At 46.6% G+C, this 72,089-nt stretch overlaps 1 pseudogene; it reads right to left on the reverse strand.

Moving 5' to 3' along the window:
* Positions 1-3,838: 3,838 nt before the first annotated feature.
* On the reverse strand, positions 3,839-25,370 carry LOC147957090 (senescence/dehydration-associated protein At4g35985, chloroplastic-like; annotated as a pseudogene).
* Between the last annotated feature and the right edge of the window lie 46,719 nt (positions 25,371-72,089).

The following is a 72,089-nucleotide window of genomic DNA, read 5'->3' on the forward strand; positions in this document are numbered from 1 at the left end:
ACCGGCCGCTTCGTCCTCGTCAAGCCCAAGCCGGAGCGCGGCCTCCCCGCGGAGTACGAGGAGATAGCCCGGCACGGCATCTCCGACGAGGACGCCCTGCGGTGGGCGCGGGATGACTACCTCCGTGACGAGATGGTCCGGCAGCGCCGGGCCCTGGAGGAGATCTCCGCCCGCAAGTGTGGGCGCGAGGACGAGCACGGCGTCGTGGTCCTCGACAGCGACGACGACGACGACGCCCCCGGACCGTCCAACCCGCCGCGCCAACCGGGGGAGGGATCCAGTAGGGACGGCGGAGGCGCAGGCGGGGCCGGCGACGACGACGACGACGGCGGCGGCGACTACACGCGGTTCTACCGCCTCCTCGGCATGTAGGCGGCGAGGCGGGCGGCGAGGCGGGCGGCGAGGGAGACGGCGGGGGTAGCCCGCGGAAGTTTTTTTCTTCTTTTGTAAAATATGTTTAAGTTTGAACGAACTCGCCGATATTTGCGTCAAATTTCAGTCGTGTTTGCGCCGTATTTGAATTTAAAAAAAAACGTGGGCGCCGCGACCGGGGGGCATCACGCCCCCAGTACGCGGTTTAGCGCCGGCTCGCCCCCAGGGGGCGATTTTTTGCCCCTCCTAGGGAGCCAACGGCTGGAGATGCCCTTAGACCAATACATGCTTTTCTCTAACTTTAGATATTTTCCAGAATAGTTTGCTTGGTCCTTCATATCTAAAGCTTGCATGTACCGTAGAAGCTCTACCTTATAATAATACTTGCTTGTGTAACATTTTGCATGGCATACTTCTAAATGGACAAGTACATGGGACGCCCAGCGTCAACGATGATGCAGACCATATGTTCAACTGCAGCCCCATCCATTGCATCGACACAAAGGTATGCACTCTGTCTTGCTGAACATATATGGGCCTGATGCTTGATGTCCTTATGCCTGATGCATGTATCATGTGACATACACAGAATTAACTATGACATAGTTGCTTTGTTACGGTAGATGGCAAGATGAATAGTTAGTTTCTGTTTAATTCAATCATGCACCTGGTAGTTTAATAGGTACTATTGATTGAGTTGAATGCTAAGTTTGTCATATGTGCCAATTCAATTCCCATTTTTGATGAATAGCTATATTCTGGACAAGTAGAATGATATGGTTAATAATAATAATAAGTAGAATGATAATATACTGGTGTATCTTCACTTTTTATTTTAGAATAATAATAATAAGTTCTGCTACTAGTTGCTGTGTACTCCTAGTGCTGTAGTTGCTGTGTAGTAATACAGAAATATTACTGCTCAAATATGATGATCTGGGCTGCAGCGCACCTACAGTTTTCATTTCTATGATCAATTTAAACAGTTGCACATGTCAGTATATTGTATACTAAAAAAAATCCTAGCTAGTGAGAACATTTTAGTCACTCCTTGAACGCATACTGGTTAGTGTTAGTCATACTATTTATGTACATCTCATTTGCTGTCAATTATTGTTTATAAGTTGTTGGATCCCTCGTTGGCTACTATTTGATGTTCTGTACACATTCTTATTCTTATATGTTCATTCTTGTTTTTTGCACAGGTGAAGTGCGAATCCAAGTTCGAAGCTGTGAAGCATATCAACAAAGACTAGCATATTATGTGTTGTAAATGTAGGCAGTAGTAGGCTTATCTGGGCTGTAGTATACTGTAACGTTTCTAATAGACTAATGCCATGTTGTTTTGGACGAATTTCATTTGCTATTTGGATTGTTTGACATAATGATTGTGTATATGATTTGAATATCCGTCAAATGGAAAGACAAGGGGGTCCAAGTTATAATGGTTGTTTGACAGATTTTGAAAATTTTGATGTATGGGATCAATTTTGTGATAAGCATGACAAGTGGGACCAATCTGATTGGTGGGACCAGTGGCAAAAAAAAGGACGAAAATAAAAAATCAGTAGACCGTAAAAGGCTGCATTTTAGAAAAAAGGCCGAATTAATGGCCCAAGCCCATGTAGCTAGCAAAAATTAACAAGAAAAAAATACATTAAAAAGGCTGAATTGTTGGGCTAGGCCCATATAGAAAACCGAATTGGACCGGGCTGAATCTTGTGCCACATCAGCTTGCCACGCTGGATGCCTACATGGCCTAGGGAGGTTGCTAGTGACCAAAAATTTGCTCGTGGAACCAACGACCTTTTACAGAAGGTCAATAATTTCAGTTTACGACCGCCAGTTTTTGACCTTCTGGTTTTGGTCACAAAAAGGTCGCAAATGAAAAACTTTGACCTTTCATAGACCAATAGTGAGGGTCACAAGTTGACATATTTCTTGTAGTGAGTTGTCGAAACAACCGTGTTCCGAAGGCCGCCGCGCAGCCACCAAATGAGGATGCAGGCACAACCCGAAGATGGAGGCAGACCCAGAGGAAATAAACATTAGTTGGGTGCTCGCCACGCCGACCAACCCCACCAATATCATGATTTCCCGTGTCAAACATGTCGAGCGAGAAGACCATAACTCCTAGCTCTGTCGCCTACCATTGTGAAGACCCATTTTTCTTTTCTGATAACACGTCAATAGCAAACAAATATCTCTCCCGTTGCAACGCACGGGCATATTTGCTAGTCTCTTAAACACTTTATTGACCTTCAATACTATATATATTTTTGTATGAAAAATAATTGTGTGCAAGAAATTCAAATATTTATTGATTGGTTGATGCGGGATGGGATAAAACAGCTGAGGGCGACTTTGCTGCAGATGGTTTTGGGGATGGAAGGGAACAAAGGACGCCCGCCTAGATGGATCGTTGGACCTGGAGAGTAGTTTCTTAAGCATCCGAGTGACAAGTATTACATATAAGACTAATATGTGCGTATTATTTTGCGCTTGAATATGTATCAGGCTTTATCAAACTGATGAAGTATGGAATTTGGCCACAGTGCAACATGTAGACATGCCTACGTATATCAAGTGAGGTAAAAATTTTGCATCTGACGTAGGGGTTTGATTGCTATGTTATAGTTATCATACACAGGTGGTGGGATTGGTAATGCTTTTTGATTGGGGATGCACAGGTTCTGATAAACATAGCAGCAAGAGTTTCAAGAGAATCTAAGTGTTAGATGTTCGTAGATCTGACGAATATATATCAAAAAATTCGAAAGGCAACAACTCAAAGTGATCTAAATGCTTTAGTTCATGTAAAGGAATTACATCTACAAATAGAGCTGTTAAGAGAGATGCAAAGAGGAAATTAGGGAACTCAAAGTGGCATGGGGAGAGCATAGCTGGCTGACTTAGCAATCTTCATCCCTTCGGCTCATACAAGGGGGCAGGTTGGGGCAGCTGTCCTACGATTCAGCAGGAGATTAAGTTTGGGCAGGGGGGCATCGTACTTAACGGAAGTTTGGGCAGGGGGCAACGTAGATCTGTAAACAAATCTAGATCTGGGAGGAGATGAGAGTTGAGGAATGGGAGATCTGGAATTGGTAAATGAGTGGAAGAAGTACTGGTAGGTGGTTTGAGTGGATGGGCGTTGTGGCGAGGATGTGGTTTGAATGGTGATATCTGAGCAAAGAGGACAGCATCTTCCGGGGGGTCAGCCTCGTTGTTAAACATGACGATGCCGCCTATTAGGCTGTCAGCCCAACATTTGGACGGGTCCAGCTGTGCTGGCAATTTTGAGTGCTTCGGAGTTACCTTATCATCAGCATCATAAACTATAATGGAAATGACGAGTGGATGGTGAAATAAAGTACTAGATATTGCGATATTAATGAAAAGAATTGGATAAGCAGTGATAATTATGGACATACAATTTAGCCTGCTTTTCTTGACTGATGGAGTAAACTCATTCATAGTGTGGGAGGAACTGGCTCCCTGGAGTTTCCCCTTTGGTGCTGCCGATGTGGCACCTGGAATGATATGAAATTTGTTAACAATTTAAAAATGATTCATGCATGATGTTTATTAGCATACTAACCTTCAGACTTGGATTGTTGGTTGGATTGTTGGCACAAATTAGATAAAAGAGGGACTTCAGGTGGCTGGAGCTCTTGTGCAATGCATGCTGAACCACGAAGCGAGAAACATATGCAACTTTGGGAAAGAATTGACAACATGCTGTGGAGAAAGCGAGTATTCTCTTCATGAACAGAAAGCTTCAAAGCATTGCACGCTTTGAAGTACACTGCATTGTGCTGATTAAGGAGTATGCCAAGCTCAGAATGCGCCTATAGATAACCATGGGTTAGTTAATGGCTGAGACAAAAATAGGAAAGATGTTCTATTTAGGGGTTTAACAAACAAAAGGTTGAAATGTTCACCAAATTTGGGTAGTTATCTTTTAGGATGGTGGTGAATGCAACAGGTCTAGGGATGTGTGACACATATGAAGAAGTTCCAGCAGACTGTTGTTGAGGAGTGTGATTAATGGTAGGTTTTTTTAGCAGGATTGATTGGTTTCTTTGATGACGATGTGTTGGCTTCAGGCTTTCTGTCCCAAAGGGCACGCATGTAGCAAATATGGGTGTGGTGACGTACCTGTAAAAAATTTGGAAATAATTGCATGAGTATTTTGTCTGATTCGATTGCATGGATTGGTAAACTGCAGCAACACATACCTGGGCTACAGAGAAATCAGTCGGGCCAGGGCCAATTCTAGTGCAGTGTATGATCATTTTCCTGATCCTTGATTCATCAAAGCAGGAAATGGGTGGATATGAATTGTGTGGGAGGGTTAGCATGCCAAGGTCTAGGTTGTGTAGATAAAAAATCTGCATTTTCATTCATTTATAGATTATTAATGATTTGAGTAATCAAACATCAGAGTGAAATGTAATGGGTTCATATTAGTGAATACCTGGAAAAACAGGTGGCATCCCATCAAGTGAGTAACTGGCCTATTGTTCTGAATGTCTTGCTTCACCTTCCAGCAAGCTGCCAGTAAATCAGCAAATACATACTCACAAAATTTGAAGTCCACGATTTTATCCGTGTTGGCAATAGCAGCCCAGTAATCAATTACAAACACTCGTGCTTAGTAGACGGTGCGAGGATGTGGCCCATGGAATATATCACGAAGGCCATCTTGAAACAGTCAATCTCTAAATTACTGGCAGTTGACTCAGATAATTCTTTCATTAGAACTGCTTCAACATTCTTTAGCACTTTATTCCCTTTGTCAGACAAACAAAGAACAGATCTGAAGAACTGAACTGAACTTTCGGGTTGTTGATATTCAGGGCTATGAATGCCTATTGTCCACATGATATGCCAAAAACTTTGTGGATATCCTCCGGCCAGAATTTAATAGATCAATCATGAGATAGCTTGATGCATCTGTTCGGACCATCGACCATGCTCATGATCCATGTGCTAAATTTTAAATTAAGCCTAGGAATAGCGGGGAGACGCAACATGGCACCAAAACCAATTTCCACAACCAGTCTGTGTTTGAATTCGTTGAATGTAGAGATAAGAGCGCAAACTTTCTGAAGAGAGGTCCTGGATGTTGGGGTCGGGCAAGCGGGGTCAGTGGCAGCAAGGTCGACCGCGGGATGGTGCAGACCATCATCTTGGTCCATCGCGCGTGCTGTAAGATAAATATGTATGCAACATATTAGGACCGAGCGATGGAATCGGAGAAGAGGTTGAGGAAGGAAGGGAGGGGAGATGGATGGATTTGGGAATCTCACCGGACGGTGAGGACCGTGTGTTGCTAGAGCGGACAGCGTGCTTCAGATCCCTCCTCCCTGGATGAACACTGCTGAAGGAGGGGAGATTGGGGAGGGGGCGCGAAGAAGGGGCCGAGGAGGAGAGGAGAATGGATCTAGGGTTGTAACTGGAACAGAGCGGTGAGTGAAGAGATGGTGGTTGGGGGATGAAGAGCGTTGTGCTCTAGCAGGGTAGGTAAGTGAAGTGGGGAGAAGCAAGCTTTTGTCCGGGCGCTGATGAACAGTGAGCAGCACTGATTAATCAAATCGGCGTTTTTGGTTTGGGACGGAAGAGTAAGAACGTAATCTGCGTGATGCCCAACCAATCTAATTATCAGTACGGACAACTAGGCATGATAAAGCAGCAGCATGCAAAGATGGACAGCTATTTTTTGCACCGTATCGCGATGTCAGGGAGAGTTGGGGAGGAGTTAGATGGGTAAATGAGGGTGGGATAGGGTGCGGAACAGGTGTGGAGGAATCAAATACCAGAACAGCAACTGCAGAGAACGTTGTAATACGAAACGAGCAGACATAACTATATTAATAGGCAGGTGCGGATGAGCGGTGACATTCCAGGGACAGGTGTCCCAGGAACCATTGAGTATTTCCCATATAGCGAGGCCCTTATTCAAATGCTACACAAGTTATAGCGTGCTATATTTCAAAATAGCATTTACAAAAAGAAAATACCAAATATGTCCAGAAATGAAGTATTTCAATACCTTAAGACACCATCAGAGAGACATAATCTAGCCATAGATAGGAAGCATAAAATTTAAACACAATATCTAACTGTAGTCAATCTATTTGACATATAAACTCTGAACATTGTACATCTACCGCGCACAAACCACAAAGTAAACCTGTGCTGGCCTACCTTTATTCTAAACATTGATCTGCTACCTGAGTTAACATAGAACGAGCACAAAGCCTACTTGTGCTGACCCAATTTTTCGGAATTTTTTCATCATTTGAACGCTATAATGCTACACACTACAACGTTATAGTGCCCTGTAGCGCGCTAATTACATGAATAGCGCCATAGCGGCCGAATTTGCGAAAATATAGGGTTTGCTTTCCGAATATACTATAACGGTGCTATAGCGTGGTTATATCGCGCTATTTTTTTCGTTGTGTAGGATATGGCTACGCTACATGCACATGACATATATAGCACGTGCGCCCATGAATTTAACCGGGACTTAGACTTAGGAAGCTGGGCTAATGCAACCGCAGCAACGATTTGGGGATGACTCGGTTGCATTTGAAGATAAAAGGAAAGGTTATTTGACTTGAAATAAAGTTCTATTTTACTAAAGGAAAATGTTGGCGTTCAACCGACTGATTTAAAGTAATAAACCGCGTGACCTGCATGCCATGGGTTATGGTGGGACCATGCACGAGCGCACCGCTTATCCTCGAGAGCCACTCGTTTTTTCCTACCTTTTCTCTTGTCTTCGTCTCCTACATCTATCATTCCTCATCTGTCCCCCAAGAGTAGCACACGCGACCCGCATTGCCTGCCGGTGCTAGACCTCGCCGTGCTTCCCATCGTCCTCAGCAGGACCACGCCAGAGCTTCTGTCCTAGCAACAACATGGGGAATCCATTTTTCGAGGCACCAGTTTTACATTCGTCGATGGAGGAGCTCCTCGATCTCTTCGCATGAGCAGTGGAAGCTGGGGACTCACCACTGGCACTGCAGCAACGACGATGGAGCGACAGGGTGCAACGGTGTTGTAAGGAGGGCGCGTCGACGCTGCACTGAAGTGTGCGGCCCGACAGGGCACGCGGTGAGTCTGGCGCCGTTGCATTGAACCACGTGGCGGCGCTAGAGCACCGTGGCGACGCTGCACTAAAGCATCACCGGTGGCGTTGTGTGCTGCGATGGAGCACCAATGCAGCGCGGTCACGACGTTGTCAGCATTGCAGTGAAGCATCACCTGTGGTGTCGGGTGCTGCGATGGAGCACCAATGCAGCGCCGTCACGCCGTTGTCAGCGCTGCAGTGAAGCATCACCTGTGGTGTCAGGTGCTGCGATGGAGTGCCATCGTGTCGGTGTTGTCGCTGCAATGAAGCATCGACGATGGTTACCATGCTGCAACGCAGCGCTCGACCGCGGCTCCGCTGCAGTGAAGCATCACTGACGGCGGCTGCTGCTACGATGGGGGCTTCGGCGGTGCTGTCGTTTCTACCGTGAAGCATCACCGGCGGCTACAAGTGCTCCGATGCGGCGCTCATCGGCGGCTCTATCGCGAGCTAGCAAACGGGCGTGGCTGTGATAATCTTACGTTGCAAATCGCAAAAGTTTATCGCAAGCGAGCGACCACGCGTGTCGAAGATGGCACGTGCATCCTACCGCTGAGATGTGACCGATCAGGCGGTTCTCCTCATGGCTTAATTCTAGATCAAATCAATCGGCTGATTTGTATTAGCCGCCTTTACTTAATGACAGAGGTGGGTAATTTTATTTAACATCAGGGTTTAAAATAAAATTACAAGGATGGATGGGCTGATGTATCAAATAGACGGTCAGATATTTCTAATTATTGTCGAAATTTATACGATCTTCCTCTTTTTTGATCCGTATTTTCCTTTTAGCACTACAGGAATCAGACACTTTGCCGCCAGTTAGTAGACGGCAACAGGTCCGACTGAATAGGCTACGGCAAAGCTCCAAAGGGCTTTGCCGTCCGCTGACCGACGGTAAAGAGCCTCGACGGCGCACGTGACAGTTCAGGCCCGTTAAGTGGTTAACAGCGTGCTTTTCTGTCAGCCAGCAGACGGCAAAGGCCTTTGCATCTTTCTCGTCTGCAAAGGCCTTTGTCGTCTGCTGGCTGATGGCAAATCAGCCAAATAGGCCAGCCCCCTACACCCAGGTTGCACAGGTAGCTGCCACGTGGCCACTTTGCCGTCCATTGGCGGACGGCAAATACCTTTGTCGTCATCCAGCGGACGGCAAAGCGGCTATATAGCCCCTGTTTTTCCTGTTTTTTTTTTCTAAATTCATTCAATTTGACAGAATTTCACACACACACACACACACACACACACACATATATATGAAATGTATATATATATACACATTTCAACATAATTTCAACAATCATACCAACAATACGTTTCAGTCAACATATACACATTTCCAACAACATGAACATATATATACAAGTTTCCAACAACATTTCCAACAAGTTTGCAACAAGTTTCGGTAAATAAAAAGGAAGCACAAGCACAAGTAAAAGTTTGCAACAAGTTTCCATCAATGCTAGTTGATTCCTCATCTCAAGCAGATCTACAAATTAGGAAAGATGAAAGTTAGAAGAAGAAGAAGACTAGCTAGAAGAAAAAGAAGAAGAAGAAAAAGAAGAAAAAGAAGAAGAAGAAGAAGAAGAAGAAGAAGAAGAAGAAGAAGAAGAAGAAGAAGAAGAAGAATGCTAAGGTAAGTAAAAATGCCATTTTTTAGCTAAGGTAGGTAAAAAATGCTAAGTGTGTAGGTCATTTTAGAGCTAAGCTAGGTAAATAGGTCATTCTGGAGTTAACCTACGTAGTTATGCCATTTTTTTAGCTAACTAAGCATATTTATTCATTTTGTAGGACAAAATGGTAAGTGTAGGTCATTTTAGAGCTATCCTAGTTAAAATTGATCATTTTGGAGCTAAGTAAGGTTATTTTGTCATTTTGGAGAAAAATAAACTAATTATACGATAGTTTGGGGCTAAATGAAGCAGCTAAGCTAATTATAGATCATTATTGAGCTATCCTAGGTTGTTCTGCCATTTTTACCGAAGTGCACCATTTATGTCAAAAATGAAGTAGCTAAGCTAATTATAGATCATTATTGAGCTATCCTAGGTTGTTATGCCATTTTTTACCTACTAGGAAAAGGGCCCGTGCGTTGCAACGGGAGAAAACAACATGAAATGCCCGTAGCCTAATAAGCATGGACCAAGATGCCCTCACAAGTCCATCTCCTCGGTGTTTTTTAAATGAGTAAAAATTACTCAAGGAGTAGGGGAACATTCAGAGTACATTCTATAGCATAGCTCTACCGGGACATCACCAATAACGAGTTTATCTTCCTTTGTTCTAGCTAGATCAACATTCTCACGGGCCAATTGACACTCCTGCCTCCTCGTGTCCTGGATGTGGGCAGTGACAAAGTTCTTTAGCACTGATTTGTTCTAATTGAGGATAGGAAACCATGTCCTCTATTTTAACATGCCATCTGACCCATCTAATCGCTTTTCTTCCACTTCACCCTCACCAGCGGTGACCACAGTGTTCACACGATAATAACATGTCTAAACATGGTCAATTGCAAGGAGATGAACTGAGCCACTGCCTAACATGCCTTCGATGGGTTGAGGAACAATGGTCATGGGACTCCGGTTTCGGACATACGGCACGAATAAGGGTTAGCTGGTTCAAGGAACATGCTAGCAGGACATAAAGCTGGAAGCGCCGCTACTTGAATCTCTCAAGAAACCCATGTGATTGCTCATTCCAATTCAGAAATCAGAAAGCCATCGCAAATCACCAATGTGTGTGTTGTTTTATCACAATCTGGTAACTAACAACTACGAAAAATGAAACCTCAATAAACAAAGGATGATTGCTTTGTTTGTAACATCATGAATTGCTTTGCTCATAGTTTTGTAAATCCAAGTGCACATATGCAGATAGAATAACATTGGAACATTCAATGAATCTAAACCAACTAAGAAAATGTATAGCAAAAGCATGCCTTTCAAGTGACAGTTAGCCTACAAATGTCATGTTCGGAGGTGAAACTGAGGAACCTTGGAGTCTTAGATGCAACTAAAAGGCTATAATATTCTGGTAAATTACCTTCTGTACAATTGAAAGGTGACCAATGAGCAAGGATACCCAGTTAAGAACAGGGCAAAGAGCTATTAATATAACACAAATAATCAAGAATAATTCAAACAACGTCTACTTCGTGGTAATTTTGATACCACCCTGCTTGCAGCAAGAATACCATTTTAAGTCAAGTTGTCAACATCTACATTTTTACCCATGACAAAATATATTTGGGAGTTGGCACAAAACTTCATAAAAAAATACGTTGAGCTGCCAATATAATACCTAACTGAGAGCTTGCAGGCTAAGAGCTTTGAGATCTCCATCAGTTAGGTCTACTGGAAGTTGTCTTCTGAGGTTCATACACAGAAAAGGAGTTCCAGTAGAAGATATGAACTGTAATGTCATTATTTTCATGTGGAAAAAAATCTTTAAGTTATCTGGTGAGCTGCGTAATTAAGAGTAATCTTAGTCCTGATGGTGTCTGTGGGATTACTTGTCGATTGTCGCAATCCAAGTAGCTCGTTGCATACTGAAGATTACCACAATGCAGCACATAGCAAAACATATTTTTCTCGATTGTAGTGCTATCGAATGGCTAAGGCTACTGAAAATACACACTATGTGCAGCTGCAAACACAACACAGTAATAGAAGTAATTTCGTCTATTCACTCTTGGCTCGGGACATAATGATTTTGACACAACTTCACACAGTGACATGGATTATGAACACAGTAATTCTGGAAGCTTTTTTTGTTTAGCAAATGCACGTAATTTTCATTGCAATGGTGCCGAATGTTGACGCATGATGATCTTCTAGCCAATGATTTTTTGTGCCATCTAAACTGAAAATGTGGAGAATAAAAGGGTTCAGAGATGATGAAAAATGCAATTTTACTCTTCATTACTTACAGCTATAGAATATTAAGCACACCATCATTAGTTTCATTTGATTCAGTTGTCCTGAAGTACTATTGATTTGCTCATCCATCTGCTAATTTTTAAGATTACTAACTTAATTATTAAAGGTTTCGTCAGAAATAAAATGTGTTCAGTGTGTATCAGTGCAGAAATTGCCCTGCTTCAGTTTGGCACCTATGAGTCGTTAGTAGCATTCCGACGCAATACTGCTGGCTTATCAGTAAACCTGAGAATATATGTGAAATTTACATCATACTGTATATAAATTCTGCTATTTTCTCCTCGGGCTAATCCATTCGTATTTTAGTTGCTGAATTCATGAAGGTTCATAACCATGTTTAACTTTAAACAAAGAACATCATAACCTTATTTATTACTGAGTTTGGTGAATGGTAGAATAATCCATGATCCGTCCATATCACAGATGCAAGTTACCAATGCATATATGATTTTATGCTGCTAAATAATTGTCAGCCACGCTCATAAGGCAAGTGAAAATGTCCAATAGCTTTTATTCCACAACTGATGTATTTCAAAGTCTAATTGCACATTGCTGTGAGTCCAAACTAACCAAGGTCTCGTCAATTCTAGGATTTAGAAAGTAGAAGCATGGGGCTAAGATATCAAAAGGCTTATTTTATTGTTTCAAAAGTTTCTAGATGACGGGGTAATATTTTCTACATATAGTCAAGAATTGTATGGAACAGGCTGATATATTCAAGAATTAAATAGAAGAACTTTTAGAGGCTGTTCAATGGCCTCCCTTGAGGGGAGTGTTAGAAATTTGGGGTTTGTGGTCTACCCCCTATTCCTCTGCGCTTATCCGTGGTGCCGCTCACAATTTGCATTTCTAAGGCTACCGTGTTCTGCAGAAGCTACCGCAGGCTTGTGGGATTCCTCAGGCTTGTAGATGAGTAGATCCACGCAGCGCACTCCAGCGTCCATGTAGCACACAGCAGATGAATCGGCCGGTCGATCGTGGTAACCCAGCGAGAAGCATGGGTGGCAGATCGATGTGATAGCTTGTGGCGGTCTTAATCAGACCGGCGGCAGAGTACGCAACAGATCAGAGCTACAACGATGTCGTAGTTGCACAGCGGATGGCAGCCGAACCTTGCACATGATGCTACCCCCTAAATTTCTAACAGGGAGCACGCAAAGCAGGCCGGCATTCCTGCGAAGTCGATGTTCAAAATGCTGATATGATTTTCGGACAGAGAAATGGTTTCATATGGCTTGAGGTGCTCATGTTCTTACCTCTTGGACACTGCAGCAGAAACAACATTGGAGGTTGCAGCAAGGGACCTCCTCTCGGCAGCCTCTACCGCGTCCATAACTTTATTTGTCACAGGAAGAAGGCAAACTATGTAATGTACTGAAAGATTTGCTCATCACGGCAAGGTCCCATTGGTGTTTCCAGGGCGCTGCTGTACTCACTGATGGCGTCAAGAGAGGATAAAAACGACCTCGCCGGGGCGGTGGTGAGGAGGGCTTTCCCTTGGTTGGAACGAAGTAGCGGCGCCGCCGTGGACCCTGTCACCGAGATGACCGTTTCCAGGAATGTCTTCCTCAACTTCTCCATCATCTCCTACAGCTTCCGCACCCTAAGCAACCAAGATCAGTAATGATAAATGAGTGATGAATAAGAAAAAATTCAGACAAGGAGCAAAGTGATATGGTTATTTGAGTTCCTACCTATTGAGGCTCTTATATATTGACTCATCCACGCTTCCCCAGACCTGCCTGGCTGTTCCCGTCAACTCCGCCGGTGCCGCTCACTACCGGACTCGCGGTCTATGCCTACGGCCAGGGGCCGTCGGCATAGGTCCATTGCCGTCGGCATAGACCCGTCGGCGTAGATATCGTCAGCGTAGTCTTGTCAGACCGTCGGCGTAGTATAGCCGTCGGCATAGGGCCCCATGCCGACGGCCTGGGGCAGCCGTCGGCATAGTTTAGCCGTTGGCAGTGTTTTTCCGTCTGACGGCAACGGACGGCGCCGTCAAAAGCGCTGACGAGTCATGGGACGCCACGTGGAAGAGGTACGCCGACGGCTTGGCCGTCGGCATAGGTAGAGATCTATGCCGACGGCCTAGCCGTCGGCGTACCTCTGCCATGTGGCGTCCTATGGTGCTCCTGGTGGCAGTGCTATGCCTACGGCAAAGCCGTCGGCATAGATGGAAATCTATGCCGACGGCTTTGCCGTAGGCATAGCACTGCCACGTGTCTTTCCCTGGTTTCTCCTGGCGGCAGGTCTATGCCTACGGCAAAGCCGTCGGCATAGATTTCCATCTAATCCGACGGCTTTGCCGCAGGCATAGATCTGCCACGTGGCAAGCCCTGGTAACTCCATGGCTTATATATGCCGACGGCTTTGCCGTAGGCATAGTTTTTTTCCCCTGTTTTATCTTTTTCAGTTCATTTGATAGCATTTCAAAGCAGAATAATATGGAATTATGCAGAAATATGACAGTTCATCATCTAAACATAATCAAGTTCATCATCATCGTCTAAACATAGTCAAGTTCATCATCATCATCTAAAGATCATCACCGGCGGAAGTTCATGAACATAAAAGTAGTGCAAGACATGGAACATCATAAAAGTAGCAACATGAAAGGCATGGCACGACGGCCACATGCACGGAATCATCATCGACATCAAGCAAGACCACCTCCGCCAAAACCACCAAGACCACCTCCGCCAAAACCACCACCACCAAGACCATCTCCGCCAAAACCGCCACCGCGACCACCATCACTCTGCCAGATCGGAGTGACTGGGGTCGACGGAGCAGGAGTCGAGCCACCGGTCCCCTACATGTTTCAGAAAATATTCTAACGGTAAATATGATATGATAGTGTTGAATGAACGAGAACTAGTTTGCCAGTAGTTAGGCGAATGTACTAACCGGACCATCACTTCCTAGTGCCACCCATTCATTGAACGTGGGCACGTGTGGGGGTTCTCCCGCAGGTGGTAGTGGGGGTCCCATTTGTGGTGGATCCGTGCGGTTACTCCAAGACGCTAACATAGCTTGAATGTTAGTTAAACAAGCAAACTAGAAGATCAGAAGGAATGAAAGTGCAAAAATTTAGCTTGGTTTTAAGAGGGCAAAACTAACCGTCATCATCTGACGGTTGTAATCATTGTTTGCCTTCACTCGTTTCAAGTACTCCCGCACCTCGAGATTCCTATGCTCGACAAACTCCTTATATGCCAACATAATTTAGGTTGTTTCTAAGTGAGAAATGCTAAAAATAAACTGAGAATGCTAGAGAGAAAAAGATAAAGAGGAAGTACTTACAGCATGCTTGCGGGCTAAGGGAGTTTGTGAACGCCCCGTACTCTCTAACCGGCTCGGGTTGGTAGCCCGAAGCTGTGTGTATGAGATCGAAGGAGTGATCAAGCCATCGAAACACGGATACTGGCCATTCTTCTTCCCCTGGATGGCCACCACCGCCGTGTCGTCGATCTGAGACTGGGCGACCTCAGCAACAGGAACATCCGGATGCAACTCCTGATAGTGATGAGTGTAAGACCCCAGGTGCTCCTCGGTCTTGCCGTAGTACTGGCTCTCGCCCTCCTTGCGATGACTCCACTCGCGGGCCAGTTTCCACGACTCCATGTCTGAGAGCGGCCTCTTCAACTTGTCCTCCTGCAACGTCAAACAGAAGTTAGCCATACATAAGAACATGACGGTAAAGAAGAACAAAAATGCACATAGATATACCTTCATGGCCTTGAAGCCCCAGTGGTTCCTGTTTCCTTGGCCGTGTGTCCCGTCGTTTCCACGGTTAGCCACCTATCCACCAAACTCGCCCATCCGTCATGCCTTCCATAGCACCAACGAGGAACAACCTATGCAAATTTTGGAAGCATGACATGTGAGCACGAAACATATAGTTGACTGCTTGAAACAATGAAAAGTTAGTAATAGTTACCATCATGAACTGCTCCCTGTTCAAGGTAAGTCGTTGCTTCTGCGCTTGAGTTTTGGTCATCTTTTGGTGCAGGTAGATGTGGTAGTACTGCGAGACGGCAACCCAGCACACCTCGTACTGCAACTGGCGAGCTTTCTTCTTTGCAGCCGCAAGCAAGACCACGTTGGCTCTGGCCTTGTGCTCGTCAAGAACTCTATAGAGTTGCTGCAATCATGCATAAACCAGAAGCAAACAAGGCATGAGTTGAGTGATTCAATGATAAACTATGAACGAAACTGAAGACAAGTGATTCATAAGAGAACTTACCCAAAATTTGGTGATCACGGCCTTAGCGGCCGTCCCGTACTCCGCGTTGCTGCAAGCCTCGTAGTGGGCCCAGCTCGTGGCCAAAACCCGCAGCTTCGGTTCCCTGTCTGGCCGCGGGCAGAATAGGCGAGGCCAAAACTCCTTCAACAGGACAGTGAGAAGGCCGTTCGGTTTACGACCCTTTCCGCGAAGGATCCAGTTTCTGCAAAAGAATAAAAGGATTGCCATGTGTACAATAAGAAAATGTTGTCATGTGTTGAAAATATGATTGAGAGGCACTTACTCTGTCCCCACAGGTTCAATGAGCCACTTGTGCTCCTCGATAGAAGGTGGCGTAAGTAGTCCGGCATTACCACGCAGCCACCCCTGCGGAGCACCCGGTGGCAAGTCACCCCACAACTCGGGATCAACCTCCCCTCCACCACCCTCCTCACCCTCCTCCTCACCCTCCTCCTCGCCCTCCTCCTCCTCACCCTCCTCCTCCTCACCCTCCTCCTCCTCGCCATCAGGAACATACTCCTCCTCCTCAGACTCAGAAGGTGCCTCTGTATAGGAGGGCATCGAAGAAGACCCTCCTATTTCGGACACGGCCCGGATTTTTTTGCCCCGGCTCCCTCTCCCCCCACCTCCTCCTCCTCTAGGGGCTCTCCCCCCACCTCCTCCTCCTCTAGGGGCTCTCCCCCCACCGCCTCCTCCTATAGGGTCTCCTCCCCCGACCCCTCCACCTCCCCGTGAGGTGTCATCCTCGCGTAGTCAGGAGGGAACCTTGTGGGCTCCTCCACTCCGAGTAAGTCCTTTGAATTTACTGAGGAAACTGGCGCCGCTGGACTTGCCCATGATTAGCAAACCTGCATTGAGAAGAGAATAAACAATTAGTAAGGATATCAATTAAACAAGCATACAGGAAAAACATTAATAGCAGAATAGCACATTAAGCATACTATTGTAATGATCATTAAAAGAACTTACATTTTCTAGAACCCATATGAATCATCACTATTGTAATCTATTTGTGGACCGGTCTCATCATCACTATCACGCATATCTTCTTCGTTGTCTGACGGAGGTGGAGGCTCTTCCTCGTCGTCAGCATCTTCATTTAACTTTTCAAGCATAATTATGTCTCATTGATTCACAACTGCCTCACCATCAATCCGTGCATCATCGTCGTTTGGGTCCAGGTCAACATAACCCAAGTCATCATCCTCGTTGTTTCGGACCACGTCATCATGTTCCTCTTGATAGAACACTCCCTCGTATGTCATGGGGTTTATGTTGTAGTAATCATCATCATTCGGGTCCGATAGCTTACCATGTGGCGACACCTTGAACACAACTTCCCAACCCTTTAGGTACTCTTTCTGGCATGGGTAAGGCAGATAATATACTTGTGTGGCCTGGGTAGCGGCGATAAAGAGATCAGCTCTGGCATAGATGGTTGATGGTTTAACTTCCACTAAACCAACAGAAGGCGTATGTCTCAGACCCTTTTTGGGGTCGAACCATCGGCATTTGAACACAGTGAGACTTAGGTGTTCGCGGCCACGTTTGAATGTAAGCTCGTATATTTTTCCTACCCTTCCGTAGTAATCTACTTTATTATCTCCTTCAGTGAAGACTCCGGTATTTATGGTTTTGGGATTAGGCCGACTGTTCTGGTGCTCCTCTGTGTGGAAGCGATACCCATTCACATCATACTTTTGGCATGTCATGACTGTAGGGTCAAAACCCATGGAAACCCATCTCAATTCTTCATCCATTGATTCGGTCGGATCATTTCCCTACAAGTTTAATTGAAATTATAGGGTGCATGAGTTTAATTGAAATTATAGGGTGCATGAGTTTAATTGAAATAGGTAATAGGGAAGTGTGAAAAATTACTTTTTCCATGAACCACGCAACGAAATTTTTCCTTCCATCAGCACCCTTCCGGAGAAGAGCAAGTGCCTCCGCTTCAGTAGGAGGCAGCATTCCCGTCCATTCTTCTTCAACGAATCAACTACAATAAGAAAAGCGGTATAGGAACTAGGCAAAGTGAACATAACGAATTGACTAAAAGAATGGCGCAAAGGTATTACCTCATCCACTCATCCTCAACTTCCTTGATGTTGTGCAAGATATAGAACATGACATCCTCCCACTCATCTCGTGGCATGAGATAAGGTGTCGAGCATCCAGCCCTGCCACCTTGCCCGATGAATAGAGGCAACTTGGGTTTATACTTGGGTTCTTTTGTATTGTATCGAGACACCTTATTGTGTAACGTGGGAACATGGTCCGGATAGTAGGCTGTCCTGAGGTCTGCCACCTCCTCTAGGATAACTGCCTCAGCTATGGAAGCTTCAATCTTAGCTTTGTTTCCACATTTCTGTCTCAGATGCTTGTTCTGTCTCTCAGGGCCATACTGCCAACGATTCCGCACAGGCCCCCCCAACAATACCTCATTCGCGAGGTGCAAAATGAGATGTGTCGTCGGAGTAAAGAAGCCTGGCGGGAAGATCTTCTCTAGCTTGCATATCAACTCCGGCGCCTTCTTATGCATTTCTTTTATCTTCTCAGGACATACTACTTTAGCACAAAGCGTGCGGAAGAAATGGCTTAACTCCGCAAGCACACGCCAGACACGCTCGGGAACATAGCCCCGAACCATCACCGGCATAATCCGCTCAATCCATACATGATAGTCATGACTCTTGAGCCCGGTCACTCTGCCCGTTGAAAGATTGACCCCCTTACTTATATTCAGTGCATAACCATGAGTGAACTTCACGACGTGTTTCAGCTACTTGAATGCCTCCATCTTATGATCCTTTTTAAGTACGAAGTCAGCATCTGGCTTGAACCAAGATTTTCGACTGCCTGTGGGAGGCTGCATGTGTAGACGTGGTCTATCACAAATATTCTGTTGATCGGCTCTAGCATTAACATTATCCTTTGTCTTATCAGGAATATTGAGGATCGTGCGAAAAAGGGACTCTGCGACATTCTTTTCGGTGTGCTTCACGTCGATGTTGTATGGAACTTTGAGGTCCTTAAAATAGGGAAGCTGCGTGAAGGGGGTAATGTGAGTCCAGTTGTGCGTCTCACCATATCCTTCAAAACATTTTTTCCCTTTACCTTTTCCTTTGCCCTCATCCTCGTCTTCGCCTATGGCTTTGCCTTTGCCTTTGCCTTTCCCTTCACCGGCAGGCTTAAGAGCTTTCAGCTGAGCAAGCACATCCGCACCAGAAAACGTTGGAATCTCGTCTACTTCATGGACAACTTTGCCTTTTGTGAAGTTCTTCTTGTCTTCCCTATCAGGATGGTCTGGAGGGAGGAACTGTCGATGCAGGTCAAAGGCAGCATATTTGCCACCCTTCTTCAGCCAAATGAAAATCAAGGCCTGCATGCACACTGGGCAAGGCATCTTTCCACTTGTACACCATCCGCAGAACCGGGCATAGCCGGGAAAGTCATGCATGCAATATTGTAGCCAAACTTTCATTAAGAAATTTTTCTGTAGATGTCGGTCGTATGTCAACCACGGGAAGTACCAAGAATGGTGCAAATCATCCACCAAAGGCTGCAGAAACACACTCAAATTCTTCCTCGGATATTCAGGCCCCGGAATTATAAGCGACAAGAACATGGTCTTGCGTTGCATTATGGCGCCGGGAGGGAGATTGAGCGGAATAACAAATACGGGCCAGTAGCTGTATGGATTAGACGACATACCATATGGATTGAACCCATCACCTGTTATAGCAATTCTGACATTCCCAGCCTCGGCTGCTTCCTCCGGGTACTCTATATCGAATGACCTCCATGCTTCACCTTCTGATGGATGTACAATTTTTTTTGGATTGTACCTTTTCCCTTCCTTGTGCCACTTCATCATTTTGGCAGACTCCTCGGTGATGAAAAGGCGCCGCAGTCTTTTTATAAAATCAAGATACCGAAGAACCTTCACAGGGATTTTTAGCTGCTGCTTTTGAACATGCTTATCGACCACCTCAATATACCGAGAGGAACCGCACTTCCTACAGTACTTGTCATCCGCATACTCATGCCTAAACAAAAGGCAATTCTTTGGACAAACATGTATTTTCTCATAGTCCATGGAGAGCGCCTTCATGATTTTCTTCGTAGCATACATGGTTTTCGGCAGTTCATGGCCCTCATAAGATTATCGGCATATTAAAGTTGGGCATAAATCCATTCGTGCGAAGGTGCTTAGTCATCTCACTCTTATCTCTGCGGATACATCTCTTACATTTGGCACACGGGCATTCTGGCACCATCCTCATTGGACTATGGAATATCTCTTTCAAAAACACATCAGTTTTCTCGACCCACTCTGTTGTTACTTGATTCCGACGGAAAAACCCACTATACATCCACTGATTATCTGTCATCTCTTCTTTATTGGAAGCCACACAACAAAATTAAGGATTCATTTAAATTACTCACATCAATATTTTATTTTTTACAAGGTTGACGAGAAACGACATTTAATCCACCTACATCTCTAATAGGTAAAGATGGGTCCTAATCTCACTCGAGAATGTGTAGATTGAGTACGTTGTCCATGCTCTACCCCATTCCGAGACAAAATTTCGGCAGCACCTCCCCGCTGTTCTCCGAATACACGTCTCGGCATAATGCCGAGAGAATGTGCATCCGGAGAACAACAGGGAGGGACCGCCGAAATCCTGTCTCGGAACGGGGTAGAGCATGAACAACATACCCAATCTACACATCCTCGGGCTGTCCGTGGAAAGCGCTGGACAATCCGAAAGAGCTGCGGTGATAAATATGCAATTGAATACTTATTTATCGATGCAACCCTTTCGGACGGGAGACCTAGGTTACGCGACTTGTTGTAAAAATTTAATCTAGTGACATGGGAAAAAAAGTGGACGAGGTCATGGAATTGTTGCTCACCCTCCGATGTAGTCGATCAAAGGAGAGGGACGATCGTGGACCAACACCTCCAACGTCAACGATCACTCCACGAAGATGGAACACCACAAATCCTGTTAATCACACCGAGTGAAAAAAATTAGGTTGTCACCTCACATTAAGCATTGACACAACATTATGAATGAACATGAAACAACATGTCAAATTGTAAAAAAAAAACTTCATTAAGTATTTTAGAAACCAAGTGCCTCGAATTGCTTCTTATATATGAATCAACATTACCAAAACACTAACTTGACCAATATCCATCCATCTATCACAAACTTGCCCAACATCTAATTCATCTATATTCACAAACTTAGTAAAAACTATCTAGTATGTATCTAAATAATTGATCTCTTTGCGCTCCATCTAGTGTAATTTTCTCCTGTCCTTTTGCTCTTCGGTCGTGTTACACATCACCACTTACAATAATTGGCACAACTTGAACACTAATGACACCATCACTGTGTCTGAGTTGACAAATACTATGGACAAGAAGAGAAATAACAGTACCAAAGCATATCATTATTCATTTAACCTAATCACAATTAGTACAACTTGATGTGTACGTCAAGACTGCTGGACATGGACAGCTCCATGGACCTCCATACACGTCTGCTTCTTGGCCTACCATCACCATTTATTACCTATTTATTTTTCATGTTGTTCTTGACAACTCTGTATATATTTTTCTATAAAATCGCTGCAATTTGTTATTTTGCAGCCTTTTTTTGCTGTCATAAATTTTTTAGTGGAGTGCCCTGATAATGACATGGCTCTGTGTTTGCAAGGTGCCACAATGTTTTCCATTCAAAACCAATGGAAAAACACCCATCCAAGTTTCCAGAATGGCAGCATATTTGCAGAATGAAACAGAAGCAGTACCACAAAGGTGTCATAGATGGCTTTGCCACAATGGTACACTGAAGTGAAATTAGCAGCAGCATACAGATTACACTAGGGAGTTTTTATTTCACTCTACACAATCACAAGACCATCTACATGGATACATGCGTATGTATCTAAATATTCATCCATCTATCTATTCACCTAGCATCCATCCATCTATCTAGCATCAATCTGTACATGCATATATCCATTCATTACATATATATCCATCTATGTAAAAAACAGTAACAAATTGCAAAAAATTGAAAAAAAGCTCACCTTGTTGGCCGCCGGTGCAGCGGGCAGTAGGGAGGCCGGGGGGCAGCCACCGGGGAAGGGTGGACAGGGCCGGCCAGGGCGCAGCAGGGCGTCGGCAGAGGGGGGCCTCCTAGCTCCGGCGCCCCCCTAGCACGGGGTCGGGGCAGGACACAGGGAGGGCGCGGGGTTGGGTACGGGTGTGGATGGCGCCGGTGAGAGGTGGCGGGGGGACGAGGGTGGTAGTGGGGTGACGGGGCGGAGAGTGGCGTGGTCGCGGCGGCGCGGAGACGAGGTGGCGTCGGCGGCGCGAGAAGGGCCAGGGGATGTAGGCGGGGAGGGGGGAGGGGCGAGGGAAGGGGAGTGGCGCGGGTGGAGCGGCGGCGGGCGGGCGGGCGGCGGGGGGCGGCGGGGAGCGGCGGCGGCGGCGCGGGTCGGGCTCTGGGGTCGGGGAAGAATGAGTGGTGAGGGGGTGACCGGGGATGGATAAGGGCAACTATGCCGACGGCTAAGCCCTCGGCATATGTAGTGATGCCACGTGGCGCCTATGCCGACGGCTTAGCCGTAGGCATAGTTTTTTTAATGTTTTTAATAGTTTATATTTTTTATTCTTTATGTTTTTTATTTCATATAAATTTTTTGATGTTTTTTATAGTTATATTTTTCCTTTTTATGTTTTTTTATGTATTATTATTTCATATGGATTTTTTATGTTTTTTTAACGCCGCTCGGCCCTCTCCTCTCCCGGAACCACACAGAGGGGAGGGGAGGGGAGGCGCCGAACTTGAGTAGCTTCGTCCGCCGAGGCCGTGGCCTGGTCGCGGGTCTGGGAGCGCATGGGCGCCGCCTCGCGTGCTCGATCTGGAGCTTAGTAGGTCAGGTGACTGAAGGGGGAGGGGGTCGTCGACGGGGGGGGGGGGGGGGGGGGCAGATCCAAGTCCGTCGGAGGGAGATGCTTCGCGCGGGGACACCTGGGAGCAACATCCGGGCCAAACCACAGCTACATCCCCTCCGTGTAGACCCGACGCCTCCGTTCCCCCCATCCAGGTGCGGGCGGCGGCGCCGTCCGTGAGGGGGGGCACACCCCGGAGATGCGTGCCGGGCGTTTGCAACCACAACAACAATTCCAGACTTGTGAGAGGCCGCCTACGCAAGATTTGGCGGCATGCTAGCCCCCGGAGGCCGCCGGCCACAGTCGTAGACGCGCGAAGAGCAATCCGCGTAGAGGGAATTGTTCGGATACTTCTCCATCATGAAAATTTATGAAAAAATTACCATCAGTCCTATAGCACATGTGCCCACGTCGTGTAAAAAACTCATGACTTTATCCCCCTTCGAGTATTTAATAATATTCACGCCGCATCGTTACCGCAGAACGTCTACTACCGTGTCATCGCCGTCCGTGAGGGGGGCCACACCCCGGAGACGCGTGCCGCCTCTTCGGACATGCCATCACACCACCCCGCATGTATGAGGGCCCGATGCGACGCTCCGGTGGCATTGCTACCCCTAGGGCCCCCGTCCCGCCTAACCCTATAGTGTTTGACCACGAGATCTAGCCCTTTGACTTTGCACGGACGGGCTTTGACCAATGGACCTCTCCACCCGGTTGTGTTAGGTCAGCCCATAGGAACATTTTGGAGCAACATCCGGGCCAGACCCATAGCAAGATCCCGTCCGTGTAGACCCGACGCGTCCGTTTCCCCACTCCAGGTGCCGGCGGTGGCGCCGTCCGTGAGAGGGGCCAAACCCCGGAGACGCGTGCCACCTTTTCGGACATGCCACCACACCACCCCGCATGTATGAGGGGCCAGTGCGACGCTCCGGTGGCATTGCTACCGCCTCAGGGCCCCCGTCCCACCTAACCCTGTAGCATTTGACCACGGGATCTAGCCCTTTGACTTTGCACGGACGGGCTTTGACCAGTGGACCTCTCCATCCGGTTATGTCAGGTCAGCTCAGAGGGACACCTGGGAGCAACATCCGGGCCAAACCGACAGCTACATCCCCTCCGTGTAGACCCGATGCGTCCGTTTTCCCCCTCCAGGTGCCGGCGGCGGCGCCGTCCGTTAGGGGGGCCACGCCCCGGAGATGCGTGCCGCCACTTCGAACATGCCACAACACCACCCGGTTGTGGTAGGTCATCCCATAGAAAACACTTGAGAGCAACGTCCCCTCCGTATAGACCCGATGCGGCTGTTTCCGCCCTCCAGATGCTGGCGGCGGCGCCGTCCGTGAGGTGGGCACACCGCGGACGTGAGGGGGTCACACTCCGGAGATGGGTGCCGGGCGTTTGCAACCGCCACTCAACTTCTGTCGCATAGCTGTTTTTGATTTTAATAAAATTGAAGGACCTATATTCAAAAGAACATGACAACATATTATTAATGTGCTCGAAAAAAATACAAACTATATATATATTCATAATCTATGGAAAAAATTACAAACTACATGTATATTCATATAGTACATAAAAAAGCATGAAAACATATTTTTTTAAAAGCATAAAAACATATGTAAAAAAAAGCATAAAAACATATGCAAAAAAAACATTTGTAAAAAAAGCATAAAAACATATGCAAAAAAAAGTATGTAAAAAAATAGCTATGCCGACGGCAAAGCCGTCGGCATAGATAAGGCAGGGTTCTGGTGGGCGCCGTGCCGTGGATCGGTGACGTGGCAACTATGTCGACGGGTGCCGTCGGCATACCTACGCCGCGGACCGGTGACGTGGCATGCGGAGATATGCCGACGGCCGCCCGTCCCGACCGTCGGCATAGGTTTGACGGCGTTAGCCGCTAGTCACGGGCGGGGTCGCCAGGCCCACAGTTATACCGACGGCTGATTTATGCCGACGGCTGCTGTCGGCATGTCTGCGCCTAGGTCGACGGCCGTTCTGTGCCGACGGCCGCCGTCGGCATAGATCCATGTAACCCGACGACCATTGTAAGCCGACGGCCAGGACTTGGCTGTCGGCATATCTCAAACTAGGCCGACGGCAGCCATAGGCATAGGTTTGGCCGTCGGTGTAGGCCCGTTTTCCGGTAGTGGCTAAAGCATTGGCTTGAGCCCCGGCTGTTTGAGGAGTAATCAAGTTGGCTCCCATTAAAACCTGCACGGCAGTGGGTTCAGAGCAATTGCCTTGTACTAAGAAAATACAGGGATTGAGCAGACCGGAGCAGTACATACCTGGCTGCGTAGGCCTCGTACATATGAACATGCCTTTGACGAGGTAGGTGATGCCCGCGCCGATGGCCTTGGAGAGCACGCCGTTGTAGCTCTCCACCCTCGGCGACAAGTCGTTTCAGTACCGTCCACCCACGCCGACGCCGATGGGGGCAGCCTTTAGCCCCTAGACGGAGCGGGAGGCGTGGAGAAGCAGGGACCTGAGGGGCGCGTCGAAGGACGACAGCAGCGTGGCTTCCACAACACCGTTGTTGAGGAGGGCGCCGTCCTTGTCCGGCAGCTTGAAGAGGTAGTGCAGACGGTCAAGCTTCATAACGGGCTCCTACTCGTACGCAAGCGACCGGCCGAGGTCGCTGCTGAGGCACACCACGGTGGTCATTGCCACATCGTCCTTGAACATCCCCAACGACGCTCGACCAAGAAATCTAATCCAATCTAGTGACGTATACGTGAGGATGGAGGTGGAGGTGGCTGCGTCAACACGGAGATCCAGGGGCGTGGAGCCATCGTAGCGGCCATGGGCGGGCGCGAGGCCACGGTGAGCGCGGGCGGATCGGGAGGAAGCTCCTACCTCCAAGACCGGCAGACGGCAAGTCAGGTCAAAACGCAGGCGTGCGAGTCAAGGCCAGGGCGATGAGATCGACTCGAAAACAAATATGTATGGAAAGATGACATCGTGGTGGCCTGTATCCGTGTTGGATTTATTCCCGCAACGTTTTTTTCTCTTATACAAGTGTCTAGATATACTATTAAATCTTAGCTGTTAATCTACATAAAACTAACGGATATAAAGAGATCACTTATGGAGAACTATGAAAGGTTTCATCCTTTAATATTAGGTATGGAAGTGTGCTAATTATGTCATAAATGATGTATCTAAGATAATTATAGATCATTATTGAGCTATCCTAGGTAGTTATGCCATTTTTCCCTAAGTGCGCTAATTATGTCATAAAAGAAGTAGCTAATCTAATTATAGATCATTATTGAGCTATGCTAGGTTGTTATGCCATTTTTTACCTAAGTGAGCTAATTATGTCATAAATGAACTAGCTAAGCTAGCTATAGATCATTATTGAGCTATCCTAGGTTGTTATGCCATTTTCTAGCTAACAAAGCATTTGTTAAGCAAAACACTTGGGAAAACTTACCATAATCCGGAAGGTGAAGGACTAGTCGGAGTTGCGGCACCGCGAGACGGAGAAGGATCGGTAGATCCTTTGTGGGAGGCGTGCTGAACAAAAGATGATTTGCAATATTTAGTTAGCATGATGCAACTGAAATGTGAATACCAGTAACTAATGACCATTCAAATGAAACTAGCCGTGTCCGCTATAGCAATCTGTGGCATCGGCGGAGGGGTCGGGCCGGTTTTCTCGCACACGGTGTCGGTGTCAAAACCGGCGGATCTCGGGTAGGGGGTCCCAAACTATGCGTCTAAGGCGGATGGTAACAGGAGGCGGGGGACACGATGTTTACCCAGGTTTGGGCCCTCTCGATGGAGGTAATACCCTACTTCCTGCTTGATTAATCTTGATGATATGAGTATTACAAGAGTTGATCTACCACGAGATCGTAGAGGCTAAACCCTAGAAGCTAGCCTATGGTATGATTGTTGTTGTCCTACGGACTAAACCCTCCGGTTTATATAGACACCGGAGGGGGCTAGGGTTACACAGAGTCGGTTACAAGGGAGGAGATCTACATATCCGTATTGCCAAGCTTTCCTTCCACGCCAAGGAGAGTCCCATCCGGACACGGGACAAAGTCTTCAATCTTGTATCTTCATAGTCCAATAGTACGGCTGTCCAAGGACCCCCTAATCCAGGACTCCCTCAGTAGCCCCTGAACCAGGCTTCAATGACGATGAGTCCGGCGCGTAGATTGTCTTCGGCTTGCAAGGCGGATTCTTCCTCCAAATACTCCATAGAAGGTTTTGAACACAAGAATAGTGTCCGACTCTGCAAAACAAATTTCACATACCCCCGTAGAGAGAATAATATTTCCACAAATCTAATCTGCTGACAACTTTTCATAGCGTGACATCACACCACGGCTTGGTCATTATCCAAATCGTTTTTCTCAATCAGCCTGCCACTGCACGTTTCACGAGGCCGTTTTATTGGCACGTCTTGTCGAAGCAGAGATCGTGTTCCCCTTATCATGGGATTCTCATCAATACGGATATGGGTAACCAAATCATGCCCGTTGGTATGACTCCTCGATTTTAGGCAAGTTCCAAACGGCCACGCGGAGGACGCTTGATATTCACCCTCTTTATAAAGAGGCCACGACCTGTCCTTTTCTTCTCGCACTCAATCGAATCCTTCCCCTACCTCGAGTTCCAACACCTAAGGCTCAGGCTAGGCGCTTCGGACCTTCAATCATGTCCGGGTCCAACCATCACGGTCAGTGGATGCCCTCCTGCGTCACAGAGGAGGACATTAAGTATTTAAGAGAAGCCAGGTATCTGACCACCGAAATCTCGCACAGGCTACCACTACTAGGGAAAAGCTTATACACAGACGGTTACTAGCAGCGCGGGTTTATATCCCTCGCTACTGCTACTTACTAGTAGCACGGGTTTTTAACCCTCGCTACTACTAAGTTGATAGCATTAGCGCCGGTTTTTAACCCTCGCTACTACTAAGAGGTCTCTACCATGCCCCGCGGGACATGCCATAGTAGTAGCGCGGGTTTTTAACCCTCGCTACTACTAAGTCGATAGCAGTATCGCTGGTTTTTACCCCTCGCTACTACTAAGCGGTCTCTACCATGCCCCTGGGCCATGCCATAGTAGTAGCGAGGGTTATAAACCCGCGCTACTACTAAGTTTTTACCCCTCGCTACTACTAAGAGGTCTCAACCGTGCCCCTCTGGGACATGCCATAGTAGTAGCGAGGGGTAAAAACCCTCGCTACTACTAGAGGTCCCATTTTGAAACTCTACCCCCCCGGTGGATCACCTTTTCGGTTTTGTAAAAAGTAAAAGAAAATGATAAATCTTCAAAAATTAAAATCCTTCGAGATGTAGTTATGTTACTACATCTACTAGTTAGGAAAATTTAAAAACGTAAATTTGGACATGTTTTGCAAAAAGTGTAGGGAAAATGTAAAACAGGTATAACTTTTGCATACAATGTCAGAAAAAAACGTATAATATATCAAAATGTTCAGCACGAAAATCCGCATCCGATGGAGACCGCCTATGGCCTGTTTGCAAATTATTAGAATCCTCAAATTCTAAAAGGAATAAAAGTTATGCTCAAATTTCAGTTTTTTTTAATTTTGGTAAACTGTGGTCAAACTACTTATTCAAGAAGTATTAGTGTTACTAAATAATTATTCAAGAATAGTAGTGTTACTAAATAATTATTTCAGTTTTTTTGAATTTTGGTCAAATCTGGTCAAACTGTGGTCAAACTTTGGTCAAAATGTGGTCAAACTCCTTATTCAAGAAATATTAGTGTTACTAAATAATTATGGTTTTATAGAACAATAGTTTTAAACTCAAACAGTGAAATGTGTGACTTCATGCTCAAGCTAAACTCCCGAGGGTTAATAGGATTGACATCTTACTATTGTCAGGAAAACAACAAGTGCAGACTTGGAATCGAGGGAGAATAAAACCCGGAAGTTAAGCGTGCTCAGGCTGGGGTAGTGAGAGGATGGGTGACCGTCCGATAAGTTAGATGATTTGGAATGATGAGGGGTGATTAGAGATTAAATTGAGCAGTGATGAGGGTGATTAGAGATTAGAGCTTAAAATAATTCAGAAATTTGAAAATTCGGGCAAAAAATTCGATTTTTTTTCAAAGCACGGGTTAGTAGTAACGCTGGTTTTTACCCACGCTACTACTAACGGACGTAGTAGTAGCGCGGGTGGCACCCGCGCTACTGCTATACGTTAGCTGTGGCGCCTTATTAGTAGCGCCGGCTCCCGCACTACTAATAGGCCCAAAACCCGCGCTGCTGCTAGGCTTTTTCCTAGTAGTGATACCTGCTCGAGGGCAGGTCATTCCCACTCCCGAACCCGGCAAGAGCGTCGTATTCATCTCACATCCTCTGAGGGCTAGGCCTTAGCCTAGATCCCTTTGTTAGGGGGCTCATGTTCTATTACGGGCTGGATTTCCATGACCTGGCCCCGGATTCCATCCTTCACATCTCGTTGTTCATCGTCGTGTGTGAGGCCTTCCTCCATGTCACCCCGCACTTCGGCTTGTGGCTCAAGACCTTTAATGTGGACCTGATGACAATTAATGGGCAACACGCAGAATGTGGGAGTTCAACCCGGAACGACCGCGGGCTATTCAGCACTTCCTCGGCCTGATGCTCGAAGGGATGTACAGATTGTTCTTCGGACCACAAATAAAGTGTCCGGACACCACCAAGGATATGGGTCTGAGCTGCAACCGTCCAGATACCCAAGTAAGTAGTCCATCGGCCGAACACGTTGTCTCTTTATTTATCACAACATCATTTTGAAAAGTCACTCTTTGACCAGGACTGGGTAAAAAAGGCGAAGATGATCAGGTCTTCGGCCCTCCTTCCTGAAGGCTCAGCAGATCCTGTACTGGCCAGAATGCTTGAGCTAACACCTTATAAAGCTCCCTCAGGGGAAGATAAAGGGAGGAACAAAGAAGCCGAAAGCGGGCCTCACTTATTATTCATCAAGACCGGGGGAATTAGTGCCTCCACGAGGGAGGATAACCAGGGAGAAGAGTCTGGAAGGAAGAGGACCGCCTCTGGAGACTTGGAAACAACGGTTTGCAAACAAGGGAAGAAATCCTCGTCAGGGGTCCTACACCGAAGGGTACCCTTCCCGCACAGTGCCCGCAAGGGGATCAGCCCCCCGCCGAGCTGTAAGTAGATAAAAGTACTTTATAGTAAATATATTCTGCTTTATTTCCCAGCACAATAACCGAGGCATATGTTTTGTAGTTCGGATCTTAGCCCTTCTCGATAGAGTTCGTCTTCGGGGGATCTTCTTCCAGAGACGATGGAGAGCGAAACGCCTCCCCATGCCTCCCCGCCTCATGAGGCGGGTGACCCCGAGGTGTCGTCACGGAGGATTTCTCCTGATCCGCCAACGCCGTGGCAGCGGGGTCCTGTTGGAAACTAAGGGATCTTAAGGCCTCATTTTAATGCAGAACCGGAACAAAGCATTAGCACATAGTGAATACATGAACTCCTCAAACTATGTTTATCACTGGGAGTGGTCCCGATTATTGTCACTTCGGGGTTTCCAGATCATAACACATAGTAGGTGACTATCGACTTACGAGATAGGATCAAGAACTCACATATATTCATGAAAACATAATAGGTTCAGATCTGAAATCATGGCACTCGGGCCCTAGTGACAAGCATTAAGCATAGCAAAGTCATAGCAACATCAATCTCAGAACATACTGGATACTAGGGATCAAACCCTAACAAAACTAACTCGACTACATGATAAATCTCATCCAACCCATCACCGTCCAGCAAGCATATGATGGAATTACTCACGCACGGCAGTGAGCATCATGAAATTGGTGACGGAGGATGGTTGATGATGACGACGGCGACGAATCCCCCTCTCCGGAGCCCCGAACGGACTCCAGATCAGCCCTCCCGAGAGGTTTTAGGGCTTGGCGGCGGCTCCGTATCGTAAAACGTGATGATTTCTTCTCTTTGATTTTTTTCTCTCCGAAAGCAAATATATAGAGTTGGAGTTGGCATCGGAGGGTCTCCAGGGGGCCCACGAGGTAGGGGGGCGCGCCCTAGAGGGCGGGGGGGGGGGGGGGGGCCCTCGTGGACAAGGTGTGGGCCCCTTGGTCTTCATCTTTGGCGAGGATTTTTTTTATTATTTTTTATAAGACATCCCGTGGAGTTTCAGGTCATTCCGAGAACTTTTGTTTTCTGCACATAAAACAACATCATGGCAATTCTGCTGAAAACAACGTCAGTCCTGGTTAGTTCCATTCAAATCATACAAGCTAGAGTCCAAAACAAGGGCAAAAGTGTTTGGAAAAGTAGATACGACGAAGACGTATCAACTCCCCCATGCTTAAACCCTTGCTTGTCCTCAAGCAATTCAATTGACAAACTGAAAGAGAAAAAGAAAAACATTTACAAACTCTGTTTGCTCTTGTTGTTGCAAATATGTAAAGCCAGCATTCAAGTTTTCAGCATATATCATAACTAACCACATTTGCCATAATTCTCAGGTCTCATAATTACTCATATCAATAGCATAATCAACTAGCGAGCCATAATAATAAATCTCGGATGACAACACGTTCTCAAAACAATCATAATATGATATAACAAGATGGTATCTCACTAGCCCTTTCTGAGACCGCAAAACATAAATGTAGAGCACCTTTAAAGATTAAGGACTGACTAGACATTGTAATTCATGGTAAAAGAGATCCAATCATAGTCACACCCAACATAGATTAATAGTGATGAATGCAAATGACAGATGTGCTGTCCAGCTAGTGCTTTTTAATAAGAGGGTGATGTCTCAACATAAAAGTAAATAGATAGGCCCTTCGCAGAGGGAAGCAGGGATTTGTAGAGGTGCGAGAGCTCGGTTTTGAAATAGAGATAAATTATATTTTGAGCGGTATACTTTCATTGTCAACATAGCAACTAAGAGATGGCGATATCTTCCATGTCACACACATTATAGGCGGTTCCCATACAGAATGGTAAAGTTTATACTCCCCCTCCACCAACAAGCATCAATCCATGGCTTGCTCGAAACAATGAGTGCCTCCAACATACATCAGGTCCCAGGGGGAGTTTTGATTGCAATTAATTTTGATTTAGTTTGCATAAAGCACGGGACTGGGCATCCCGGTGACCAACCATTTTCTCGGGACTGAGGAGCAGAGTCCACTCCTCTTCAGAATAACCTGCCTAACATGGAAGATAAGGGCATCCTTGGTTGATACATGAGCTATTCGAGCATACAAAACAGAATGTTTATTTCAAGGTTTAGAGTTTGGCACATACAAATTTACTTGGAACGGCAGGTAGATACCGCATATAGGAAGGTAGAGTGGACTCATCTGGCATAACTTTGGGGTTTAAGGGATTGGATGCACAAGCAGTATTCCCGCTTAGTACAAGTGAATGCTAGCAAAAGACTGGGAAGCGACCAACTAGAGAGCGACAACAGCCATGTATATGCATTAAAATTAATAAATATTGGATGCAAGCATGAGTAGGATATAATCCACCATGAACATAAATATCGTGAAGGCTATGTTTATTTGTTTCAACTACATGCGTGAACATGTGCCAAGTCAAGTCACTTAAATCATTCAAAGGAGGATACCACCCCATCATACCACATCATAACCATCTCAATAGCATGTTGGCACGCAAGGTAAATCATTATAACTTATAGCTAATCAAGCATGGCACAAGCAACTATGATCTCTAATTGTCATTGCAAACATGTTTATTCATAATAAGCTAAATCAAGAATGGTGAACTCATCATATTGACAACAACAAAAGGGGTTGAGTTCATACCAGCTTTTCTCATCTCAGTCGGTCCATCATATATCATACTAATTGCCTTTCACTTGCACGACCGAACGGTGTGAATAATAATAAGAGTGCACGTGCATTAGACTAAGCTGGAATCTGCGAGCATTCAATAAACAGGAGAAGACAAGGCAATATGGGCTCTTGGTTAAATAAACTATAAAGCATATAAGAGCCACTTCAACAATTTAATCATGGTCTTCTCCAACTGACCCCAAAGAAAAGAAAAGAAATAAAAACTATTTACACGGGAAAGCTCCCAACAAGCAAAAGAAGAACGGGAAATATTTTTGGGTTTTATTTTTAATTACTACTACAGCAAGAAAGTAAACTACTACTAATTTTTTTTGTTTTTCTTAAGGTTTAACAATCACACAAGAAGAAAGCAGGAAAGAGAAAATAAACTAGCATGGATATTACAGTGAAAGAGTATGAGCACCGACATCTAGCAATGAGTGTGTGTGAACATGAATGTAATGTCGGTGAGAAATACGTACTCCCCCAAGCTTAGGCTTTTTGCCTAAGTTGGTTTATGGCCAGGGATAGCCTGGCGGATACCCGTAGGTGTAGCTAGGGTCGTACTGTGATACAATAGTTATCGCCTGCTGAGCTGCAGCGTGGAGTCGTGCTGCTTCCGCTCTCCTCTCGTACTCATCTGCCTCCTCTCTGGTAATAGTATATCTTCGTTTTGCCTGAGAATCAAAGAAGGCAGGAGCAGGGAGAGTAATACGGACAACGTGCCGTTTGTTAAAAATTAAACGATATAAGAGAGGTGATTCAGGCCTCTCGACAAACTGGTGTGAAGCCATAGAGTTATAATCTAAATATGCAGGAGGCAACTCCGTATCGCCCTCACGAACGTCTATCTCATGAAAATTAGCTAAGAGGGTTGCATAAATTCCTCCAAAGAAATCTCCATTATATCTATTATGATGCAACATACGAGCTACAATGGCTCCCATATGATAAGATTGGTCTCCTAACACAGCACTCCTAAGAATGCTGAGGTCAGGACACACATGTGACATGCTTCATCCTTAGCATTTATGCATCTACCTATGAAGAGAGCAAAATAATGTATAGCAGGAAAGTGAATGCTCCCTATGGTAGCTTGCGTTATATCTCTAGATTCCCCTACAGTTATACTAGCAAGAAAGTTTCTAAATTCAGATTTAGGGGGATCCCTAATACTACCCCATGATGGAAGTTTGCAAGCAAAAGTGAAATCCTCTAAGTCCATGGTATAAGATTTGTCATAGAGATCAAACATGACCGAAGGAGAATTACGTGAAGATGAATACTCAAACCTCCTCACAAAAGAACTTGTGAGATCATGATATTGGGGGCATTTGTCAGCTTCAAAATCCTCAAGACCGGCATTGCGCAAATATGCTTTAAATTCTTATTTAATTCCCGCACGATCCATAAAGTTTTCCGACGGCCATTCGCAAGGCCGCACCGGAGCGTCTCTTGGTGGTTCCTCTTCAGCATCACGCATAGCAATCCTGGGTCCTTGCTTCTTAGAAGAACCACCTTGGAACATCTTCCTAAGCATATTGTTTTTCTTTGAAAAATTCTGAAATTTTTAGTAACTTCAAACAAAAGAGAACCAACTTCAATAAAACTGATAGCAACTACTGCTACAAGTGCCTAGAGCCTATATCAAGCATTAGAACTACTTGGAGCCATATAAATTTGACATGCAAGCTCAAGAACATGGTCACCTATGCAGCACAAATTTGCAAGGAATAGAGCACTAGAACAAAAACTAATTGGACCAAAGGAGGAGTCACATACCAAGGAACAATCTCCCCAAGCAGTTTTGCGAGAGGTGCTTTGAGCAAAGAGATCGAAAATCACAGCAAAAGTGGCTGGAACTCGTGCTTGAGTTGGTTTTTCGGGTTTGTGCGAGGCAGAGGAAGAAGATGGGTGCTGGGATATGTGGAGGAGGGCCACTGTGGGCCCACGAGGCAGGGGGCGCGCCCTAGGAGGGGGGGCGCGCCCTCCACCCTCGTGGCCAGGTGACAGCTCCTCCCGTGGTAATTTTTGCACAGTAAATCCTCAAATATTCCCGAAAAAAACATATTAAATTGGCATGGCATTCTGAGGACTTTTATTTTCGGGATATTTTTATATTGCACGGATAAGACTGGAAACAGACAGAAAAATACTATTTTTACATTGTTTCTACTAAAGGACAGAGAATATAAAGAGGGTACAGAAGGTTGTGCTTCTAGTTTCATCCATCTCATGCTCATAAAAAAGAATCCACTAACAAGGTTGATCAAGTCTTGTGAACAAACTCATTCCGATAATCATGAAACCGGAGAAATTTCGAATAACACAAAGTTACCTCAACGGGGATATGCACATCCCCAATAATAAGTATATCATCTTTCTTTTTGACAGTAGGAAGAGGAAATTCAAAACCTCCAATAATAATCGATGGAATTTTTCCAATAGAGTTGATACTGTGGACTTGAGGTTGTTTCCTCAGAAAGTGTATCGTATGCTCATTACCATTAACATGAAAAGTGACATTGCCTTTGTTGCAATCAATAACAGCCCCTGCAGTATTAAGAAAAGGTCTTCCAAGAATAATAGACATACTATCATCCTTGGGAATATCAAGAATAACAAAGTCCGTTAAAATAGTAACATTTGCAACCACAACAGGCACATCCTCACAAATACCGACAGGTATAGCAGTTGATTTATCAACCATTTGCAAAGATATTTCAGTAGGTGTCAACTTATTCTAGTCAAGTCTACGATATAAAGAGAGAGGCATAACACTAACACCGGCTCCAAGATCACATAAAGCAGTTTTAATATAATTTCTTTTAATGGAGCAAGGTATAGTAGGTACTCCTGGATCTCCAAGTTTCTTTGGTATTCCACCCTTAAAAGTATAATTAGCAAGCATGGTGGAAATTTCAGCTTCCGGTATCTTTCTCTTATTAGTGATGATATCTTTGATATATTTAGCATAAGGATTTGTTTTGAGCACATCAGTCAATCGCATACGCAAAAAGATAGGTCTAATCATTTCAGCAAAGTGCTCAAAATCCTCATCATCATTTTTCTTGGATGGCTTGGTAGGAAAAGGCATGGGTTTCTGAACCCAAGGTTCTCTTTCTTTACCATGTTTCCTAGCAACAAAGTCTCTTTTAACATAACGTTGATTCTTTGATTGTGGGTTATCAAGAGCAACAACAGGTTCAATTTCTACATCATTATTATTACTAGGTTGAGTATATCCATGAACATCATCATTAACATCTTCACTAGGTTCATGTTCATTACCAGATTGTGTTTCAGCATCAGACATAGAGATATCATTTGGATTATCAGGTGGTTCAGCAATAGGTTCACCAGAAGTTTGAACAGTTCTATCATTTTTATTTTTCTTCTTTTTGGATGAACTAGGAGCATCAATATTATTTCTCTGAGAATCTTGCTCGATTCTCTTAGGGTGGCCTTCAGGATACAAAGGTTCCTGAGTCATTCTACCAGTTCTAGTAGCCACCCTAATAGCATAATCATTTTTCTTACTATTCATTTCATTAAGCACTTCTTTTTGAGCTTTAAGTACTTGTTCTACTTGAGTGGTAACCATAGAAGCATGTTTGCTAACAAGTTTAAGTTCACCTCTAATATTAGCCATATAATCACCCAAGCGTTTAATCATATCGGAATCGTAATTTGTCAACCAAAATAAGCATTAAAATTTTCTTATTTGACAATAAAGTTATCAAAATCTTCAAAGCATTGCCTAGCAGACATATAGTGAGGGATATCACCTTCATCAAATCTATAGAGAGAATTTACCTTTACTACCTCTGTCGGGATATCGGGATCAGGAGGTTCTTCAAGAAATAAAGGATTAAGACCATATGTTTCTTCAACAGGCGGTGAATTAAGACCATGTATTTCTTCAATAGGAGGTAAATTCTTAACGTCTTCAGCTTTAAGACTGAGGGACTACTGGATTAGGGGGTGTCCGGATAGCCGGACTATGACCTTTGGCCGGACTGTTGGACTATGAAGATACAAGATTGAAGACTTCGTCCCGTGTCCGGATGGGACTTTCCTTGGCGTGGAAGGCAAGCTTGGCAATACAGATATGTAGATCTCCTCCCATTGTAACCGACTCTGTGTAACCCTAGCCCCCTCCGGTGTCTATATAAACCGGAGGGTTTAGTCTGTAGGACAAGAGCAACAATCACACCATAGGGTAGCTTCTAGGGTTTAGCCTCTCTGATCTCGTGGTAGATCTACTTTTGTACTACCCATATCATCAATATTAATCAAGCAGGAGTAGGGTTTTACCTCCATTGAGAGGGCCCGAACCTGGGTAAAAACATCGTGCCCCTTGTCTCCTGTTACCATCCGCCTAGACGCACAGTTCGGGACCCCCTACCCGAGATCCACCGGTTTTGACACCAACATTGGTGCTTTCATTGAGAGTTCCTCTGTGTCGTCATCATCAGGCTTGATGGCTCCTTCGATCATCGTTGGCGATGTAGTCCAGGGTGAGACTTTTCTCCCCGGATAGATCTTTGTGTTCGGTGACTTTGCACTGCGGGCCAATTTGCTTGGCCATCTGGAGCAGATTCAAAGCTACGCCCCTGGCCATCAGGTCAGATTGGGAAGCTTAAACTACACGGCGGAGACTTGATCTTCGACGGATTCGAGCCCTGACCGAGTGCGTCGCACTGTCATCATGGGCAAGATTTAGCTCTGCCGTCAGACAGTGTCCTGGAGGCCGCACCCGCACCCGCTCCGATCTTCAATTCGGAGCCAACTGCGCTGACTGAGGGCGGGTGGTTAGACCCCGCCGCGGAGGCTGCAGCCTCAACGGCGATCGAGCCGAACACCAACCTTATCCTTCGCGAGGCCCGTGACTCCACACTACCGGACTCTTCTCCGGATTCTGAACCCTCCGTGCTCCTGCCAATTGAATCTGATTGGGCGCCAATCATGGAGTTCACCGCCGCGGATATCTTTCAGCACTCGCCTTTTGGCGACATATTGGATTCACTAAGGTCTCTCTCTTTGTCAGGAGAGTCCTGGCCGGATTATGACCGGCAGGATTGGGATGCGGACGACGAAGAAATTCGACGCCCACCCACCACCCACTTCATAGTCACTGTCGATGACTTAACCCGACATGCTTGACTTCGACTCCGAAGACATCGACAGTATGGACGACGATGCAGGAGACGAACAGAAACCAACGCCTACAGGGCACTGGACAGCCACCTCATCCCACGAGGTATACATGGTGGACACACCCAAAGAAAGCAACGACGAGGAATGGGAGGACGCAACGAAGGATCGTTCCTTCGAAAAGCAGTCAAAGCGGCGGCGTAAGCGCCGCTCCAAACCCCGCCTCGACAGAGAGGGCGGTCATACAGACCCAGCCATCGAGCAGGGCAAGCCGGCGGACGACGAACATGGCATCAAGCAACCGTCCGAACAAGGCAACTTAGATAACCAAACCGAACAACCCATCCCCGGCAAAGATAACAATACGGATGACCTCACGCCAGACAAGTTCCTGGAGCAGAAGAACCTCCACAAAAGGCTCGTCGCCACTGCGCGTAGCCTGAAAAAGCAGAAGCGGAAGCTCAAGACTGCGGAAGACACACTCAAAATCAGATGGAGCAAAGTACTCAACACTGCAGACAAATATGGCGGCAGTCGCCACACAAAGAGCTACCCGAAGCGAAAGCTACTGCCCGAATTTGATGAGGAGGCCTTAGAGCCCCCGCAATCAAAAAATAAAGCAACCATTCGGTCGGATAGACGACCTCATGGCCAACACAGAGCGGCAAACGACGCCGCACACAAGCTAGCACGTGATCCACATGAGGATTCGCATCAAAAAAATTGCCCAACCAGATCTATCTACGGGCCAAGAAAGCAAGCTCTAGCAAGCAATGCAACACAGCATATATCCGAACACCACGGCACACCCAAATACAGGGGTGCCGCACATCCCCTATGTTTCACCGATGAGGTGCTGGACCATGAATTCCCAGTGGGATTCAAACCTGTAAACATAGAGGCATATGACGGAACTACAGACCCGGGGGTCTGGATCGAGGATTATATCCTCCATACCCACATGGCTCGAGGAGATGACCTCCACGCCATCAAATACTTACCCCTCAAGCTCAAAGGGCCAGCCCGGCATTGACTTAAAGGCCTTCCCGAAAACACCATTGGAAGTTGGGAAGAGCTCGAGAACGCTTTTTGGGCAAACTTCTAAGGGACTTATGTCCGACCACCGGATGCAGACGATTTAAGTCACATAACTCAACAACCCGGAGAGTCAGCCCGAAAGCTCTGGAACAGATTTCTCACTAAAAAGAATCAAATAGTCGACTGTCCGGACGCCGAAGCCATAGCGGATTTCAAACATAGCGTTCGAGACGAATGGCTCGCCAGACACCTCGGCCAAGAAAAGCCAAGAACAATGGCCGCATTAACAAGCCTCATGACCCGCTTTTGTGCGGGCTAGGACAGCTGGTTGGCAAGATGCAGCACCAGCGAACCAAGTACGTCCAAAGTCAGGGATGGAAACGAGAAGCCACGACGCAGCAAAGACCAGCGCCGGAATAAGGGAAACAATCCGAAGAGCACGGCAGTTAACGCCGGATTTAAAAGCTCTCAGCAGGGAAATCAAAAGCTGCCCCTCAAAGATAACAGGGACGAACTATCTAACCTAAATAAAATCCTGGACAAGATATGTCAAATCCACAGCACCCCTGGGAAGCCTGCAAACCATACCCACAGAGAATTTTGGTCCTTCAAGCAATCTGGCAAACTCAACGCCGAACACAAGGTGCTGGATATACCAAGTGAAGACGATGATGAACCCCACAAACAAAGCACTCGGGAACAAAAGAAATTCCCACAAGAAGTCAAAACAGTAAACGTACTACACGTGACAAAGGGAAGAAACGACGTGGCGCTCACAGAGATACGTGCCATGCGGCCTATCACAAAGGAGTTTCGCCACTGGTTGTCAAAACCGATCACCTTCGACCATCGGGACTATTCCGAAAGTATCCGGCACGCAGGCTGGGCTACCTTGGTATTAGACCCGATAATCGACGGATACCATTTCACGCGAGTCTTGATTGACGGCGGAAGCAGTCTAAACCTGATATACCAGGACATAGTCCGCAAAATGGGGATAGACCCAACAAACATTAGCCATAGCATATTTCCCTTAAAGGAATAACGCCAGGCCCAGGGGCTCATTGCACGGGCTCCCTCCTACTAGAAGTTACGTTCGGTTCACCCGATAACTTCCATAGCGAAAAGCTGACCTTCCACATCGCTCCATTTCAAAGTGGTTATCAAGCACTACTGGGACGCGACGCTTTCGCTCGCTTTAACACAATACCACACTATGCGTCTCTCGCGCTTAAGATGCCCAGTCCACAAGGCATCATCTCAGTAAAGGGAAACATTGAGCGCTCCCTACGTGCGGAAGACTGTGCGGCTTCCTGGACAGCCACACACTAAAACTGCCGCACCAACCAGAGCGCCTAATAGGTCGTTAAGACCACGGACACGGCTGGACGAGTCCGGCGTAACTATATAATTACTAACGGTTTGATGGTTATACATCCCTACACAAGGGGCTCCGCGCAAGCAGCAACAAAACTCAATTCTACAATTATACTTCGTTTATTTATTATAACATACATCTTTGCACGACTACTTTTTCAACTAAGTTCCTTGCTTTTACAGATGAACATCATGCTACACCCGTCCAGGACACGGCACAACGGAGACACAGGCACAGACGTGCAGCAGGGACCTGTTCCAAGGATTCTCTTTAGATGAAGACCCTGCGTAAACCTTTTTTACTGTCTCTCGTTGATACATATCCCCCGGATTCTCCGTACAACCGAGAAGGGGGCTGACGTCTAGCCATGTGGCCACGTCAGAATATCGCACGTACCTGGACACTATGGGCTTATTACAAAGGGCACTGTTCAGCCCGTTTACAATCATAAAGACCGAATACCTTAGGGAGTGTTCGGCGTCGCGAGTTTGGCCTTATATGCATCAGCTCCGAATCATGTCTTTGGTCAAATGTTGGGTTTGCCTGGCTCCTGTGTTTTGCTACCTTACGTTCCGCTCTATCGGCTAAGGCGGCACTAGGAGAACTACTGCAATTGTGCCCCGGTTCAGCCAGGCGAGCACCTCAGTAGAGAAAGCCAAAAACTGACTGTCATGATGTAGTGCGAGACTGGTCAACCACTTGATGACCTATCGGAATCTTCGGGATTCCTCCGCATTGACAAAGGGCCGTTTCCCGGCCAGGCACACACGCGCCTCGAATTCGGGCGAGCGCGGAGCCACCAGGGGCTATATAGTAGCTCCACTGTCAAACTCCTATGGCAAAGTGAAAGTGATAAAGCATTATAGTCTGGTTGCCTAGTTCGCTGCGCTACCACCTCCTTAATGGACCAAGACGTTGGATCAAGTGTGATGATGCGCCTTCTGCGAACACCCCCGCATTATATGCGTGGGGGCTGAAGCCAATGACTGCCATCTTTCAGGTTATATATACATATACGTAAACGGCCGCACAGGAGGTATTATAATTCTTGCAGGCACAAGTATAAAAAGCTTCTACATTTCAGCAAAATATTGTTTTCAATAAGAATACATGTTATTCGAACATAATATCCTTCGAGCACTGCGTCTCTATTAAACGAGCGCCCTCCAGGACTTCTTGAAAGTAGTGCTCGGCAGGTACTCGGCTTTCGCCCGAATCTTGGGCTGCAACGGCGGTGGCCTCCATCTCCGCCCAGTATGTCTTGACACGGGCAAGGGCCATCCGCGCACCCTCCACGCACGCTGACCTCTTCATCGCGTTGATATACGGTACCACACCAAGGAACTGCTGCACCAAGCTAAAATAACTATTCGGCTTTGGCCTTTCCGACCACAGATGATCCACGACATACCTCATGGCAAGTCCGGACAACCTATTGAGCTGGGCCCATTCGGCCAAATGATCGGTCAATGGAAGCAGACGCTCTGGATTGTTGAACTGTGACCAAAACAGCTTTTCCACTTCGCGATCCTTCTGATCTCGGAAGTGTTCGACCGCATCAGCAGCGCTTGCCGCTAAATCCAGATACGCGTCTGCCGAACTCCACATCTGGTCTAACGGAGCATATTGAGGATCCCTGAATTTCATCCGCAGCATAAAGGGCTTCCCAGCCACGATATCTCCGGCCTGACGCAGCTCCTCCTTCATCGCTCTCATCACAGAACGAGCATCCTTGGCCGCCGTTGTGGCCTTCTCCAGGTCTGTCCGCTCCGCCCGGTCTTCCTTTTCAAGAAGCTTACAGCGATCAGCAGCGTTCTTCAACTTCACAGCCATCTCGGCCATTTTCTCCTTGCTTCGGCAGTGAGTAGCCTGTTCGGCTTTTAGCTCTTCAACCGCCTTTAAGGCAGCTGCGTCGCTTTTCCTGGCTTGTTCTTTAGCCCGGGCAAGCTCTGCCCGAAGTTTCTCCACGGCGGCAGCCCCATCTGCGTCAAGCACACGCGTTATAAGATACTCGCATCAAGCTCCTCTTACCAGGTGTCTCCGGAGAAATTACATACCTTGTGCCTCGTCAAGCCGCTTGTTGACAAGTGCGATGTCGACATCTGCCACGTCAAGTTGCCGCTTTATCTCGGCAAATTCATCAGTCCGGCTGGCCACCGGACACTTCGCCACCTGCATATGAAGGCGGCAAAATTATACCTAGGACTATGATCCTCCATGTGTCGTCGTCTTCGACAGCACCTAGAGTCTCAGGGGCTACTATCTACACAGGGCGCATCATAAAGTATGCGGCACTGTCCAAAAAAGGTGCATCATCTCACGTACCTCAAAGCCCGTCAGTAGACTCACGACAGCTTCATGCTACCCGCTTTCCGCGGATGAAATTCTTCCAATTACCGCACCCATCAACGCACGGTGCTCTTCTGAGATAGACGCCCGCCCTAGCAGATCCTTCAGTACCTCCGACTGTGCACCAAGCGGTGCCGGACTCATTCGATTGTCTCTCCCAGAAGCCGGACTCGGAGGGCTTCGGGTGGCCATATTACTACCTTCCAGCCTTACCAGATCAGGAGAAACCTTCCGCGACGACACCTCGGGGTCGCCCGCCTCATGAGGCGGTATGGCAGGGGGAGGCGTTCCGCTCTCCATCATCTCCAGAAGAAGATCGGACTCGGAGGGCTTCGGGTGGCCATATTACTACCTTCCAGCCTTACCGGATCAGGAGAAACCCTTCGCGACGACACCTCGGGGTCGCCTGCCTCATGAGGCGGTATGGCAGGGGGAGGCGTTCCGCTCTCCATCATCTCCGGAAGAAGATCCCCCGAACACGAGCTCAGCTAAGAAGGGCTAAGATCCGAACTACAAGGTAAATTTTCGGTTATTTTCCTCAAAAGTAAAGCAAGGATTTCTCTCATTATTAAACACCCTTTTTACTTACGACTCGGTGGAGGGCTGATCCCCTTGAGGGCACAGTACGGCCGGGGTATCTCCCGGCACAGGACCCTCTGACGAAGACTTCTTCCCCCGCTTTGAGATCATTGTCTCCGGGTCTTCACAGGCGGTCCTCTTCTTCCCCGGAGGAGAAGAATTTTTGATTCCTCCCTTCCGGGCAGCCTCCTCCGCGGAGGCAGTAGCTTCCTTGTTCCCCCCTTCGTTTTCTTCCAAAGGCACGATCTCCAGCATCCTGGTTAAAACGGGATCTGGTGAGGTGTTAGGAAGGGGGGCCGGACACCTGATTAACTTCGCCTTCGCTATCCACTCCTGTTTCAAAGAACAACTGTTTTAAGGGCAATGTTGTGATAAATAAACAGATGGCATGTCCGGGCACAGGGCTACTTACTTCGGTATCCAGACGATTGCAGCTCAGACCTGCATCCTCAGTAGAGTCCGGACACACTACCTGTGGTCCGAAGAATAATTTGTACATCTCTGCGGGCGTCATGCCCAGAAAATGTTGGAGAGCTCGCGGTCCCTCCGGATTGAACTCCCACAGGCGGAGGGGGCGACGTTTGCAGGGCAGGACTCGATGAATTAACATGACCTGCGTTACCACGACCAGACTGACGTCTCTCTCCAGGAGATCTCGAATGCGGCTCTGCAGTAGGGGCACATCCTTTGCTGGCCCCCAATCCAGCCCCTCATTGACCCATGACGTTAGTTGGGGTGGGGGACCCGAGCGAAAAGCAGGCGGCGCCACCCACTTGGTACCCCTGGGGGCTGTGATATAAAACCACTCTTGTTTCTATAAGCTGGACTCCTCTTGGAAAAGGCCCTCGGGCCACGGAGCGTTGGCATCCTTGCTTATTACAGTGCCTCCGCACTCTGCGTGCTCTCCCTTGATCATCTTCGGCTCTACTTTGAAGGTCTTAAGCCACAGTACGAAGTGAGGAGTAATACGGAGGAAGGCTTCACACACGACAATGAACGATGAGATGTGGAGGATAGACTCCAGAGCTAAGTCGTGGAATTCCCACCCATAATAGAACATGAGCCCCCTCACAAAGGGATCCGGCACGAAGACTAGCCCTCGGAGGAAGTGGGACACGAACACAACGCTCTCACCAGGCTTGGGAGTGGGAATAACCTGCCCTTGAGGAGGCAGCCTATGCGGGATTTCGCCGGTCAAATACCTGGCTTCCCTCAGCTTTTGTACGTCTTCCTCCGTGACAGAGGAAGGCATCCATCGGCCTCGAAGGTCGGAGCCGGACATCATCGAAGGTCCAAAGCGCCTAAATCTGGAGCCTTGGGTGTTGGAACTCGGGGCGGCAGGCGGATTCGATTGAGATCGAAAGCAAGGAGTAAAGCCTTGGTGTCTTTATAAGAGGTTGAATACCAAGAGCCCTCCCTGTGACCGTTTGGGACTTACCTGTCACATCCCTAGTTCTGGTATGACCTAGGCTAGCCCTTCATGTGTGCATCATGTATAAATTCCATTTAAATTTGAAATGAGGATTTGTGAAACCCTCAGAATCATCTCTGGAAATGACCCAGATAAAAATTGTTTCAATTTGGCCCAAGAAAATGTTCCTGATTTTCTCTAAAAATATTGGCCAGAGGTAAAATCCCAACCAATATTTTTGGGAGCTCAGAAGTATTTTTTTGGCCATTTGAGTTAATCGAGTAATTATTTGCGTTCGATAAATATTTTATTATATATGAAATATTGTCCGATAATTCTGATTTTTACTGTGGGGCTTTGGAATAATCCAATTAAGTTCCTACATTAATTTTCAGAAGAAAATAGATTGATTTAGTATTATTATTAAATCAAAACAAAGGTCAGAAAATAGAAAAGAAAAACAAAACAGGAGAAAACCTACCTGGCTCTTACCTCCCTGTGCAGCCACCTGGCGGCCCAAGTGGCCAGCCCAGCAGCAGCCCAGCCCACTGGCGCCTCTGTCGTCTTCCTCCCCCTCGCCCAAAGCAGCTGGGTGGCCGGCATGCCGCAGCCGCGCCACGGCCTTCTGCCTGCCTGTCCTCCCCTCCGTCACCCTGGATGCCCCGCACGTCGCCACGCGCCCCCCCGTACCCCTCTCACTCTCCCCAGTCCTCTCCTCTCCTCTCCCTCGCTCTCTCTCTCTCACGGCCGAGCGCCACCGCCTCCACCGGCCACTTCTGCCGCGCCCACAGCCACGGCCTCACCTCCCCGACGCGCTCCACAGCTGCTCCGCGATCCCCTCTCCCTCCTCGTCGAGCCACGCACCTCCGGACGGCCTGCATCGCCGCCATCGCCATCGTCTTCCTCCTCGGGCTCCGCCGTCCGCCGCCGCAATTCGTTGCCGTTGGACCTCCCCCGAGCTCTCTGACGCCTCCACCGGATCCGCGGTGAGCCCCGCCACCATTTCCCCTTCTCCAATTAGTCGCTCACGCGCTGTAGCATCGTTCCCCGCCATGGCCGCAGCGCTTCGCCGCCATCCATGTCGCCGTCGTCGTCTTGGCCCGCCTCCGCCCAAACCGAGCACCCCATCGTGCTCCTGGTGCCACGAGGGTGCCACAGAGCCCCTCGGGTGGCCTTCCCATGCCCCGCAGCCTGCTCTCGCCCGTAGCCGTGCTCCGGCCGCCGCGGATGACCTCGCCGCGGTCGTCTCCGGCCACCCCACGGCCTCCCGTGTGTCCCACTGGACGCGTGCAAGCCTGGGCATCGCGTAGGTGGCCTCCGCCGCCCAGATGGTCACCGGAGGACCAAATCCGAGGCCCTCCGCCGCGTTCTGCCTCGCCGGCGGCTAAACGCCGGCGGGTTGACCGTATTTGACCCCCCCAGTTGACCAGTTTAACCCGTATGGGTCATTGACATGTGGGGCCCGGTCCTGTTAATTTTTAGTTAGGATTAGTTTAACGACTAATTAAACCCTGATTAACTAATTGGGTCACTGACGCGTGGGCCCAAACCCATTAACTAAATAAGTTTAGGTTTAATTTAATTTAGGATTAGCCACAGACACTAACGTGTGGACCCCACACGTCAGGTTTGACCTGGTCAGCCGCCTTTGACCTGCTGACGCAATACTGCTGTCATGCTGACGCAATATATCTTTTCTGGAATTAAAATAAATCAGGAAATTCCAGAAATTGATATAAACTTCAAAAAATCATAGAAATTCAACCGTAGCTCAGATTGAAATAAATTATATATGAAAAATTATCAGAAAAATTCAATCTATCCATCTGTACTAGTTTCATGCATGTCAAACCAACTTATACCTACAGTATAAGTGAAACACTAAAATGGCTTATATAAAGAGCTTATTTTGGAGATGCATTTGAATCCTTTGGTTCAAATGGATTTCATCCAAATAAAAGCTAGTTGCATTAGCTCAATCAGCATCACATATTCATGCCATGATCATGCATCATATTGTTGCATATGGTTGTGTATTGATTATCGACACTGTTCCTTCTTGATAGGTCCTGCTCCGGAAGTGTTCAAGAGTACCTATCAGTGAAGCAGTGGCCCCCCTGTTGATCTACCAGGCAAGCAAACCCCCCTTGTTCATTCTGATACAATCCTACTCTCTCGCTCCTGCTCTCATTTATTGCATTAGGACAACAACGATTCAACTGCTACTTTATGCTGCGGTAGTTGAACCCATTCCTCTGCATGACCTGTCATTGCCACAGTAAATAGTTAAAACCCACTAGTCTATGTAGGAGTTGATTGAGCCATGTTGTGTTCTTGCCATGCCATGCCTGCTATTGCTTAGAGTTGTGTCAGGTCTGATTCATTGGGAATGAATTGGAATGGTACGATATTTTCTGGTGCTGAGAGTTAAGCGTGTGAACACGATTTGGTAAAGGTAGCGGTGAGAGGCCATGTAGGAGTACATGGTGGGTTGTCTCATTGGAACCGTCCTTAAGCACTGAGTTCCGTGTATGTTGTCCAATGACTAGCTACTACCACACATTGGAATGCTTAAGTGCCCCTCTCGACTTATTAGCCAACTTGACCTCTGTCCAGGAGTTGCAAATAGTTTCTGGTGTTTGTAGGTAGTGTTAGTAGTCTACCAAGTGGCACCTGGCCAGGTGGGCTTGGGACAGACTAGGCACAAGTGGCACGGTGTACCAAGCATAGATCCATCCGGCGAGGTGGGCTTGGGAACCCTGCACACATCATTTGGGGCCGTGAGCGACATCCCGGCCGGACCTCCTTGCGGATGGAACCCGAATAGGAGATAAACCTGGACTAGAGTCTTGTGAGGTTAGTCAGGTCGTGGCCGACACCCTCGCCAGGCTTCCGCTTGAAGGTTGCCGAGATACATGATGTGTATATGGTGATAAGTGGTGAGGGCGTGTGTGAAGAAGTACACCCCTGCAGGGTTATCATGATCTATTCGAATAGCCGTGTCCTCGGTTATGGACTTCTTGGATGCTTATGTGGTACATAGACAACTTGAAGTGGATACTCTAAAATGCTCAAGACAAGTGTGAGTGCTATGGATGGCCTTCTCGTAGTGAGACGGGAATGAATCCATAGTAGTGTATTGATGTGGTGATTAGTGGACTCGTGTGCGCCACCTCAAAAGAGTTACCAGCAGTCGTTGTACAGGATAGCCACTGAGTCAAAGCTGGCTTGCTGCAACTAAACTCCACATTACCTTCTTGATACAAATACATGTATGATAGGAACTGATGTAAGTCTTGCTGAGTACCTTTGTACTCATGTTGCTTTATTTATGTTTTTGCAGTGGAGACTTCGGTCTTACTAGTTTACGTGGACTTCGACAGGTAGCTTGTACCTCAGCTACGATCTTGATCGGATGTTGTAGATAGTCGGGCTCCTCAGCCTTTTCTTTTGTAGTTGTCTGTACTCAGACATGTAATGCTTCCGCTTGTTGTTTGTATGCTGTGAATGATGGGTCATGTGACCCCTGTTTGTATTTATGCTATGTGGCTCTTTTGGGCCTTTATCTATATGAGTTTGCGTTATGTTGTGATGCCATGTTGTACAGCACATACTTGCATGTTATGCGTACGTGTAACGTGTATTGCTATGTGTGGGATCCGACAATCTGGTTGTTTATCCTTGGCAGCCTCTCCTATGGGGAAATGTAGTCTAGTGCTTCCTGGAGCCATAGTAGTCCGCTACAGCCCGGTTCAGCGGAGTCCTGATAGCCCAGCACTACTGCTCAGGACACTTGACTGGCCGGCATGTGTTTCACTTCGTTCCTGTGTCTGTCCCTTCGGGGAAATGTCACGCGGTGACATCCGGAGTCCTGCCTAGCCTGCTACAGCCCGGGTTACCGGAGTCCTGTTAGCCTAGTGCTACAGGCCGGATTCACACGTTGATGACCGACATGCTCGATGTGATTCATGTATGCCTGTCCTCATGAGTTAGTGCCGCTTTGGATTCACGACTAGCCATGTCGGCCCGGGTTCTTTGTCATATGGATGCTAGCGACACTATCATATACGTGAGCTAAAAGGTGCAAACGGTCCCGGGCCAGGTAAGGTGGCACCCGTGGGAATACTGTGCGTGAGGCCGCAAAGTGATACGATGTGTTACATGCTAGATCGGTGTGACTTAGGATCGGGGTCTCGACATTACCTTTGATCGAGGGGATATACCAACGGACACGACTGGGTTACCCACGTCCGTAATGATGAGGATCCCGTAAATAAAGGGGACATGATCTCTGCTTCGACAAGACATGCCAAGGAAACCGCCTTGCAAAACGCGATGAGGTGGGACAGTAAAATACGATTCGAATAAGGGCTTGGCTGTGGTGTGATGTCACACTATATAATGCGTCAGCAGATTAGATTTGTGGAAACACTATTCTCTCTACGGTGGTATGTGGAACTTGTTTTGTAGAGCCGGACACGATCCTCGTGTTCAAAATCTTCTATGAAGTATTCGGAGGAGGAACCCGCCTTGCAATGCCGAAGACAATCTACGCGCCGGACTCGTCGTCACTGAAGCCTGGTTCAGGGGCTACTGAGGGAGTCCTGGATTAGGGGGTGTCCGGATAGCCGAACTATGACCTTTGGCCGGACTATTGGACTATGAAGATACAAGATTGAAGACTTCATCCCGTGTCCGGATGGGACTTTCCTTGGCGTGGAAGGCAAGCTTGGCAATACAGATATGTAGATCTCCTCCCATTGTAATCGACTCTGTGTAACCCTAGCCCCCTCCGGTGTCTATATAAACAAGTGGGTTTAGTCCGTAGGACAAGAACAACAATCGTACCATAGGCTAGCTTCTAGGGTTTAGCCTCTCTGATCTCGTGGTAGATCTACTCTTGTACTACCCATATCATCAATATTAATCAAGCAGGAGTAGGGTTTTACCTCCATCGAGAGGGCCCGAACCTGGGTAAAAACATCGTGCCCCTTGTCTCTTGTTACCATCCGCCTAGAGGCACAATTCGGGACCCCCTACCCGAGATCCGCCGGTTTTGACACCGACAAAGACCTTTTTCTTTCATAGATTTCTTTGCCTCTTGCATATCTTCGGGAATGAGAAATAGAACACCTTCTTCTTCGGAGTTGGTTTAGGAATAGGCTCAGTAATTGGAGCAGGAGCTGGTTTAGGGGCTGGCTCAGGAGGTGCCCAATTATTTTCATTTATCAACATATTATGCAATAGAATTTCAGCTTCATCCGGTGTTCTTTCCCTGAAAAGAGAACCAGCACAACTATCCAGGTAATCTCTGGAAGCATCGGTTAGTCCATTATAAAAGATATCAAGTATTTCAGGTTTCTTAAGAGGATGATCATGCAAAGCATTAAGTAACTTGAGAAGCCTCCCCCAAGCTTGTGGGAGACTCTCTTCTTCAATTTGCACAAAGTTGTATATTTCCCTTAAAGCAGCTTGTTTCTTATGAGCAGAGAAATATTTAGCAGAGAAGTAATAAATCATATCCTGAGGACTACGCACACAACCAGGATCAAGAGAATTGAACAAATATCTTAGCATCACCCTTTAACGAGAACGGAAATATTTTCAGTATATAGAAGTAACGCGATCTCTCATCGTTAGTGAACAGGGCGGCTATATCATTTAATTTAGTAAGATGTGCCACAACAGTTTCAGATTCATAGCCATAAAACGGATCAGATTCAACCAAAGTAATTATATCAGGATCAACAGAGAATTCATAATCCTTATCGGGAACACAGATAGGCGAAGTAGCAAAAGCAGGGTCAAGTTTCATTTTATCTCTAAGTGATTCTTTGTTCCACTTAGCTAATAACCTCTTGAGCTCATATCTATCTTTGCAAGCTAAAATAGCGGCGGAAGATTCCATATCAAAAACAGAACCCTCAGGAATAACGGGCATATTTTCATCATCACTTTCATCATTATATTCAGATTCAATAATTTATTTTTCTCTAGCCTTAGCAATTTGTTCATCAACAAATTCACCTAGGGGCACAGTAGTATCAGGCATAGAAGCAGTTTCATCATAAGTATCATGCATAGCAGAAGTGGCATCATCAATTACATGTGACATATCGGAACGAATAGTAGAAGCAGGTTTGCGTGTCGCAAGCTTACTCATAACAGAGGGTGAATCAAGTGCAAGGCTATATGGCAGTTCCTTACCTCCCCTCGTAGTTGAGGGATAAATTGTTGTCTTAGCGTCCTTCAAGTTCTTCATAGTGTCCAGCATATATAAATCCCAAGTGACTCAAAGAATAGAGCTATGCTTCCAGGCAACGGCGCTAGAAACTAGTCTTGATAACCCACAAGTATAGGGGATCGCAACAGCTTTCGAGGGTAGAGTATTCAACCCAAATTTATTGATTCGACACAAGGGGAGCCAAAGAATATTCTCAAGTATTAGCAGCTGAGTTGTGAATTCAACCACACCTGGAAACTTAGTATCTGCAGCAAAGTGTTTAGTAGCAAAGTAATATGATAATGGTGGTAGCGGCAACAAAAGTAAAGACAGCAAAAGTAATGTTTTTGGTATTTTGTAGTGATTGTAACAGTAGCAGCGGAAAAGTGAATAAGCGTCAACCAGTATATGGAAAGCTCGTAGGCACCGGATCAGTGATCGATAATTATGCCTGATGCGGTTCATCATGTAATAGTCATAACATAGGGTGACACGGAACTAGCTCCAATTCATCAATGTAATGTAGGCATGTATTCCGTATATAGTCATACGTGCTTATGGAAAAGAACTTGCCTGACATCTTTTGTCCTACCCTCCCGTGGCAGCGGGGTCCTTTTGGAAACAAAGGGATATTAAGGCCTCCTTTTAATAGAAAACCGGAACAAAGCATTAGCACATAGTGAATACATGAACTCCTCAAACTATGGTCATCACCGGGAGTGGTCCCGATTATTGTCACTTCGGGGTTGCCGGGTCATAACACATAGTAGGTGACTATAGACTTGCAAGATAGGATCAAGAACTCACATATATTCATGAAAAGATAATAGGTTCAAATCTGAAATCATGGCACTCGGGCCCTAGTGACAAGCATTAAGCATAGCAAAGTCATAGCAACATCAATCTCAGAACATAGTGGATACTAGGGATCAAACCCTAACAAAACTAACCCGATTACATGATAAATCTCATCCAACCCATCACCGTCCAGCAAGCCTACGATGGAATTACTCACGCACGGCGGTGTGCATCATGAAATTGGTGATGGAGGATGGTTGATGATGACGACGGCGACGAATCCCCCTCTTCGGAACCCCGAACGGACTCCAGATCAGCCCTCCCGAGAGGTTTTAGGGCATGGCGGCGGCTCCGTATCGTAAAACGTGATGATTTCTTCTCTCTGATTTTTTTCTCTCCGAAAGCAAATATATAAAGTTGGAGTTGGCGTCGGAGGGTCTCCAGGGGGCCCACGAGGTAGGGGGGCGCGCTCTAGAGGGGGGCGCGCCCCCCACCCTTGTGGACAGGGTGTGGGCCCCTGGTCTTCATCTTTGGCAAGGATTTTTTATAATTTTTTTATAAGACATCCCATGGAGTTTCAGGTCATTACGAGAACTTTTGTGTTCTGCACATAAAACAACATCATGGCAATTCTGCTGAAAACAGCGTGAGTCCGGGTTAGTTCCATTCAAATCATACAAGTTAGAGTCTAAAACAAGGGCAAAAGTGTTTGGAAAGGTAGATACGACGGAGACGTATCAATGAGTCAGTCATATTAGTTAGTAATGAAACGAACATCACGTTCATGATTTGGCTAGTATGTGGGAGAAACTTACCACGAGGAGCTCGTATAGGGCCCAGTGACCCGCGTCGTTCCGGTTCCTCTCCGCCTCCAACAGAATAACCATCCTCTCCTCCATCTATCTCACCTTCTCCTCCGCCTGCCTGCTTGCCTCCGCCACAAGCTCCTTGGCCCTAGCCTCGATAACGAGCTCCATTGGCCGTGGTCGAGGCCTCATCTCAGGAAGAGACTTCGTCTGGCGCTTATTGATCTCCGAGAGACTTCTAGGACAACGTATGAGTCCATCCCCAATGGCTACTGAGCCATGTTTCCTCCCATCACCAGATAGCATCACGAGCTCAGGATCAAAAGGACTCTGGCTCAGGCTGAACTCCTCGCCTTTCATCTTCTTCCCCCAGTCTCTGTAACTCACAAGCTTGTCGACAAGGAGATGTTGGTGAAGCTCTCTGGATGATCGAGGTCATCCTCGGAGAATTCTTTGGCCTTCTTGTACGGGGCACTATGGGCCATGGCATAGAGGTCGTATAGCGGCGGGACCCCCTTCTTGTTGTGTCGTGCCTGAAAGAGAGTAACAGGATAAATTAGTAACTAAAGCTATCATGAAGAATGAAATTGCATGAATCGTTAAGGGCTCGAACCACATACCCAGTGATCCCCGTACTCAAATAGGTTGGAGCTCCCTTGATGGTGCGGCACACCTTGCATCTGGGCACGCTTCTCGCTGTTCTTGTTGCGGACGGCTAGCCATTGGGGAGAGCACCACTCATCCACCAACCTCTCTCAACAGTCCATCTTATCCGCACACCATCTGGGGGGCGCGTAAGTTAGACAAAGAGAAATTTCAGCGCTACGCCTACGAATCAAATCAAGGAAACTAGTACAAGGCCTGAAGAATAGGTAATTACCTTCATGTGTACTTGTCCTTACTCAGATACTTTGTTCGGCACTTCTTCTTCTCCCTGTTGATGTTAGTCGAGGCATAGTAGTCTCGAACACACTGCACCTGAGCCTCGCGTCATAGGTTCTGAAGTAGGCACTTGCACTCGGCTTCAAGAACCATAGCCGCGTCCGCCTCGTGTTCCTCAAGACACCTGTAGAAGGTCTGCAATCAAACAAGGCAACACTAATTAGTACAATCACTAGGTACTGTTGATTTTTAATTCTGGAAAGGGGAAATTACCCAAAACCGCCGTCTCACAATGTCGGCCACCGTCTTGCACACGACACCGTCGACCATCTCCCTCGGTGGGGCCGGGGCAGCCTATTACAGCTCCCAGGCCAGTGCTAGCTGTTGAAGCTCACCCTCACCGGGCTACGTGACCCACCCCGGGAAGTGGTGCTGGACTGGAGTACCAAGGACCTGGTTGGGCCTGCAGACCTTATCTGCGTGTATCCAACCCCTGCAGTATGAACAAACATGAAGGAAAAAGGTTAAAAAGACTAAATGCACTTACTTCTCCTAGTTAGGCTGAATCAACCACCTCTGGTCGTGGGTTGCCGGCACAGAAGGTAGCTTAGTACCTCCACGCTGGTAGACCTTCTTGCCCTCCTCAACCAGCTCGCCCTCGCTGTAGCTATCCTCAGATAAGGTCTCCTCGACACCATAACCATGGTTGCTAGTCTCCGGAGTCACGTGTGACGAAGACTCTGGGACCGGAATCTACTGGGAGGAAGACTGTGGGACCCGAGTGTCCTGGGTGGAAGACACTGGGACCCAAGTCTCGGCGACCAGAGGCTCATCCACCCGAGGCTCAGAGACTAGAGGCTCGTGGACTGGAGTCCGACACGGGTCCAGGTCAGACGGGTCCGCCTGAGATGGAGCACTCCGGTGGTCCTGAGACTCAGCGGGGGGTGGCGGCGAGGAAGGCAGAACAACCTACCTACCTCTCCCAGCGCCCCGTCCACCTCTACCTCCACCCCTCTTCTTCCCCCAACCTCCTCTCCCGGCCGAAAAAGAAGTGCCCGCCGAAGCTGCTGGGGGTGTATGCATGCTGTCTACCAGGACTCTTCGAAGGTTCTGGGGTGCAATAACAACACCCCTCCCACGCGCCAAGGTAGGAGGCTCGGAGCGCTCTCGACCCAAGCCCACCATCTATCCACACCTGCAATGACAAAGAGTAAACGAAATTAGTACAACATAAACATAATAAAAAAATTAGTGTGTATCATCACCATGAACAGAATAAAAAATTAAATACCTAATAACATTAACTAATTAATATTGGGGTGTTGGTGTTAGGGGTCCCGGTGGTGTCATGTAAGGGTGTTGTGTCGGGGTCGGGGTGCCCCCTCGACAACCCTCCGGGGTCGGGGTGTCGGTTGATAACCCACAAGTATAGGGGATCGCAACAGCTTTCGAGGGTAGAGTATTCAACCCAAATTTATTGATTCGACACAAGGGGAGCCAAAGAATATTCTCAAGTGTTAGCTACTGAGTTGTCAATTCTACCACACCTGGAAACTTAATATCTGCAGCAAAGTGTTTAGTAGCAAAATAATATGATAGTGCTGGTAACGGTAGCAAAAGAGCAATGAAAGCAAAGTAATATTTTTGGTATTTTGTAGTGATTGTAACAGTAGCAACGGAAAAGTAAATAAGCGTAAACCAGTATATGGAAAACTCGTAGGCATTGGACCGGTAATGGATAATTATGCCGGATGCGGTTCATCATGTAACAGTCATAACATAGGGTGACAGAGAACTAGCTCCAATTCATCAATGTAATGTAGGCATGTATTCCGAATTGGTCATACGTGCTTATGGAAAAGAACTTGCATGACATCTTTTGTCCTACCTCCTGTGGCAGCGGGGTCCTGTAGGAAACTAAGGGATATTATGGTCGCCTTTTAATAAAGAACCGGAACAAAGGATTAGCACATAGTGAATACATGAACTCCTCAAACTATGATCATCACCGGGAGTGGTCCCGATTATTGTCACTTCGGGGTTGCTGGATCATAACACATAGTAGGTGACTATAGACTTGCAAGATAGGATCAAGAACACACATATATTCATGAAAACATAATAGGTTCAGATCTGAAATCATGGCACTCGGGCCCTAGTGACAAGCATTAAGCATAGCAAAGTCATAGCAACATCAATCTCAGAACATAGTGGATACTAGGGATCAAACCCTAACAAAACAAACTTGACTACATGATAAATCTCATCCAACCCATCACCGTCCAGCAAGCCTACGATGGAATTAGTCACGCACGGTGGTGAGCATCATGAAATTGGTGATGGAGGATGGTTGATGATGACGACGACGACGAATCCCCCTCTCCGGAGCCCCGAACGGACTCCAGATCAGCCCTCCCGAGAGGTTTTAGGGATTGGCGGCGGCTCCGTATCGTAAAACGTGATGATTTATTCTCCTCCATTTTTTCTCCCTGAAAGCAAATATATAGAGTTCGAGTTGGCGTCCGAAAGTCTCCAGGGGGCCCACGAGGTAGGGGGCGCGCCCTAGGGGGGGCGCCCCCCACCCTCATGGACAGGGTGTGGCCCCCCTGGTCTTCATGTTTGGCGAGGATTTTTTTTTTATTTATTGTAAGATATTCCGTGGAGTTTCAGGTCATTCCGAGAACTTTTGTTTTCTGCACATAAAACAACATCATGGCAATTCTGGTGAAAACAGCGTCAGTCCGGGTTAGTTCCATTCAAATCATACAAGTTAGAGTCCAAAACAAGGGAAATGTGTTTGGAAAATTAGATACGACGGAGACGTATCAACTCCCCCAAGCTTAAAACCTTGCATGTCCTCAAGAAATTCAGTTAACAAACTAAAAGAGAAAAAGAAAAACTTTTACAAACTCAGTTTGCTCTTGTTGTTGTAAATATGTCAAGCCAGCATTCAAGTTTTCAAGAAATATTATAACTAACCACATTTGCAATAATTCTCAGGTCTCATAATTACTCATATCAATAGCATAATTAACTAGCGAGCCATAATAATAAATCTCGGATGACAACACTTTCTCAAAACAATCATAATATGATATAACAGGATGGTATCTCGCTAGCCCTTTCTGAGACCGCAAAACATAAATGCAGAGCACCTTTAAAGATCAAGGACTGACTAGACATTGTAATTCATGGTAAAAGAGATCCAATCATAGTCACACCCAATATAGATTAATAGTGATGAATGCAAATGACGGCTGTGCTCTCCAGCTAGTGCTTTTTAATAAGAGGGTGATGACTCAACATAAAAGTAAATGGATAAGCCCTTCGCAGAGGGAAGCAGGGACTTGTAGAGGTGCCAGAGCTCGGTTTTGAAATAGAGATAAATAATATTTTGAGCGGTATACTTTCATTGTCAACATAACAACTAAGAGATGGCGATATCTTCCATGTCACACACATTATAGGCGGTTCCCAAATAGAATGGTAAAGTTTATACTCCCCCTCCACCAACAAGCATCAATCCATGGCTTGCTCGAAACAACGAGTACCTCCAACATACATCAGGTCCCAGGGGGAGTTTTTTTTGCAATTAATTTTGATTTAGTTTGCATAAAGCATGGGACTGGGCATCCCGGTGACCAGCCATTTTCTCGTGAGTGAGGAGCGGAGTCCACCCCTTTTGAGAATAACCCGCCTAACATGGAAGATAAGGGCAACCTTGGTTGATATATGAGCTATTCGAGCATACAAAACAGAATGTTTATTTGAAGGTTTAGAGTTTGGCACATAAAAATTTACTTGGAACGGCAGGTAGATACCGCATATAGGAAGGTATAGTGGACTCATCTGGAATAACTTTGGGGTTTAAGGGATTGGATGCACAAGCAGTATTCCCGCTTAGTACAGGTGAAGGCTAGCAAAAGACTGGGAAGCGACCAACTAGAGAGCGACAACAGTCATGTACATGCATTAAAATTAAAAAACATTGGATGCAAGCATGAGTAGGATATAATCCATCATGAACATAAATATCGTGAAGGCTATGTTGATTTTGTTTCAAGTACATGCGTGAACATGTGCCAAGTCAAGTCACTTAAATCATTCAAAGGAGGATACCACCCCACTATACCACATCATAACCATCTTAATAGCATGTTGGCACGCAAGGTAAACCATTATAACTCATAGCTAATCAAGCATGGCATAAGCAACTATGATCTCTAATTGTCATTGCAATCATGTTTAGTCATAATAAGGTGAATCAAGAAGGATGTACTCATCATATTTACAAAAACAAAAGAGGTCGAGTTCATACCAGCTTTTCCCTCATATATCATCATAATTGCCTTTCACTTGCATGACCGAACGATGTGAATAATAATAAGAGTGCACGTGCATTGGACTAAGCTGGAATCTGCGAGCATTCAATAAATAGGAGAAGACAAGGCAATATGGGCTCTTGGTTAAATCAAGAATAATGCATATAAGAGCCACTTCAACAATTTAATCATGGTCTTCTCCTACTGACCCCCAAAGAAAAGAAAGGAAATAAAACTATTTACACGGGAAAGCTCCCAACAAGCAAAAGAAGAGCGGGAAATATTTTTGGGTTTTCTTTTTAATTATTACTACTACAGCAGAAAAGTAAACTACTAATTTTTTTGGTTTTTCTTAAGGTTTATCAAACACACAAGAAGAAAGCAGGAAAAAGAAAATAAACTAGCATGGATATTACAGTGAAAGAGTGTGAGAAATACGTACTCCCCCAAGCTTAGGCTTTTGGCCTAAGTTGGTTTATTGCCAGGGATAGCCTAGCGGATACCTGTAGGTGTAGCTGGGGTCGTACTGCGATGAAGAATAGTTGGGATCGTACTGTGATGAAGAAGACTCTGACTGCCATTGGCTGACAGCCATCTCTTGATCCCAAGAATAAACAGATTGTCGTGGAGGCTCATCTTGTGGTTTCAGTTCTGGGGCTCGTGCAGGATTCTTGTAAGCTTGGACGGCAGCCCACGTAACGAGATAGGGTCCAACAAAATTAAACAAAGAAGGACCAGGCAAGGTAATAGTTTCAGGATGATGTTTATGAAAGAATAATTTATACTTGAGCTCTCCTTCCCTGCCTTTAACAATAAAATCATGCGCTAGCATACTCTTATAGTCTAGATAAGCACTAGGCAGCAATTTTTCTTCTTTCTCATGAAGCCTAATATCTATGTTAAAATGTGCAGCGAGGCGTGAAGCATAAATGCCTCCAAAGATGGGACCAATAGTACGGTTCATACTTAACCGTCTAGCAATAATTCCGCCCATGCTAACAGTGTTATCGCGATATAAACCATGGAACAAAATAATAATATCAGGAACACTAAGGTTTCCACAGTTCCCGCGACCAATCAAGCAACGAGTAGCAAATAAGGCAAAATAGCGTAATACAGGAAAATGTATGCTAGTGATTCTTGCATCAGAAACCTTCCTGGTTTCTCTCACAGAGATAGTGTTAATGAATGCTTCCACCTCTTTACGGTGTGGTTCCTCCAAGGTGCCCTCAGGGGGTATGTTGCAGACTTCACAAAATTCAGCTAACGACATTTTCTTAACAACGTCATATAAATGAAACTCTACTAAAGGAGGTGATTCTTTATAGAAAAAGTAGAAGTTTTGCACAAAACAATTTGTGAGTAAGAGATACTGATGACGTTGGTCGCGGACGAAGTCGGTGAGGCCAGCATTTTCAATCAAAGAATAGAAATCCTCATAAATCCTGGCTTGTCTCAAGAAGTTATCGGAAGGCCATTCACACGGCCGGACTTCCACGGTACGAGGCAAATTATATTTGCGCCTCTGTGCTTCTTCATTTTGTTTTTCCTTTGAGCTTCGGCTAGATGAGCCCCTCAAAAGTCTCTTCATTATTTTTCTGCAATATTCTGTAATTTTTAGTAACTTCAAACAAAAGTGAATAAAGCTCAACAAAATTGATAGAAACTACTCCTACAAGTGCCTAGGGCCTATATCAAGCATTATAACTACTTGGAACCATATAAATTGAAATGCAAGCTCAAGAACATGGTCACCTATGCAGCACAAATTTGTAAAGAATAAAGCACTAGAACAAAAACTAATTGGACCAATGGAGGAGTCACATACCAATGAACAATCTTCGCAAGCAGTTTTGCGAGAGGTGTTTTGAGCAAGGAGATCGAAAATCACAGCAAAGAGAGCTAGAACTCGTGCTTGAGTTGGATATTCGTGTTTGTGTGAGGAAGAAGAAGAGGATGGGTGCTGGAATAAGTGGAGGAGGGCCACCGTGGGCCCATGAGGCAGGGGGCGCGCCCTCCACCCTCGTGGCCAGGTGGCAGCTCCCCCCGCGGTGATTTTTGCACCATAAATCCTCAAATATTCCGGAAAAAATCATATTAAATTGGCATGGCATTGTGAGGACTTTTATTTTCGGGGTATTTTTATATTTCACGGATAAACCAGGAAACAGACAGAAAATACTATTTTACTTTATTTCAACTAAATAACAGAAAGTATAAAGAGGGTACAGAAGGTTGTGCTTTCTAGTTTCATCCATCTCATGCTCATCAAAAGGAATCCACTAACAAGGTTGATCAAGTCTTGTTAACAAACTCATTCCGATTAACATGGAACCGAAGAAATCTCGAATAACACTATGTTACCTCAACGGGGATATGCACATCCCCAATAATAAGAATATCATATTTCTTCTTGACAGTAGGAAAAGGAAATTCAAAACCTCCAAATATAATCGATGGAATTTTTCCAATAGAGTTGATACTATGAACTTGAGGTTGTTTCCTCGGAAAGTGTACCGTATGTTCATTACCATTAACATGAAAAGTGACATTGCCTTTGGTGCAATCAATAACAGCCCCTGCAGTATTAAGAAAATGTCTTCCAAGAATAATAGACATACTATCATCCTCGGGAATATCAAGAATAACAAAGTCCGTTAAAATAGTAACATTTGCAACCACAACAGGCACGTCCTCACAAATACTGATAGGTATAGCGGTTGATTTATCAGCCATTTGCAAAGATATTTCAGTAGGTGTCAACTTATTCAAGTCAAGTCTACGATATATAAAGAGAGAGGCATAACACTAACACCGGCTCCAAGATCACATAAAGCAGTTTTAACATAATTTCTTTTAATGGAGCATGGTATAGTTGGTACTCCTGGATCTCCAAGTTTCTTTGGTATTCCACCCTTAAAAGTATAATTAGCAAGCATGCTGGAAATTTCATCTTCCGGTATCTTTCTTTTATTAGTAATGATATCCTTCATATATTTAGCATAAGGATTAGTTTTGAGCATATCAGTCAATCGCATACACAAAAAGATAGGTCTAATCATTTCAGCAAAGCGCTCAAAATCCTGATCATCCTTTTTCTTGGATGGTTTGGGAGGAAAAGGCATGGGTTTTTGAACCCATGGTTCTCTTTCTTTACCATGTTTCCTAGCAACAAAGTCTCTCTTATCATAACGTTGATTCTTTGATTGTGGGTTATCAAGATCAACAACAGGTTCAATTTCTACATCATTATCATTACTAGGTTGAGCATCATCATGAACATCATCATTAACAGATTGTGTTTCAGCATCAGACATAGATATATCATTTGGATTATCAGGTGGTTCAGCAATAGGTTCACTAGAAGTTTGCACAGTTCTATCATTTTTCTTGTTCTTCCTTTTAGAGGAACTAGGTGCATCAATATTATTTCTCTGAGAATCTTGCTCAATTCTCTTAGGGTGGCCTTTAGGATACAAAGGATCCTGAGTCATTCTACCAGTTCTAATAGCCACTCTAACAACATAATCATTTTTCTTACTATTCATTTCATCGAGCAATTCTTTTTGAGCTTTAAGTACTTGTTCTACTTGAGTGGTAACCATAGAAGAATGTTTTCTAAAAAGTTTGAGTTCACCTCTAATATTAGCCATATAATCACCCAAGTATTTAATCATATTGGAATCATATTTCAATTATCTACCAAAATAGGCATTAAAGTTTTCTTGTTTGACAATAAAGTTATCAAACTCTTCTAAGCATTGTCTAGCAGACTTATAGTGAGGACTATCACCTTCATCAAATCTATAGAGATAATTTACCTTTACTACCTGTGTCGGGTTATCGAGATCAGGAGGTTCTTCAATAGGTAATGGATCAAGACCATATGTTTCTTCAATAGGCGGTAAATTAAGACCATGTATTTCTTCGATAGGAGGTAAATTCTTAACATCTTCAGCTTTAATACCTTTTTCTTTCATAGATTTCTTTGCCTCTTGCATATCCTCGGGACTGAGAAATGGAACACCTCTCTTCTTCGGAGTTGGTTTAGGAATAGGATCATTAATTGGAGAAGGAGCTGGCTCAGGAGGTGCCCAATTATTTTCATTTGTCAACATATTATTCAATAAAATTTCAGCTTCATCTGGTGTTCTTTCCCTGAAAAGAGAACCAGGACAACTATCCAGGTAATCTCTGGAAGCATCGGTTAGTCCATTATAAAAGATATCAAGTATTTCATTTTTCTTAAGAGGATGATCAGGCAAAGCATTAAGTAACTTGAGAAGCCTCCCCCAAGCTTGTGGGAGACTCTCTTTTTTAATTTGCACAAATTTGTATATTTCCTTTAAAGCATCTTGTTTCTTATGAGCAAGGAAATATTTAGCAGAGAAGTAATAAATCATATCCTGGGGGCTACACACACAACCAGGATCAAGAGAATTAAACCATATTCTAGCATCACCCTTTAATGAGAATGGAAATATTTAAAGTATATAGAAGTAACGAGATCTCTCATCATTAGTGAACAGGGTAGCTATATCATTTAATTTAGTAGGATGTGCCACAACAGTTTCAGATTCATAACCATGGAACGAATCAGATTCAACCAAAGTAATTATGTCAGGATCAAGAGAGAATTCATAATCCTTATCGGGAGCACAGATAGGTGAAGTAGCAAAAGCAGGGTCAGGCCTCATTTTATCTTTAAGAGATTCTTTGTTCCATTTAACTAATAGCCTTTTAAGTTCATGACGATCTCTGCAAGCTAGAATAGCGGCAGAAGATTCCATATCAAAAACATAACCCCCAGGAATAATAGGCCTATCTTCATCATCACTTTCATCATTATAATCAGATTCAATAATATCTTTCTCTCTTAACCTAGCAATTTGTTCATCAAGAAATTCACCTATGGGCACAGTAGTATCAGGCATAGAAGTAGTTTCATCATAAGTATCATGCATAGCAGAAGTGGCATCATCAATAACATGCGACATATCAGAACGAATAGCAGAAGCAGGTTTCGGTGTCGCAAGCTTACTCATAACAGAGGGTGAATCAAGTACAGAGCTAGATGGTAGTTCCTTACCTCCCCTCGTAGTTCAGGGATAAATTGTTGTCTTAGCGTCTTTCAAGTTCTTCATAGTGTCCAGCAGATATAAATCCCAAGTGACTCAAAGAATGGAGCTATGCTCCCCGGCAACGGCGTCAGAAATTAGGCTTGATAGCCCACAAGTATAGGGGACCGCAACAGCTTTCGAGGGTAGAGTATTCAACCCAAATTTATTGATTCGACACAAGGGGAGCCAAAGAATATTCTCATGTATTAGCAGATGAGTTGTCAATTCAAGCACACCTGGAAACTTAATATCTGCAGGAAAGTATTTAGCAGAAAAATAATGTGATAGTGGTGGTAACGGTAGCAAAAGTGCAATGAAAGCAAAGTAATATTTTTGGTATTTTGTAGTGATTGTAACAGTAGCAACGGAAAAGTAAATAAGCGTAAACCAGTATATGGAAAGCTCGTAGGCATTGGACCGGTAATGGATAATTATGCCGGATGCGGTTCATCATGTAACAGTCATAACATAGGGTGACAGAGAACTAGCTCCAATTCATCAATGTAATGTAGGCATGTATTCCGAATATAGTCATACGTGCTTATGGAAAAGAACTTGCATGACACCATTTGTCCTACCCTCCCGTGGCAGTGGGGCCCTATTGGAAACTAAGGGATATTAAGGCCTCCTTTTAGTAGAGAACCGAAACAAAGCATTAGCACATAGTGAATACATGAACTCCTCAAACTATGGTCATCACCGGGAGTGGTCTCGATTATTGTCACTTCGGAGTTGCCGGATCATAACACATAGTAGGTGACTATAGACTTGCAAGATAGGATCAAGAACACACATATATTCATGAAAACATAATAGTTCAGATCTGAAATCATGACACTCGGGCCCTAGTGACAAGCATTAAGCATAGCAAAGTCATAGCAACATCAATCTCAGAACATAGTGGATACTAGGGATCAAACCCTAACAAAACTAACTTGATTACATAATAAATCTCATCCAACCCATCACCATCCAACAAGCCCATGATGGAATTACTCACGCACGGCAGTGAGCATCATGAAATTGGTGATGGAGGATGGTTGATGATGACGACGGCGACGAATCCCCCTCTCCGGAACCCCGAACGAACTCCAGATCAGCCCTCCCGAGAGGTTTTAGGGCTTGGCGGCGGCTCCGTATCATATATAGAGTTGGAGTTGGCGTCGGAAAGTCTCCAGGGGGCCCACGATGTAGGGGGGCGCACCCTAGGGGGGCGCCCCCACCCTCATGGACAGGGTGTGGGCCCCTTGATCTTCATCTTTGGCGAGGATTTTTTTATTATTTATTGTAAGATATTCCATGGAGTTTCAGGTCATTCCGAGAACTTTTGTTTTCTGCACATAAAACAATATCATGGCAATTCTGCTGAAAACAGCGTCAGTCCGGGTTAGTTCCATTCAAATCATACAAGTTAGAGTCCAAAACAAGGGCAAGAGTGTTTGGAAAAGTAGATATGACGGAGACGTATCATCGGTGGTGTCGTATCGAGGGTCGAGGGGTCGGGGTGTCGTGTAGAGGGTCGAGGAGTCGGGGTGTCGAGGTCTGGGGGTCGGGGTGTCGTGGTCGGGATGGCAAATCCTCGACCCCTTGACCCCTCGGCGACCCTCGACCCCTTGACCCTCGACACGACACCCCGACACCCCGACCCCTCGACCCTCGACACGACACCCCGACACCTCTTCTTCTTTTACTTCTTTTTTTCATCTTTCTTGTTTATTCTTAAAAAAATACCTAAACTAATTAAACTAAATAACCTAAACTAACTAAACTAAAAAACCTAAACTAATTAAACTAAATAACCTAGACTAATTAAACCTAAACTAACTAAACTAGAAAACCTAAACCAAGTAAACCTAAACTAACTAAACTAGACAACCTAAACTAATTAACCTAAACTAATGAAACTAAATAACCTAACCAAATTATACCCAAACCTAAACTAATTAAACCTACACAAACTAACTAAAAAACATAGACTAATTAAACCTAAACTAATTAAACTAAATAACCGAAACCTAAACTAAAAAATAGAGAAAAGGAGATGGGGTTGCAGGGGCTCACCTTGGGGGAGGGGGCGGCGGCGACAGGTCGGAGAGGTGACGGCGATGGGGCTGGGAGGGGGCGGCGACGGGCAGCGCTCCACGGGGGCGGTCCACCGGCGGCTGCGGCGGGGAGGCTCGGGAGGGGGGTGGAGAGGCAGGGAGGGGGCGGCGACCGGGTGGGGGGGCGGGGGTTGGTGGGCGGCGATGGGGCGGCGACGGAGAGGTGGTGGGCTGGTGGGGCGATGGGGCCGCAGCGGTGCTCGTCGGGCGGAGAGGAGAGGAGAGGAGAAAGAGATAGGGCGACGGCGGGGGCGCGGGCCGTTAAGTTATTTTGAAGCTTTGCCGTCCGTGTCGCCTTTGCCATCCGCAAGATGAGGGCAACATACGCTTTGCCGTCCGCTAGTGGACGGCAAAGAGGGGTCCTGTTAGGGCTTACCAGCAAGTGGGCCCAACGCCCTCTTTGCCGTCAGCTGGTGGACGGTAAAATGCTGGCTGATGGCAAAGCCTTTCTTTGCCGTTCGCTGCCTCTTTGCCGTCGGCTTTCCGCTAGCTGACGGCAAAGATGAGGCGGACGGCAAATCTTCTGATTCCAGTAGTGTAGTATCTTATAGTATTTACTAATTGGAGGCACCATACGAGGCACCAAATTAACTCTAGGAAAAGAGATTTTGTCCGTTGATGACAGGTGAAGCTCCATGTAAACGGCTCAGATTGTATAAGCGTGACCGAAGAGTCCAAGTTGTATAGACTAATGCTAAGGTCGTGATAGGTGCAACTTCACGTAAATGGCTCAGATTGTATAAACGTGATGAAAGAGTCCAAGTGGCAAAAATGCTACACTTACGAGAGAACCTACGTACTGTTACGTAACTTGCCTAACTACTAATCCCTCCGCCCCCCTGATTTCAACTGGATGGGGTCCCTCCCCTAATTTCCTCCAACAGAAAAAAGACACCTAAGCTGTTATGTTAGTTTACGTACGATATGTACATAGGTGTAGCATTGCTCGTCCAAGTTATATACAATACTGCTAACGAGAGAGCAGTTGGAGAAGCATGATTACGTTACGTACGTATGCAGCCATAAGAAAAAGGAAACCTGAAAAAAGAAGGAAACCGGCCTTACAAAAAAAAAACTTGCCGACAGGAAGCGCTCAGGCTCAGCCCTCATGCAAAGAGCAGGCTGCAATCGATCGCAGGCTCTTGCCGAGAAACTCCGTGCTTGAGGAGCCGGGATGTGGATGAGTTTGCTGTGACCTGTTGATGGGAAGTGCTCGGGCTGCACCCTGATGTCTAGAGGTGGCGGCGACCAGTCGCACACTCACCAAGCCCTCGCCGGGCGCCGGCTACATCGATCAATGTATTCATAAGCAAAAGAATGACATATATAGATGTTTCAGATTTGCTAATTGCTAAACCACCGGAAAGGTTTGACTCGAGATACATTTTTATTTAAATATTCTCTTTTTCATGATGCATGCATGTACGTGCGGTGAATTCTATAATGCACATTATTTTTCTACTAGACCATTGTCCGTGTGGCTCTTTCCACGTATACTTGGTGGTACTAGCATGCACGTATCAATATATTTGCTATTCTACTCTTAAATACACTTTTAATTGTGCTAGGTTCGATCTTAAAATTATGTGAAACAAGTTGTAAGTTCTCAAAGAATGATATAGTGATTTTGTAGCGATGGTGGATAATTAAAAAAAACAATTGTTATTTTAGATTACAAGTTTTCTTTAAAGAACTTACTGTAATTTTCTTCCTGAAACGGCATACAAAAAGGGAAGTATTCTACCGCATGAAGTGGATATAAAATAGCCCCGCAAAAGAAAAAGTGGATAAAATATATCTACTAATGTGTCCATTTTTTTCTTCTTATAAATGGAAAATAATAGCTATTGAAAACATCACCAAACACACAATTATACTCTAAAATATACACGAACAATTTGTATAACGTGCACATATATAAGGAAATGTCTTGAATTGTGAGGATAACAAAGAGAACATTTTGTTCGAATATTCTTTAATTTTATCCTATTTTATTATGTGTTCAAAAGATCTCATTTGTTACTGATTTAATACGAATTGTTGCATGTATTTTTCTTACCCCTCTATATTAATTAACAAGTACACTGAAGATATTTTCAATTTGGATGCCTTTTTCAGGGAAACAACACTCAATATTATCCGTACATTTGAAGATCGCTCTCTATTCGCCTCAGGAGAGGAGCCGTTGGAGATAGTAGTTGAAGACACCCTTGCGTGCAATGGCAGTTGTGGTGCCATGTTATTACGGGAGCAGCACTGGAACCGATGCATGTGTTATTCATAGAACATTTTCATGGATCTGCTGTTTTAAAGCGCCTGCTTATAGTCAAGAGAAAAATTGTGTTGTTTGCTAGGTTGTTCATCTATTACTGCATGGATGTCGTACGAACAATACTAATCTCCATAGTATATACTGGACATCCATAAATTTGAAGATCAAATTCCGACATGCATTGACAGTAAATAATACACAATACACTAAAAAACAAGACATTTCTTTTTGGCAACTCAAATTTTTGTTTGCGAATGTATAGCACATGCACCCCTTTTGCAATTGCTACTATCTACGTTGTCCACAAATTTCTACAAACATTAATAAAGTTCCATGCTCTTGTCTATATATTGGTTATAAATCCAAGGTTGCCTCCCCTCAAACATCGAGAATATTAATTGAATGTTGCAGCACAACTAACAATCAAGAAAACATTATGTATGAAATCTTTCTAATCGCAAAGAGGTTAAAAAAATATAACTCATTTTGTCTCTATGCCTAACAAAACCAATAGTTACATACAAGCTTATTAACACTCCATACAATTTTTTTAGTTTTTCTAATACTTCTAACCTTTCATTTTTATGTACACAATCAATATCAAAAGTGCTAGCCCATGCAGGTGCACGGGTTAATGACTAGTATAATAAATGATGATAGTGCAAAAAGTTGAAAGGAAAGGAACGAAAGAAACCGGCTTCCTTGAAAAAAACACAAAAAACCTGGTTGGAAAACTCCCTCACCATAAAATCTGAGATGCAAGTAAATAAACGCCTGTAGCAGTCGCTATTGAGGCGGCTCACGCCAAAGTACCTACGGGCAATTTGCATGTACCACTTGCTAAAGGTGATCGAGATATAACAATTGTATCTTTTACTCGTCACTAAACTGAAAGGTCAATTACATAGAGCCTAATACACCCAGGGAACACATGCAACAAAAAAGAACAGTGTACCAAACATGCATTATACAATTATTAAGAAAAAAAACCATATGTGAAAAATGACACGGCAGGAGCACCAATAGGTGGTGAGATATAGTAGCTACTCCAAACCGTACCTCACTCTGTGAATGTTGATGGTCTCAGCCACAGTGCCCATCATTTCCTGAAACGGCAGCCTCTTCAGAGTATGCTTCTGCTGTCACGGTGGCACGAGTAGCAGGTAAATTGGGTCCATCGAGCATGGTGCCGGGGAAACTGATCCACGAGCACCTATGGGACTTGGCGGACCGAGCCCCTTTCGGTTCGGCGGGGGCGGAGATCGCGCAAAGAGCAGATCGAGGCGAAGCACACGAGCAGTTTACCCAGGTTCGGACTGCACGGATGCGTAAAACCCTACTCCTGCTTTGTGATTTGTATTGCGTTCTTGCTCGGGAGCGCGGAGTGCTATAGTACACACCAGCAGCTAGCGAGACCGAGCATGAATGAGTGTCCCCCCCCCCTTCGTTGCGCATGGGCCTCCTTTTATATGCTCAAGGGGTCACCGACAGGTGGCAACATAGACAAGGGCAAAAATGGAAAGGTGGTGGTTGGTACAGCAACTTGTACAGTGTATCATACCTAACCCTGACGGCAGGGGACAAGGGCATTGAATGCCCGTCTGTGTCGTCCAAACAGTGTAGAAAGGGACCGCCAGGGACGCCACCATTCGCCACGATATCGATCTTGTCAGCACCGCTTACCGCTGCGCACCGCTGGCTGCACAGCCTCCCGCCACGTACGCCTGGGAGGGTCCCAGGACGACACGTTGATGGGTGTGCTGGAGCGCGGGCGCAGAGTGGTGGCTTGCCGCGGCAAGCACCTTGCCGCGGTTGTTGTCTTGTCGCGTCCGGGAGCTTGCCGCTCACTAGGCCTTGCCGGGACGCGTGGCGCGCCACGGCAAGTTCCTTGAGATGCCTTGGTTGGCCTTCCCGACAAGCTCCTCTTGCCGGGGTCTTGTCTCCTTGGCTTAAATACTTTGTTCTTGAATGGCTCCAAAGGAACCACGGAGGACCTTGGCGGTCACCCGGCAAGCCTTGCCGCGGGATGCTGCGACTGCCCGTGCACAAGTTCGGGATACTAGGGTACCCCTACTCTAATACACCGACAGGAGCCCCCGGGCCTGGGCCATACACGGTGCCGAGCGCTATTGGGCCAGGCCCAAAACAGGGCACGGGCACACGCGGCCTATCTTACGCCGTATCTTTCTCCGGTCCCACCGCGCCCTCCCCGAACGGCACGCGTCGAATGCGGCGTCGTGGGAGAGATCGTGGGTGGTTTCGTTATTCGGAAAGGCGGAACGTCCGCCCCCTCCCTCTTTATAAACAGGGGAAACAGGAGCATTACGCCCATCCGCCAGTTACTGCTCCACTCTTGAAAATCTCCGCCGCTCCCCCGTCTAAAGAGAGCAGCGCTCCGCCCCCCATCACCACCAGCACCACCAACGCCGTCGTCTTCCTCCACCACTTCCGCAATGGCTCCGAAAGCCGACAAGGGGAAGGTCGTGAAGTCAGGCGAGGCACAGCGGCTTGCGGCGCTGCGAAAGGAGCGGGCCATCTTCCACCCAAAGCTCGCCGTGAAGAAGCTGAGGGAGTACTACTACCTCTTCTGGTCGACGGAGACGCGGGCGCACCCGCGCACGAAGGTACTCCCCGCCGCCGCCTGGAAGATGGCTCCCAACGGATACCCTTTCTTCGCCTTGTTCTTCTACTACGGGCTCTGCCCGCCCTTCTCCGAATTCTTCTGCGATATCATGAACACCTACGGGTTCTGCCTCCTTGACTTTACCCCCAATGCCGTTCTGACCATGGCGGTTTTCGCACATCTTTGCGAAAACTTTGTCGGAGTCCACCCAAACGTAGCTCTTTTCCGCCACTTCTTTATGCCCCGAGTAGAGAGAGGTGAGCCTTTATCCGGCGGGATCGCCTGGATCTCGAGGGCCGGCAAGAAGGAAGCCTATCTGGAGGGAGAGCTTCGCGGCAAGTGGGAGGAGTGGAGAGCTGACTGGTGCTGGGTTGTCGAGGAGAACCCGCAGCCGTTTACCGCCCGGCGCCAAACCCCAGTAGTGCGCGGCAATGACTGCAGCAACGTGGCCCCGGAAGATGCTAGGCTGAAGATTGCCATCGCCCGGATCCAACGCCTCAGGCTTGCCGGGCTAACTGTAGGCGCGGTTGGCGCAGATTTCCTTCGCCGCCGCATTGCCCCACTGCAGGAGAGAGGGAGACCCGCCCTGGAGTTCAAGAACGCGGCGGATATCATGAGGCTGCGCCCGGGCCTCAACTACAACTTCACTGTGCTGGAGCTCAACGCGATGCTCCAGGAACTGTTCAAGTATGACCCAGAGCATCCCGAGGTCTTCAGGTTGCCGCAGGGCGTCGTTCCGTTGTGCAACAATTCCTCGCTCGACCGCATCCGTGCAATGATGCCGCAGTGCGATTCGCATGGAATTGTGCCAACTTGGCAAGAGCCAGAAGACGTCGTCGTGCAGGAGTTCTTCGACGGCCTGGTGGAAGTGCCGATCCGCTCCGACGAGAAGGACGGCCTCACTCGCGACACCACCGAGGAGGAGTTGAAACGCATCGCCACCCGGCTGGAAGAGGCGGCGGCAGCCGCAGCCGCGGCCGAGTTTGGATTCACTTTGGAGGAGGCAGATGCAGCCGAGGCGGCAAGCCGTGCAGAGCGAGAAGAGCTTGCCGGCAAGAAGGAGCCTGCCGGGTGTGGCGCCGAATCGAGCGAGCCCGCCAAGGACACAAGCGGCTCGTTGGAGATCAATTCCTCTTCCTCCTCGTCTTCGGGCAGCTCGCCGCAAGCAAAGCCTCCATCTCCACCAAGAAGGCATCTTCGCAAGGCCGGGGACGTAGAGGAGCGGCAGGCGGGTCAACAGCCGCCGCGCCGCGCGACACGCTCCACCACGGCAAGCACTGTTGCTGCGGGAGCATCTCACGCTGCTGCGGCAACTGGAGCGGGGTCTTCCCAGACCACCGCTTCTGCCCCTGTTGCCCCTCACGCCGCGGCGACAACCAGAGCGGGGACGTCTCAAGCCACCGCCACTGTTCCCGCCAAGCGGCCAAGGGAATCTACTCCTCCGCCTTCCCGTGCCGGACGGGAGCCGGACTTCGACTTCTCCGCGTTCAGCTCCGACGAGGAAGAAGAAGACGAGTAAGATTCACTTGTTATATTTGTAGTTCTTCAATCCTTGCTGTTTTGCCTTGTATCTCATTTGCCTTGCTTCGAACTCTTTCCTTTTCAGGACGCTAGCCTAGAGAGCGGCGAAGAGAGCCAAGATCCCGGTGATCAACATTGACGACGAACCCACCGAGCCAGAAGGAGGTGCGCCCGAGATCACCTTGCCGGACCCGACACTTATTCTGCAGAGCAGCCCCCAGCGTAAGCATATGGTTCGCTTTCCGCCGTGAGGCGCGCATAGATACTCTTGCTTTGTTGACATCTGACTGTTGGCTGGTGTAGGAGCAGAGTAGCCTCACCAGGAGCGCCCGGAGACAGCCCCCGGCATGCCATCTGCTTCGACTACGCCGCCAAGGGAGAGCCACCCGGTAAGGGAGAGGTCTCCGGCAAGGGAGAGTTCTCCGGCAAAGGGGAGCTCTCCGGCAAGGGGGAGTTCTCCGGCAAGGGGGACTTCTCCGCCAAGGGACAGCACCAGCGTCCCCCCGGTGACGTAGACTACGACCGCCGAGCCCAGTACAGGTAATCTTCTCGCCAAAGCTTCCCTTGGGTTCTTCTTTATTTGATCTTCTTTTCGCTTGGATTCTTGCTTGACTCTTCTACCGTTTTCGGCCGTCAGATCCATCTGCTGCGGAGCCAATGGAGACGGAGGTTGCCGCCAACGACGCTGCCGATCCCGAAGGAGCAACCGGCGCTGACGATCCCGCCGGTGACGAGGCCGCCAAGGCTGCCGCCGCAGAAGCAGGCGGGGGATCTGGCGATCGTACTGACGACCCTGAGGCTGCAGGAGCGCCAGGCGCTGCACCGACCCCCGATCTGTCCGCCGCTGCTGCAGCGCCAGGCTCCGAAGAGCCCCAGCCAGGCGTCTACCTGAAGGCCGGCGATGGCGTCTTCATCAACCTCCCCTGGGCGTCAAGCTCCAGGGCGCCGGTCGAGGGAGAAAGCTTCGACGGAGAAGTGCT

Source organism: Triticum urartu, chromosome 7A (assembly GCF_056163025.1).
Source record: "Triticum urartu cultivar PI428250 chromosome 7A, HENAU_Tu73, whole genome shotgun sequence".
NCBI classification, from domain to species: domain Eukaryota; kingdom Viridiplantae; phylum Streptophyta; class Magnoliopsida; order Poales; family Poaceae; genus Triticum; species Triticum urartu.